The sequence below is a fragment of the Odontesthes bonariensis genome, chromosome 1, assembly GCF_027942865.1.
Source record: "Odontesthes bonariensis isolate fOdoBon6 chromosome 1, fOdoBon6.hap1, whole genome shotgun sequence".
Taxonomy (NCBI): Eukaryota; Metazoa; Chordata; class Actinopteri; order Atheriniformes; family Atherinopsidae; genus Odontesthes; species Odontesthes bonariensis.
This window is the reverse complement of record NC_134506.1, coordinates 33,688,666-33,759,908: the sequence shown is the minus strand read 5'-3', so window position 1 is coordinate 33,759,908 and position 71,243 is coordinate 33,688,666. Positions and strand designations below refer to the sequence as shown.

The 71,243-nt window shown below is 41.8% G+C and overlaps 3 protein-coding genes across 4 annotated transcripts in view; all 3 read left to right on the top strand.

Annotated features, from left to right (window-relative positions):
• nkd1 (NKD inhibitor of WNT signaling pathway 1) overlaps nt 1-20,441 on the top strand; it is a 33,848-nt gene extending 13,407 nt beyond the window's left edge. The window contains exons 4-10 of the mRNA XM_075464882.1: nt 8,218-8,275; nt 11,756-11,859; nt 11,993-12,088; nt 14,046-14,193; nt 15,018-15,099; nt 15,472-15,599; nt 16,401-20,441. Coding sequence (XP_075320997.1) covers nt 8,218-8,275; nt 11,756-11,859; nt 11,993-12,088; nt 14,046-14,193; nt 15,018-15,099; nt 15,472-15,599; nt 16,401-16,933 — 1,149 coding nt within the window. The 3' untranslated portion in view covers nt 16,934-20,441. The remainder of the gene's footprint in view (nt 1-8,217; nt 8,276-11,755; nt 11,860-11,992; nt 12,089-14,045; nt 14,194-15,017; nt 15,100-15,471; nt 15,600-16,400) is intronic.
• Nucleotides 20,442-32,500: 12,059 nt separating this feature from the next.
• Nucleotides 32,501-46,811, top strand: nod2 (nucleotide-binding oligomerization domain containing 2). Its single transcript, XM_075464869.1, has 11 exons — nt 32,501-32,552; nt 32,814-33,353; nt 34,529-34,655; nt 40,782-42,561; nt 42,700-42,783; nt 43,394-43,477; nt 43,596-43,679; nt 43,765-43,848; nt 46,123-46,206; nt 46,349-46,432; nt 46,672-46,811. The coding sequence occupies exons 2-11, from the start codon at nt 32,868-32,870 to the stop codon at nt 46,742-46,744; spliced, it is 2,970 nt and encodes a 989-aa protein (XP_075320984.1). The 5' UTR covers nt 32,501-32,552; nt 32,814-32,867; the 3' UTR covers nt 46,745-46,811.
• Nucleotides 46,812-47,510: 699 nt separating this feature from the next.
• cyld (cylindromatosis (turban tumor syndrome)) lies at nt 47,511-69,023 on the top strand. Of its 2 annotated transcripts, XM_075464846.1 has the most exons (17): nt 47,511-47,855; nt 48,809-49,351; nt 51,255-51,554; nt 53,728-53,833; nt 54,621-54,716; nt 55,258-55,374; nt 60,188-60,576; nt 61,326-61,491; nt 61,591-61,732; nt 61,853-61,975; nt 62,189-62,280; nt 62,536-62,602; nt 64,698-64,830; nt 65,365-65,473; nt 65,704-65,822; nt 66,153-66,369; nt 66,761-69,023. In XM_075464846.1, the coding sequence occupies exons 2-17, from the start codon at nt 48,860-48,862 to the stop codon at nt 66,943-66,945; spliced, it is 2,853 nt and encodes a 950-aa protein (XP_075320961.1). In that variant the 5' UTR covers nt 47,511-47,855; nt 48,809-48,859; the 3' UTR covers nt 66,946-69,023. The 2 variants fall into 2 exon arrangements, with proteins under 2 accessions (XP_075320961.1, XP_075320972.1); XM_075464857.1 differs by lacking the exon at nt 55,258-55,374.
• The last annotated feature ends 2,220 nt before the right edge of the window (nt 69,024-71,243 follow it).

Below are 71,243 nucleotides of genomic sequence, written 5' to 3'. Positions count from 1 at the left end.
GCCGTTGCACTCCTGAAGGTGTTTTCTTGCGCTGGGTGGACGGCGGAGCAGGAGGCACCCGGCCGCAGTCCTAATGAGATTTTTCCTGAGTTTTGACGGAGTGCCAGTAGTGCTCCCATGGCTCTTGAGGCCTGCCTCCACTGAGCCCTGGCGTGCGATCAGGGGTAACTGTCGTCGGCTGCATAAATTGTCGGCCTGTGTGGTGGGTCATGGAGGCAGACAGCACAGAGACTAAGAGGCCTTGTGGGACTTTCCCACAATCACACACAAGCACATATTACTTGCACTTTAATGTACCCTTTTGCTTCAATCACAGACTCGTGTAGAAAAAACTTGGCCCAGTGGGTTCATGTCTGCAGCAGCAAAGTAAGGATGATGCTTCAGGCAACTTTCTCTCCTAACTCACAAAGTTGGATCTGTGCCAGCGCACTCGCGTCATCTTTCTCACTTTCTCTTCTGCCCTAGCGGGAGAACCGCGATGAAAACATTACAACATGGAAAGTCAAATGACAAATGCTCTTTTCAGACCCTTTTAACGGCATTTTATCCAGGGTAGGATTTATGAGCAGAGGGCTATACGCAGGGACATCACACAAAGTGTTGGTTAAGGATGCAGTTAAATGGCAGTCCCATGGTGTATATTCATGCTGATTTATGTTTGCAAACAACGAATCAGTCAAGTCATCTAACGTCTACTCACAATTTTGAGGAGGGTGCAGTTTTAACTGCAAACAACTGTGGGTGGTTATTTATCTTTTCTGGAAGATGAAAATGAAAAATGTGTGAAGAGGAGTCCTTAAATCTTTTAAAATATGTATTCTCATACTTACTGTGCATCTGTCACATGCAGTCACGTGGGAAAGAAAACATGCCCTCTTTCAATGAAAGTTTTATGTATCGCGACATGACAAAACGATCATCTAATCCTAACCAGGTCTTGAAATAAGGTAAAAGGAACCTCATAGGAATAATAACATGTGATATATCACACATAAAAACTAAGCAAATATGCTGAATCAGTGTGTGAAAAACTTAAGTACAGCCTGTCTGCTTCTATAGAAACCAAGAGGGTGCATAGCAGCCATGTTGGGCTAATTAAATACACCCAAGTGTGACCACCTCTGTAAAAACAGAAGTTTTGTCTGTTCGCTGATCTAGAGCAGTCGGGTGTGTGTTAGGAATAAAGGCATCAGATTGGATCTTACAGAAGCAACTGCTGCTGCACATCAGTCTGAGAAGTGAAGGTTATAAGGCCATTTCCAAACAATTTGGAGTTCATCATTCTATGGTGAGAAAGATTATAAACGAGTGGAAAACAGTCAAGACAGTTGTCAATCTTCTCAAAAGTAAATGTCCCAGCGAGTTTACTCCAAGTTCAGACCATGCAGTGCTCAGAGAAACTGCAAAAAACCCAAGAGCTACTTCTCATACTCTACAGGCCTCAGTTTGTATGCTAAATGTTAGTTTGTGATGGAAAAATTTTGGGGGGAAAAATGGACAAGTATGGCTTTTTGGAAGGCTTGCCAGGAGAAAGCCTCCTCTCTCCTCTGCCAAGAATATGGTGTACAAAGTTTCATCTGAACAAAGTCCTCTGGACAAATGAAACCAAAGTTGAGATGTTGGTTGTAATGCAACTGATCAGCAGAAGTCAAGCAAAGCATATCAGCACATCAGCACAAGCATTTCACACTAACTGTCAAGCATCGTGGTGGAGGGCCAATGATTTGGGTTTGTTTTGCTGCCACCGGACCTGAGCTCCTTGCAGTCGCTGAGTCCACCATGAACTCCTCTGTATACCAAATTATTCAAGAGTCAAATGTGAGGCCATCTGTCAGGCAGCTAAAGCTTGGCTGAAATTGGGTCATGATCCATAGCTGTAAATCTATAAAAACAAATGTCTGGAAAAGTAAAAGTAAAAAAAGCAAGCGTTGCAATGGTCCAGACAAAGTCCAGAACTCAACCTGATTAAAATGCTGTAAAGGGACCTTAAGAGAGCTGTGCATAAACAAATGCCCACAAAACTCAATGAACCGAAGCAACGTTGTAAAGAATAGTGGACCCAAGTTCCTCCGCAATAATGTGAGAGACTGATAATGTCATAAAGGAAATGATTACTTCAAATTATTGCTGCTAAAGGTGGTTGTAAAAGCTACTGAATCATGAGATGTGCTTTGTTTTTCACACTCTGTTCCTGTATTGGCTTTGCTTTGGTTCAATAGATAATGAGACATTGTAAAATGTCATGTTTTCTTGTTCATCTAAGATAGTATTTAGCTAGTTTTAATACCCGGTATGTAAGTGACAGAGGAGGAGGTGTGTTATTTTGTCAACTATGTTTAGATTTAAAATTTAATCATGTACCGTTTTCAATTCTGTTCAAGTAAATATTTCAGCCATACTCTGTAAAGAAAGTCCTCGTTGAATAGTTTTTACTGAGGCTGAAGATTTGCAGGTCAAGTGTTTCTTTTTGAATTACTCAGATACAACTCTTTTGCTTTTGGCAAGTTTGCTATAGTTGAAGGATTGGTGATGAATGAGCTGTCCATGCTTCAGTGTTTTAGGACTGGCATTGTTGTTACAGCGCACAGTACAGAAAGGGGTTTAAGTGGGCGCTATTCTTAAAGAAATAACCCCATCAAAGGCTTTACTTCAGTAAATATTATTACTCTTAAATGTGCTCATCTGTCTTGTGCACATCCATATTTATAAAGTGTACCATTGATGAGGTCTGCCAAATAGCTGTAGGAGCCAAACAAAACAGGCCTTCACCCCGGCGAGCAATGTACATGGGGTGTTGTAATGGCGCCGGCACACTATGTTCTGTGTTGTAGTCTAGTAATAAATCACTCTTTGTGAAAGGAACTGAAAAACTTTAAAACACACAGGGGCCACGCAATCTCTTGTCCTAAAGGCTCCGGAGAAGCTCGGAAGGACCTGGCTGCTATTGAAAGCAAAATGCTTCATGCTTTGGTTACCACAGAACGTTAAAAACGTCATGTCTGGAAAATTGTTTTAGCTGGTCCCATTGAGTCAGAAACATGCTTGTTTGTGCCCTTAACACCGCACCTCTGACTCCTCGCCGTAGCTTTTCCAATGCAGATTGGTTCTCAATACAAATCAACTAGCGGTAATAGAACGACCAAATCTGTGACACTCAGGTTTCAGCAGAGCTAACCTGTGTCACACACCATGTCGCTGTATACCGGCATGTATACCACTTCCTATTTTGATAGTTAAAGCTTTGGTGGCGGCACCAGTGTTGGGAGGGTTAGAGGGCGTCTGCTCCTTTTACGTGCTCTCTTACCGCTGACGTTTATATTAGCAAGCATCCCATAACAGCCCATCACTCTCAGATTCAGAGCTCTTTAGTGATTATGGCTTTATACATACATAGTTGTTCAGGATTTTTGTGGATATGTAGCATGTGTATGAGGATTCAAAACAACTTTATCACTGATAGCCGTGAGACAAGAGGTGATGCAATATGTGACCCAAAGAAAGAGACATGTTCACATTGTGTTAATAATTTGTATAGTGCTTTACAAATGTTACTTATTGTCATTGTTTTTTGTTTAAAATAACATCAAGAGGTTTTTTTATACACTCTTGTACATCAGTGATTACAGACTTTCTTTCCTTAAACAGATATTTTGAGTTCCATTCATTTTCCAACAAAGGATACTTATAACACAACAAACAAAGTTAGAGATGACTTTCACTGGCTTATTATGATCTTTTTCCAATTTTGGATTTTTTGCCATGACATCGTTATCTTCAATCAGTTTTACCACAATAATCCTGTAGCAGAAATCTGGTGTAGAGACAGTAACAGAGAGCTATAGAATGGCCTCCATTATAGTTTTAGACAAAACCTGGCTGAGTGAGTTTAAACTTTTATTGAGCTGACTGGCTTCTTCTCACTTCATCTTTTAAAGGTGGGGTAGGGGATCTTTTTCTGGAACATTTTTTTACATATTGCTTGAAATACTCTTCACACCCCCATTGCAACCAATTAATTAAAAGTTTTGACACAAATATGAAAAGTTTTAGTGGCCTCTAGTACAATCTAGGAAAAACACTATCTAATCATACTGAACGGACCGTTAACAATGATTGGATTCTGATGCCGTCTATCAAACTGCAATCTGCTCCTCCCTCCCCCTCCTTCCCCCTGTGCGCGTACCCTGCTCCGTGAACGAATTACGCGCCCAGAAGCTTGGCAGGAAGCTAAACTAGAGCCAGCTTGGCTAGCACCTAGCATTATTAAACGTATAGTTAGCATATACTAAATACTAAATACGGCAACGATCGATGCTTGCTGTCAGAACAGCGCTCGTGCACCTTCGTGCTCGTGCTCGTTCATGTACTCTAGAGGCGTGCCTTCGGGGGGAAAGTGAAGAAAAGGGTTGGGACTTTTTACCTGTGGATTTTCAAAATGCAGCTTCGCTGGACTCAAAATCCAGGATCTCCTACCCTACCTTTAACGTGCAACAAAATAATTTTTAGGTAGAATTTGTGTCCTGTGCCAAAGATTTTCAATCTTTTGTTGCCTTTTTTGTTTCAAGTTTAGTATTTGAAAATGACTTCACAGCTGTTTTAATTTGAGTCATTATGCAGCTTTTTCAAGCTTTCAGAAAAAGGCTGATTTCTGTAGATCATCTCTTTTCGAAGTGTTAGCTTTGGGTGCTGTTTGACTCAAGATCTACAACTGGGCTTAGCCAAACTAACATGGAGCTCTCTGTTAGGTGTTTTCACAGAGAGAAGCCAGTGCCTTTTAATATGAGGAGTTCTGTAAATTCTCCCCCAGCAGAAAGAACGTGAGAATGAAGTTTGAAGGTGAATTACAGAAGATTATTCTTTCAATTTAAAATTTTTTTTTTTTTTCCAAGCAAGAGTCGTTGACCCAGACATGTCGTTTCTGTTGTTAAAACCTTCCTTTTTCTGGAGTTGCAAAAAAAGGAGGCTTCATTGTTCTTGCGACCACATGGCTGGTGGCAAAGCAGGAAACTTAAAGCAACCTGTTTATTTTTAGAACTCCTGTGGTGTTTGGATGATCTGATCAATCACTGTTCAAACCAGAAACTAGTGGTTTTATTACAATGTGACATTACTTTCATTTAAAAAAAAATATATATATATATATCATACTTCTGAGGAATAAAATCCATCCCAGTGGTTGTTTATTTATCCTTTATTTTTTTGTTTCCTTGGATATTTGTTTCCGTTTAGTCGGCAGAGATTTTTCATTTGAGAAAGGAATGCGTGTCCGTGTGTATAGATGTAACCCCAGCTTACTAATAATATGGCTCTCATCCATCAACACAGACAACAACCAATTAGTACATTCCTCTTTCCCCTGTTTTTCATGTTCCTGGCTAACCCCTCAATAACTTTCGGACCATTTATCAACAAAACTGAAACGCATTCAAGATGTTGTGTGCACAAATGTGCACATTTTTTTTCTGTCCACCATGAATCAAAGATTGATTATTGCAGTGATTTTATCTTTGTGAGATTGTGTGGAAGCGTGAGCGTGGTTTGATTTAAACTGACCAATGGTTATGATCTGTTTGAATGGATCAACATGGGGCAGCCAGCTTGCCCACATGCCCAGTGCTTCTGATCCGATGGAACTGGAGTGGAAGAAAGGGTGGGTATCTGCACTTTAAAGGCGAGTCTTGGCAAACGGAGAGAGTCTGTGAATAAGCTCTGACAGCTGCCCCAGGTCGATCTTCTCATATTAAACTTAACTAGGTTAATTACTTTTTTTGTAAAAGATACTCAAACATCCAAATGTGACGACATTCCGAAACCCATAATTAATTTTTTTTAAACATTTTTTTTTACATTTTTTTTTTTTTTTTTTTTTTTTTTTTACAATAAATCCAAAGAAAACAATGTTGTTGCATGACTTTCAGTACCTATCAGATAAATCTGTTGGAGGCAGAGGCAGAGGCAAAGTTTATTCCAGAGAACCGTCATTTTGTTTGTAAAGTTATTGTTACGGAGCAGGTATTACGGAAAAGTCTGCAGATAAGATAGGAGGAGTACACAACAGGGTTCTTTCAAATGTGGTGTTAGAGGAGGAAGTCCCAATCAACATAAGGCACACTTTCTTATCTTACTTCATCCTATCCTGTCTAAGGTTAGGAAAGCCTAAACAGTCAGTTAAATACCAATTGTCAACTAGCAACCACCACGACTTCTATCCTCTCACCGTGCTCGGTTAAGATTTGTTATGACCTTTTAAAGTTTTCCTCATGTTCGAAGCATACATTATCCCATATTAAAGAAATGGAGCCAAAGTGCTTGTTACCATTGCTGAGTTGTTTACAAGTTGTTATAGCAGTCATACTTGGTCTAGCTGCTACTTCTCTTTGAAAGCCACCTTTTCACATTTTGTTGGTTGTATGAAAGCAAAAACAGAGCAGTAATAGTGATTAAACAGGATGGCTAACGTTACTTAGTGAAGGTTAGGATAGACTAATTGTTACTCAAAAGTTAAGGGAGTGTATTTAAGATTTCGGTACTATCAAACTGTTTTTACAAACCCGATTTAACACTTTACATTGCTTTCAAGAGCCAGATGTTAGTGGAAGTTGGAGAGTTATTTTGACCAGTGTAAAGAGGGCTTTAGTTGACTAAATTAGATCCAAACGCTAATAACCAACTCCCCCCCAGTTAAGATTTGATGTACATTAGTAAGCTACTGTAATGTTTCCTCAGGTTTCCTATTCCGGAGGGCAAGAAATGAATCAGTCTAATCATGAATTAATCCAACAGGGATCACTGAGCAATAGTGACCCTTTTTAACGCCAAGCACACAACAAGCACAACGTAATCCCGGCTCCCTGCTTTGAGATATCAGTCCATCAGCCTAAGTTCTACAGTTCTACAGTTCTACAGTTTGCTGTTCTCTCACTGAGGCCACCCACATCGCTGCACTGTGGCCAACTTTAGACTTAGGAGGGTCAGATCACACCATCTGCCCTTCTGCCTCCCTGAATTACTCAAAAATCCCATTCTATAGCACTTTCTGACACATACACGTTTATAAACACACCAGCGTGACGATAATAAAAATGCATGCTTTGTACACAGACATCCAAGGACACAATTTATGAAGCTAGCTGTCGCTTATCAAACTTAATAATCACCAGTGATAAGTTGTGTCTTTGCTAGAGATATGTCTTGATCGGTCGGTTGAATAATTGGGCTTGTTGTTTGCCTGATTATCATTTACAGATAAATAGCTTTGGCAATTTGTTTCCCAGCATCAGCCGCAATAAACAAAAAGTGAATGCAGACATATCTGCGGTGCAGTCGTCCCTATCAGTGTGGCTGCTGTGGAATGTTTGGACTTTGATGTACTTTGATTCAGTTTATTATTTTCAAGAACTAAAACAAATCTGCTGAAGCGAAACAATTTTTTTTGTTTTTATATTTCATTTGATGCAAATCAAAACTGAGCACGTCATGTGTTCTTTATCAGCCATCAACTGCCCCGCTTTCTAAATATTCCAATTCTGCATTGGACACTGAAAAACCCAATGTGCACCGGAAAAGCTGTGGCATGTGTGTCAATGTGTTGGACCATATGTGCGAGGATATGTGAATGTTTATGCATTTGTCAGCATGTGAGTGATGGTTTTTCAGCCAAATGAATGTAATTCCACATGGTTACCTGAGCCCGAGATTTTCCATAGCAAAGTCTGGGGATCACATGTCCCTCCAATCTCTGTGGTATGCACCAACAGGCAGAGCTGTTGGGATAGGGGTCCTTGTTGAAAGGGTCCAGGATAAAAACAGACCCCTCCACGTATCCCTGTGACGATAGTCCGCCACCAAAATAGTCGTACTATCAACCAGCTTTCTCGGCTCACTGCGGTGATTTATATGCTTTTTTTTTTTTTTTTGTGCAGTGTAAAGTCTGACTGCCAGTCTTGAGCTTAGTTTGTTTCAGTCCTGCAATTACCTTCCTCTTAAACTTTCCACCACTGTTTAATCGCTGCATACAAGTTGTCAAACTTTGTTCATATATAGATATAGAAACGCTGTAATTTCGAGGCAGGCACGCCACTCTCTGTTGGAAAGCTGCGCCGTGGATATGCATTGTGAAAGATGTTTGCTTTTTTGTGACAAAAACATCAAGGCTTCTTCTTTTATATGACTTTAAACAACAAAATAAATTCATTCTTTCTCGTCTTCTCTTTGCAGAACTCCATGGCTGATGCCTGTGCTGAGGGGATTGGTGATGAACACTATCGATTAGAAGGTAAGCCTTCTGCTCCTTGTTGTCATGTCGTACACCAACTCAGTTCTCGGATTTTGTTGACCGATACACTGTATGATTGGAGTGAAAACCTGCAAAAACACTACTTGGAATTACCCTTCAGATACTTGTCTGGCTGTTTGATTCCTCTCCCCTCTGCTCCACACCCGTTCTCTAAGCCTCAGCAATGTGCTGATGAAGTCCCCTTTTTACCTTCTCTCCTGCCTCTCCTTCGTCTCTCATCCACCTCTCCCCGCCGGTGCTCTGCAAAGTGCTTCCATCCCTCCATGTTTTTCCCCTGATTTGATGTGATCCTGGATTAAGAGCTCTGGGGGAAGAAATGGTCTCCCTCCCTCCTAAAGACAGTGATGGACGTGAGGTGCAGACAGATGCGGAGAGTTGAACGAGACCAGGCCAGAATTTAGAAGCATGGCAAAAAAAAATAAAAAAAAGATTTTATTTCAGTTCCGCTTCACTTTATAAAAACAGATATAGTAGATGAGGGATCATTTTTCCTATTGATGGAGTTTGAAGTGATTTTTATGACTGAATCTGAGTCTGTGCCAAACGTGTCCTCCTCTCTAGACAGATGTTACTAATTAGAGTATGCTGCTGTGTTCATTCACCATAATTAACAGCCAAAGTACAAAATGGCTTGCTGGAATAAAAGACGCCATATTTTATGTGATAATATGATGTCAGTCCTCATGTTTCACATTGCGTAGAGCAGAACGAGGTGTCGAGCTCGATAAAATGTCACTGGGTTGGCATAGTTGGAGCTAAAATTTGTGAAGTTTCTCTTGGTGTTTGACACAACGTCTTCTCATAGAAAAAGATATAGACATCAAAGCTGTCAATTTGTTGTAATCAGGCTCACATACTGAGTCGTTGTGTACCTCCTCCTACTAAGAAGCATCTGTGCAGGACTTATTACCACCTCTGCATGAACTCAATGCAGAGGTGGTAATAAGTCAGTGATCCCACAAAGTGGAGTAAGGTAAAAAAAAAAATGAGAGAGAAAACTGAGAACGGGCACAACAGGACAACCAGTGCACATGAAAGGCTCTTTCTTCAGGGTATAAGGAAGCACATCCAAGGAAAGTTTTGCAGGGATTAGTAAAGAACTTCACTGCAAAAATTGCAAAGGAAGGAAGAGTAGAAAATGATGAAAGAGTCCTGGGGATACTTTGTATGTAGCAGCTCAAAGTACCAGCGTTTGTGTGTGAAGCGTATTGATGCACGTGTGTAGCCGGCTTGTTGGAACGAGCTTGTCGTGCAGGGTGCCAGCCTCGGCTGCACTCATCTCGCCCCTCGGATCTGATGTATGGCCAGTCCCCCGGTGGCAGCTTCACTCATAAAGAGTCGGCTTATGTCAGTGATGGGGAGGGGGTCAGAGAGGGAGGAGGGTGATAGCAGATTATTGTTGCTCCTCCTGGAATTTCATTAGCTCCGAGATAAGCATCTCACCACCATATTGAGCTCGCTGCCGAACAGATTTGCCCTCGTGCACAATGTTCCCTTTGAGCACCTCAGATGATCAAACAGCAGGACCCCAAATGCTGCTCCTCTCCAAAAAGTTGGTAAAAGCTCCCTGGGATGATGCCTTTCATTTCTGGCATTTTCTCCTGCCCGGGGATGAGACAGGTCTGCTTTGATCTGCGTTGGATCTGGAGGAAAGAAATTGGGCTGTTGTGTCTGCTCTGTTGGCGAGCAAACAAACAGTGTTTCAGATTTGACTTGGCTTAATTAATTAGTGATTCTGTTTTACAGCTGGTCTGATCCTCTTCCAAAAGGTTTGAGAATGGAACTTCAAAGTGTGGCAGGAGGATAGCGGAGCTGGAGAGGGTGGAGAGAGGGGTGTGGTCTGTGTGTCTTTATGCCAGAGGGGATACAAAGAAGTGGTTCAGGAAAGAGTATGTGTCTGGCTTACTGTGACTCATAAAGCTTGTAAAGGCAGTTATACTTACTCCTTCCAGGTCTCAGGTACATATTGCATATATCTGCGGCCTCAAGTGTCAAACAAATGCTGGATTTCAAAGCGAGAAAGGATATCCGGTAGCTTTAGAGCCGGGCTAAGATCCAACAGTGAAACTAAAACACTGAACTAGACAGTGACAGTCGGGTTATTTTTGTCCGCTGGGGTGTACAACCATGTATACAGAGTAATCCAAAAATATGCCACCTTTGACTGTGACCTCAGACATGTTGATTCAATTCCTTGTAACCATTTATAAACAAAACAAAAAGTTTAAACAAAATTTGCTATTTGCAGTATTAGTTATTAACCTATTTTCAGTGAAGTGTTTTATTTTGGCTTAAACACACACAGGAACGCTGTAAAAATAGACTTTTTTACAGTTCACCATGCACTCGAGAACAGAAAAGGCAGATTTTCACTAAGATCTAAAGAGCTGTCATGAATGTGAAACGAGCGTGTTTGTTTACTTTATGCCGCTTTTAGTTTTAGGTTGGTTATCAGCACCCATGACAGCCCTCTTTTGGCCACAAATCTTACAAATCCCCTCCTCCAAGTTATTGGCTTCTCCTTTTTCGTTTGGCTTTAAATGTGTCCACAGTAATGCTGGGGTGTTTGGCTTTGCTACTAAATCCATTCCTGTCGGTGGTTTTGGGTTTGAAGAAATATTACGGTCTGACAGCTTCCATCACAAAGACTGCACAGGTACATCTGGCAGTCTGTTTACAACGGTGAAATGTGTGTGACATTTGAGTGCTCCCTTTGGACTGCTCGGTAAATCCGTGTGATAATGTACAGTGAGTGTTATTCTGATGGAACGATGAGCTCTGCTGCACTGAGGCGGAGAACTCCGGGGGAGGAGGGGCTCCTATAGACCTTTTTGATGTTCACTTGCTGTTTCAGTTCCACCGTTTACATTTAAACGCAAATTGTCACATTCTATCATGTTGTAGGCATGTTACGCCATTCAGTTTCATGTTTGACGTCTTCTCCCAGTGCAAATCGTTGAGTCGAAAGCTTAAAACTATCTCTACATGTGGGGCTGATGTGAGGGCTTCTGCCATGGGAGAATAGTTGCTGTCCCAGTTAAAACTTTATTTTTATTTTAAGTTGATTGACGTTTTAATTCCAGTTCCAGCTGTTACAGGACTTTACTCTCTGGACTGATGAAATAATTAACTTGCTTATCTATGATGACACATTCACTGCCTTTGAAAGGTACTGCTATTATAAGCTACCATGATATGAATATAGAAAAAAAAATTTTGGAATACAAACAGTTAGACATAAAGAGTGAGAAGTTCGGTTGAATTTCTTTACTACCAGCAGCACTCGAAGGTGTAACACATCCTAATTTCAGCTGCCAAACTCGGAAGCATGAGCTTACAAGAAACCCTAGCAGGCGACAACATATCCTCAGGTTATGACTGCATCCAACGTTTCCATCCTCAGGCTCTCTCTTTTATCTTTGTGCGTGTGTGTTCTTGTCTGCGTGTGTGTCATTGCAGTGGCTTTACCCCCAGAGAAGACAGACAGCTGCTGTGTGGAGGAAAAGATGCAGGAGAGGGACAGCCAATCTCCCGCAGGGCCACAGAAACAGCTCCAGTTTGAAGTGAGTGTCAACACCGAGCGTGACGTTTATTACTTCCCCCCTTTGGATGAAACTGGGGCAATGGCAAGACATCCACATTTACACACTCACATGCACACTGTATGAAACTGAGTTGAGTGCTGTGCTGTTTCAGGAATTGGAGTGTGCTGTGTCTGTGGAGGAGGACAACAGACAGGAGTGGACGTTCACCCTCTACGATTTCGACAACAGCGGCAAAGTTACAAGAGAGGTAATAATCTTCTGCTCAAAGCATTGACATTTGATGGGTAACATTTGATCAGTGAATGACCACACATGTGAATGCAAATAACTAGGCAGGAAACACCTGCCAGCACGCATCATTAATTGTATTAATACAAATTCCACAATATCAAAGAAACATTTATTTAAACTAATTACAACTTTATTATGAAAAAAAGAAAAAAGGCATCTCCCCTTGACTTGGCAAAGGTCAGTGACATCCCTCTCACATACCAAGGTATCAGCACACCCACATAAAGTAAGGATTGAAGAAGCCTCTAACCTTGACCCACTCCCAAAGAACCAAATCCAGCTCAGTCTGTGTGCATCCGCTCCTGTGAGGCACCTTGTGGCTCGTGTCTGCCTGGTGCAGATCTGAGAGAACATCCAGAAAAGCCCGTGTTTTTTTAGAGCAACTTGAAACAGCGCAAAGTGACTGGAGCTTTCCTCTGTGGGGTTGGCTGTTCAGCTTTTCGGCATTGCCTGTGGCTCCACTACTCATGAGACGGCGGGCGGCAGCTTGGAGGGGGATGGGAAAGCCTTTTTTCTCCAACTTTTTTATTAATTCCTTCTCACAAATAAAAAAAAAAAAAGGGGGGGGGGGGGGGGGGATGACACAGGAAGCTTTTTTCATTCTCATTTATTTATTGTTTGAACAGTTTGTTTATGTTTGAAACCAGCATGTGGAACCAGTCCCTACAGAATTCATAATAGTCCTTTTTATGAGTCAGAGTGGTACGCTGTGTAGAAATGATGTCTTAGGAGTCTTTGTGTGGCTTGAGCTAAATTCTTAGCCCTTCTGTGGCAGGGGCGGTTCAAACTGAAGCGATCACGCTTCCTAAATTAAAACAAAGATGTTTGAGGTGAGGTGCATGAGATGATGGTGTCTTGCCAGGTAAAAACATTCATCAGCACAGAACATTGACTCTAAAGAACCACAAGACACAGCACTGTTTTATCTGCAAATGAAGCAGTCTAAATATGGTCGCATACCTCATTCTGACGTGAACGTTTTTGAAGTTGTTGTATGCTTTTTGTTGCTTGGAGATCCCTTCTTTTTCCCTGCTTCTATTCATTTGAATTCCATGCTTTTAGTCTCATAAGAGCATGCATTTGAAAGTGCGCACAGATATTGCCAAGTATGTCGAACTTGATTTTAGCCATTCAAGAGACATTTTGGAATAAAAGTCAGAACTTTTTTCTACACGCAGCCCGATCGCTTCTCTTTCATATTTTTTATTGTGCATGCTTTTAATACAAAATACCTTCACAGATTCACAGTGTCAAGTCATTAGAATAGATCTACATGATCTCTCTTTTTTAAAATAAAAAATGCTAAATGTCTTTTTTTTTTTTTTTTTAAAGAATACTTTACAATCTGAAACGCCAAAATCTCTGATTGAAAAAAAGTCAATCCGTTTTTCATAATTTAAAACAATTTCCCGAGGTCTTAATAAGATGTCGTTGACATGCTTTGGTAACAGTACCACGGAAAGACACACCAACAGCTCCTTATTCCACCATAGTTTGCACCTCCATTCACATTTACTAGTTTTCGGGCTTAGGAAGAGACCCAGCTGACTCCTCCTACTAACCTGCTTCTCTGCAGGGTCTGCCTCTTTTGAGATGGCACTCAGTAATCATTGAAGCACATTATTACCATATGACTCGGCATACAGTAAATAGCCTGAAAGCTCACGCTAGCACACACAACAACCTGAGCTCAGACTACCATTCTGCTCCCAGAGTGTGATGTAGAACCCACATGCAAATCTGAACTCAAATATTTTCAAATCTAAGACGCCCTCAAACACAGGGTTGTGGGATTTTTTTTTTCTTTTACTCTGTTGTTTTTTGAGATGGTATATTTGATATGCTTTCAGCACATGCAAAGTGACTGATTGTTTTCCCTAACATGTCCTCTTTAACGCTCCTCTCGCCTGCAGGACATCACTAGCCTGCTCCATACGATCTATGAGGTTGTAGATGCCTCTGTCAACCATTCTCCTGGCAGCAGCAAGACTCTGCGGGTGAAGCTCTCTGTGGCTCCTGACTCCAGCCAGCGGTGGAGGAGTTGTACGCAGGGTGCAGCAGGTAAAGCTCGCGTTAGCACAATGGGCGACAGCAGCGGAGAAGACAGGGCATTTTGGGCTTCCCCCTGTGCTGCCTGCTGTCAGCTCACTCAGCGATATGTTTGTTGTCACGCAGAAAGGCGGCCGCTTCAGGCCTGTCAGAGCTTTGTTCAGCTTCTCTCCATCTCTTCCACTCAATGGGGTTCATTTTTAATGATCGGGGGAGTGACAGAGCCAAGAGAAGGCCCCCCTCCCCTGGCGCCTTCAAATACTCTAAAAGAAAGCGTAAGAGATGTGCCGAGTCCTTTTGATAACCACAGCCATTTTTCTTTTAGCCGACGTTCTCTTTTTTTTCTCCCCCTCTCTTTGCCCCCCCACTTCCTTAGAGCTGCTGGGAAAATATAGCAGCGTTCAGCTTAACTTTTCTCACTGACGACTTGGTAAACAAGTAGTCAGGGAAAAATATCTCAAAAAGTATATATTCCTGTGTGTTTGTGTCCTATTGTTTCGGCTATAAATATCTGTAGACATTCAGACAGAGCAAGCTTTGAAAAAAAAATTGCCTTCATGCTAATTTCAAACTGCATCAGATCTCCTTAATAAACTATTTCTGAAGTCTGCGTGTTTTTTATTCTATTCCACGCCTTGTAAGAGGCTGGGAGTTGAAAATAGAATAAATGAAGCACTGTTGTTTTTCCTCCTCTATAGATCTTCAAAGTAATACCCTAAAACAAAGGTTGCTTTCTTCTGGGCCTTGTGTGATTGATTGTGTGTGTGTGTGTGTGTTTGTGGCTGCTCTGTATTGCACTCTTTGATAATGGCCTACTGTCTTTCACGTACACGCAGATATGTCCCACCCCCGAGTAAAAAATGACAAGTGCATCGAAGACCCCAAGAGTGCAGACAAGAAGTCTCGTGCGCTCCTAAGGTAAACTCAGCTCCCCCGTACACTTCAGTCTGCTGTGCTTGTGGGGTGTGCATGATTATTTTTTTTCCCCCCTAATGTTGCTGATTTTAACTTAAAATAAAAGAAACTGTCTGTGGTTGTTTAAGGTAGAATTCACACTTGGATTGTGTGGCTCTCTGCTCCGTAGTTATTTTTGCACAAATTTACCTCCTCTGCTCAAAGAAGGAGTAAACAGTGAAGAGTCAGCATTTTCCCAGCTGAGGTTCAAACCTGTGATTTTCCAATCACAATCTCACTTCTCAAACAATCCTCCTGCCTCTTCGTGATCACAAGCAACACTTGTTTACTTACTTCATACTGCGACCTAATGAGAGGTGCCGCTTGTGTCCACAGGCGCCACCACAGTGACCACCACACCCAGCCTGGCTGCCAGCGCCACTGTGTGGATGAGAACCTGGAACGCAGGAACCACTACTTGGACCTGGCAGGCATCGAAAACTACACATCCCGCTTCGGGGCCGGTGAGTGGACAGGGGCCAGGCAGGGGGGGAGGGAGAAAGGCAGACCTAGGCCCTTTGAAGCTGCATCCAGGGCCCCTCGTTACTGCAGCACCTGTTTAGAGCCATTAGGTGGAACTACCAGCTCCCTGCGTGCTTCGCCAGTATAAACATCTGGGCTCAGGCAGGCACAATACATCAAGTGTTCAAGGCTAAAGCCCGTCAACAGAACGGGCTGTTGTGAAGGGAAATATTAGGCCTAATAAGCAGCAGCCTTGATCTGCTGGTCAGTGATGACATGTGAATATTTTGATGTTGGTTCTGGTTGGAAAGTACTAACACAGATTTGTCTTTGACATGATGTGTGAGGGTTATCTGAGTGGGGAAGAACCAGATGTTTCTGCTTTTGAGTACAACTTTAGGAGACTGCCACCCTCATTATAATTTGCATGTCAGGGTTTATTTGTCTCTCCACCAAGGTGGAGCTGAGGTGGTGGAGTATTTTTGGTGGTGTTTATGCATGCAAGATTGTGCAAAAATTGCACGTCCAGGGTTCATGAAACTTGGTGGGGAGTTGGAGCCTAAGCAAAGAAAGAAACCATTTCAATTCTGGTGAAGATCCAGATTATTTTCTTTCTTCTGCCCTTGGCAAATGACTAGACTCTTTAGTGTCTTTTTAATTTGTATAAATAGCAGTGGACTGTAGGAGTAAAACTATTTCTCATATGGTTTTGAGGACCGATAGGATACATTTTAACATTTTTAACACAACTAGTTTGTTTGCATTTGTTTAAATCCAACATGTGTGTCCTCTCTCTCTCACAGCCCCTGCTGCAGAACCGACTAAAGCAGAAACTCAGACCCGTTCATCCAACCAGGCCCGTTCTCGCTCCCACGAACCAGAAAATGGCCACGCCCATTCCCACCACCGCCGCTTGCAGACAGTTGTGGACACTGCTGTTCCAGACAGCCTCCACCCTGCCCGGCCGAGAGGCCAAGACTCAGGCAAACACGCCATCCGTTCCCCCAAGAACCATAGCCGCACACCGCCAGCGCAGATCAGCGGCAGGGTGATGAGGAGCAGAGGTGTCCCCCCTCCCCCAGCCCTACCCAGCCAGACACCCCCTCATCAGTCCGCTGCGCCGTACCGCAAACACAAACAGCGGTCCAAGGAGAGCCAGGGCTACCGGGCTTTAGGCTCTCTTGCATCTCCAGGACCAGTGATGGAGAAAGAGCAGGTTAGGGACCTCCCCAGGGTGCTGCTCTACGAGGGAGGGCTGGCACAAGTGGTGCAGCGACATGAGCATCACCATCACCATGAACACCATCACCACTACCACCACTTTTACCAGTCTTGAATTTCTAACCTGCCTGGGACAGCTCAGCACTCCGGCAGCCCCACAAAACCCAACTAAGCCAGCAGACACTGACTGCTGAGCGCTTCCTCCTCAAACAGTTGGCCCCGCAGCAATATAGTGGACACAGAACATGGGGCGCATAGGAGGATTATGGGTGGGGCACCCCAGTGCTGAAATGTTATTAACCAGTGTTATAAAGAGTTGGGTCGGACATACAGAAGCTCGGGTAAGCAGCAGGACAGTGATTCAGGGCCACAGAGCAGCGTTATGAGACTGAGGACCACGGGGAGGCTCAAGAGGAGGCACAGAGGGAGCGAAACAACTCAGATATTCCCCTGCTCCTGGCTCTGTGATCCTCTACCTGGTGAACTATACACCTCCAAATCAGCACCCCAACCCTTCCCAGACCACTAAACCAAAAGGAAAAGGAGGGACAAAAGGAAGAGAGACTGATTTAAAGATGAAACTATATGAAGGAATATAAGTGACAGGAGACCAGGGCGTAGTGTGAATGTGTGTCCAAAATATTGTACCAATGAATGGGCGTAGCAAAACTGTGAGTGAGTGTGTGTGTGTGTGTGTGTGTGTGTGTGTGTGTGTGTGTGTGTGTGTGTGTGTGTGTGCATGTGCGTGCATCTGAGTGGCATGACACTGGTGTCTGTTGAAAACCACTTGAAGTGCACTCATGGGTGCGTTAGTATTTAAAGCAGGCTGTCAAGAGGGTGTCTGAAAATTTAAACACGCAATACCCTGTAAGAAAAATGGGGAGTAAATGTCGAAATGTTATGAGATATCCCAAATCTGCTGCTACCTCTAATTTCATCCGAATTGTTGATGTAACAGTGATTCTTAATTAAGCATTCAGCGATTATTTTCAAATTACTTTTTTGAAAGCGCAAAAATCGCAGCATAGTGTGGAGTTCTGAAATGCAGAAAAGCTTCTTACATTTATTAACTAACATTTGCTGTACATACGATATATATATATATATATCGATTATCGATTTCATAAGCTTTATTGATAACGTGATATCTTTGTATTCACTATTTGAAGCTGTCGTGTTTGTTTTCTTCACAACTGCATTTTTATTTGGACCACTAGGAGCCTCACTAGAATACATACATCTCTGTTAGTGACACCGACTCACATTCTCCTTCATTCTCTCTCTGCAGCAACTTTTTCACCTGACCCAGTAACAATGGCTGAACGACTATGATCCTTTTTTTTGTGTGTGTGTAATACACTTGCATAGATCTAAACCCTGTTGCTGCACATTTGTACAGTCAGAGGCTGGTGTTTTCATTCAACAAGGTGGAGTTTGGCCTTTAAGTTGATTAGAATAAATCCATACAGGAAATTTGTAGAATATGCACTCTGTCCTTCACCATTCCTTTTTGATTTTCATGCTAGTACTCTCCCTACATCGTCCCAGCCCCGTCGCCCTGGCCCATGCTCACACAGCTGCTCCCTGTTTCCATGGCATCTTCCTGTCCCGCAGCTGTCAGCAGGTCTTTCACCGTGCCGCCATGTGGCCTCGGTGCTCAGCCAACAGGGCTCCGTTTGTGATGCGACAGGGCGAGGGCTCTTTCAGCTGTCTCATTCCTCCGGTGCTGGATAACACTGGGCCCGGCCCGCAGTCTCCACTGCACCCATAACTCACCACTCGCTGCTGCTGTCCTGCCAGCAGCGGGTGAATGTTGAGTGTCTGTTCATCCTGTCACACGAAGTCCTGACATGCAGATGTTGACGGCCCCGGAACACTTTACCGTTACCTGTGATCTGGCAGAAGCGGTGATCTAAGAGCTGCTGTTGTGAGAGCGTTTGTCAGCTCACGTGCTCTTTTTTTTTTTTTTAGCACCTCCCAGTGTCACATTGACAAACAACCTGCACTTGTGCTGCCGCGGTCCTGCGTGAGGGTTTAAGTGCCCTGCTCAAGGGTAGTCATGACAGAGGAAGCGAGCTGTCAACATGTGGATTGTGCAAACCGGACCCCAGGGCCCACGATTGTTCAGACCACATCCTCCATGTTTGATCGTGTCAGTCTGCTGCAGTGTTGTGCGTGTGTTTGTGATGAGCAGGGATGCAGTGCATGCCAGTCTTGCCCCACGGCCCTGCAGTGTCCTCTCACAGCTGCAGGTCGTCTCTTAGCAGAGGCACCAGTCAGACGAGTCATCTCAGGGGTTCCAGTGGACCCGGTCACAGCTGCGCTCCATGCCTCGGCTACCTCACCTCACGAGGCTTTTCCTGGACAACGTGTCCCTGTTTTTGCAGTACATCTCACCCAATATAGCTTGATACAAGGCCATATCTTCCAATACGAGCAGTGTGGAAGTGGTCGTCTTGTTGTGTTGGCAGATGACAAGCAGCGACTCGTCGTCCTGCGGGGTGGTCTGATTCAACACGGCCAGTGAGGGCTTCTGAAAGAATTTAAGTGAATCACAGCCACAGGCAGGTGGCAGATTTGAAAGTCCTTTCACTCAGAGAGAGTTTTGCTGAAGACGCATAATTCTCTGTTTTATTTCATCCAATGCCCTGCTTCACCTTCACAGACTTACCTAAACTCGCACTAGAAACCGGGCGCCTCAGCAGCATTTGTTAAAGAGTTGGGGAAACAGTTATTTTTGTAATTTTTCGCATATACTTTCCTTTACGTTGGAAAGTTAATTTAAAAAAAAAAACAAAGACGTGTTCTCAAAACCTCATTCTCCCAATGCAATACTGTTGCTATTCAGGTTTTTTTTAAATTTTTTTTTATTATATACGGTTATTAATCAGTATTTTGAGTAGAAAAACAATCTTTTTCAGGATTTTTTTTCCGTCATTTTGTCAGCAGCAGAATCATCATAAATCTCTCAAAGTCAACCAGAAGTTCTGATTTTCTTACTCTTTTTGGCAGGGTAAAATACTGTATGTGCACGTGTGTAGCATTCTATTTCAAATTAAGGAAATTAATTAAGCTTCTTCTTTTTGAGTCATGTCACCCAAACATCTTTAAATGCAACATTTTGTGTACGTTTGGAAACAGTCACTTCTCTGTTTTATTACAGTAATAATGCACCACTAACTTTCTTTGTCAGGTTTTTTCTTTCTTTCAAGTCTCATGTACAGTAGAAAATGGACTGCAGAAAGGTTGAACCAGCATTATGTAGAAAGAATATAATACGTATTTATGATTAAATTGCTGTCTCACTTGCCTACTGTTATCTAGTGTTTGCCACACTGGTCTCACTCAGCTCGGGGGAATAATTATCTGTTTCTCCACCTACACGGACACACTTTCACTGTCTGTTGTAAACTAGTTTAGCCCCTGTTTTTTTTTCATGACTTTGTTTAGTTTATATTAGATTGTATGTGATTAATTGCTTTATTTATTGGATAGCAGATCTGTGCCAAGGGAAAATACCCTTTTATTAAAATATGAACCTGTTCCTTATACACCAACTTGCTTGTGTAGTCTTTATTTAATATCAGTGCTCGCATTAAACACAACATTAGCAGAGCGGTCTGCAGACACCGGTTCAATTGTATTAAAATTAAAATGAATTTTCTTCTCCCACGGTTGGCGTTTCTCTTCCATGGTTTGTCCAATTTATCATTTTTCTCAAGAAGTTAGCTGGACTAATAAGAAATGGTGTGGGGAAATGTCTGTGTACAGTCCTAACCAGTGGTGTTACAGGCGGCTCCCAAATCTGTCCGACCACGGCCAGCTGCTCGCCGTGGCACACTCTCGACATGAACACATGCTTTCATCTTCAGCTTAGCAGCTTATCTCTGGTCATGGAAACCGCAGAGAGCCTGCCTCTTGGCAACGTGATACGGCTTCCTCTCACGAACACGGTTATTTGTGTGGGCGAGCCAGTGTAACCTGCAGAACTATGCAGAAAGTTACAAATGGCTTCTATTCTAACGCAGCTTACCGGGTTATTATTACCGTTTCTTTCCACATCACAGCTTGTGGAAGCAACAGGCGTCCTTATCGGGAGCGTAAAGAAGGTGTGTACAGTTATAGCAGCTTTATCTCCCTAAAGGCTTTAGTGAAGGATCAAATACCGTGCTCACAAAAGGTGTTTGAACCTCTTTGTGTTCACACTGGCAAAATAAAGTCAGGTTTGTGAAGATTTTTGAAAATGTAAAAATCAAATAAATGTACTCATAAGTCTTAAATCCCTTCACTTAGTATCTGATTAAAGCGCCTTTGGCAGCAACGGCAGCTTTAAGCTTTTCTCGTTCTTCTTGGCATTAATGTTCAGGTTAATGTTTATGTCTGAACCATATGGATGGGGGTCGTTGCTGCACAGACACTTCCAGGTCACTGTTCCATATCTAGGCTTCCAAATGTCCTAAAGATTAAGACTTTATTGTCATGTAGATACACGAAATACACAAAATTACTCCTCAGCATTTAACCCATGCAGGTTGGCACCTGTTGAACACACACATGCACAGGGTCACACACTCATGGAGACAGATGCCATATACACTGGAGCGGTGGGCAGCCAATCACAGCGCCAGGGGAGAATGGGGGTACGCTCAAGGGCACCTTGGCCGTGGCAAGGAGGTGGACTGCCTCAGATCACAGCTGTCAGATCCCCAGCAGTGAGAGTGGGAATCGAACCGTTAACCTTCAGGATATTGGACCATCCACTCTCACCACAGAGCCACGGCGGGAGGTGGCTGTGGCTCAGGAAGTGAGCTGGTTGTGCATTATCGGAAGGCTCGGTGGTTCAGTTGGCAACAGCAGTGCTAAGGAAGTGGAAGTAAAAGACAGAGCGGCCAATCACAGGACGAAGCAGAAATAAAAACTTTTTTTTACCAACTGTCTCACAGCTGATATGATGTTCTAAAGCATTAAAAAAAAACTTCAGCTGTTAAAACACTGGTGTGCATGAGCCATTGATAAACACAAGACACCATTTGCTGTTCAAAGCTTTCAATCAGCAGGAGGCACTTTTGAGCATTCAAAGCCTTGATCACTAAACCATTTTACAGCACTGACTGGAGAGCATCAGTACTGTGAGATGCTTTATCTGGACGCCACTAGTCTGTGGTGCTCCTTTTTGGAGTAGCTTAGCTGCATCTGTGCTCATAATTCACAGTATTGTGATTGTGTTTGCAAATACACAACAAAAAGAAACTTTTTATAAACTTTTTTTGTGTCAGTAAAAATCTGACACAAATGACGAGTGTCAGATTTTTACTCTCAGAGAGAACATGCTCAGAATGTTCTTCTCTTGTATTTTGATGGCATGATTGCGTCAGCGTTTGTGGTCATTTCTAATTTCTCACCTGGACGGATATATTTTTGTAAACAGAGGGAAACATCCCTATTTTTTTTAAAAAGTATAGGGAGTAGGCTAGTCGAGGCCTCCGTCTATTTTACTGAGGGGTTGAAGAAGCCTCAGTTTGAACATACTCACTGACTATGCCCCAACAGATGAAGGTAAAGCAAACTGCAACCCCCACCTCACACATTAAATGACTTACTGTAAGCTTTCTCAAGAATTATAGTCTGTCTGTCCCTTCATGTTGACAGCCTCAGTGTTGCATTTGTAGGCTGTTTCTAAGTTGTGAAACTGTACACTGTTACCTCGTTTTGAATGGGCAGATCTACGACTATGCAAATGGACTCACATCATCATCTCCATATCTGCAGCTTGAGCATCTAAGTTCCCTATCTGTCACTGTTTATGCTACACACCACTGGTATAATTTAGCTATACATGTTCTAATGGGAAGCAGGTTCAAGGGAGTTGGGGTGGAGGGTTAAAACTGTTATTTTACTAACTGTAAATTATAAAATAGAATATCTGACAGCACACATGTTGAACCAGTGACCTGCTGAGTTGCTTTCAAACTCTAAATTCTTCTTGTTCTCTGTAGTAAAACCTCTCCTCAAGTCTCAGATGCTGTAAAGGAGCCAGAGTGTATTCAGTGGAGGACAGGCCTCTTCTCCGTGGACCGACATGAGACATTCTCTTTTTTTTGGCATTTTCCGCTTCTGTTCTTTGTACTTTGATCTGCACTCTTTTAAACTCTCAACAGAAGTTAGTAATAGCCCGGGTGTTTGTGGAGACAGTCATTTTGTAGTGCAGAGTAACGTTTGGAAAATGCATTCACACCTTTTGAACTGACAGCACTGGGAACGGTGTCCTTCATCTTTCAAGTGCTTTGTCTCTTTGGTCCAGAATGCTTCATAAGTGTTATGTAAAAGAGTACGAGTGCAGAACATGTTTTACACCTAAATACTGAAGATGACTTTTGAGTTTCTCTATTTTCTCACTGCTTCGCATTTCAAACCCATGAACTGTACATCCATGGTTTCCCTTACACTGCATTGGTAATTTATTTAGCAGGATGACCTCAGTCCCCTCAGTCTAGACGGATTAGATTCACTTCAGTTTGCAGTACATGAGTGAAAATATCCGTGAGCTACTTTTTCCATCAAATCTCACTTTTATTTACTGTACCTAAAACCCGCCACATTATTCTGTAGATAAATAGATGATATTTCACTAAACTAGACTCACAGTGTTAGATAGCTATAGTTTAAAGGTACTCTGAAAGTTGAAGGTCCTGCACTCACTGGATGATGTTTAAAACACTGAGGTGTTTTAATCTGGCCACAAGTTAAAGGTTTTCTTCAGACATTGCTGATTTGTTAACGTGAGAGGTGGGCGTTCATACAGCTGTACTTTTTTTTTGTAGGAAAAAAAAAAATCAGATACATTATATAGAAACTATTTTCTGTGACGACCAAACTTTCTGGCCTGAAATTCAGTGAAATGGGAAAAATAACTGACATTTTTGCACTTGATGCACTTGATGCAAAGTGTAATTTTTTAAACAAATACCTCCATAACCATATTTGAATATGCATGATCTGGTCACCTGTCCAGGATGTACCCCCACCTATTGCCCTATGGCAACTGGGATAAGCTCCAGCTCAGCCCCTTGGCCCTGAATTGAATTAAGAGGGTATTGAAAAATAGATGGATGGATGAATATGTGAAGGAAGGAGATACATCAGGTTCCATTGGGATTATAACTATATGTGGCTTCTAACAATGGCAATATGTCATTATGCTGAAAAGGCTGCATTGCAAATGGTGAGAAGTCTTCCAAACCATTTTTTTCACAGTTTCCACAATCTGAAGAATTGCATTTTTGACCACATTATAATGAAATAATTATGTTATTCTTTAACTAAATGCTGCAATCAAAGGTCTTTTCTAAATGTTTGACAGTGTGAAAGTTCTCTCATTGTGTACATACTGTATCTGCAGGCAAATTCGTAATTCCAATATTGGTCTCAAGTCGAATTCTCAATATGAACGTTGGTGTTGGAGTCCTTCATGATGTGTTGTAAAGTGAAGAAAGGGGCTTTTGACTCGCATGTCTTGATGGCTTATGGTAATTTATAGATGAACTCTTCCAACAGCAACCACACTGAGCAGTTACTCGTAGAATAATAAGAGGGGGACATTTCTCTCTCAGAACTGTACATCAAAGACATATTTAAGGCTACAATAATTTCCATCCACTTATCCTCTAATAAGTCTTATTTCTGTGTGCCCTCCAAAGCACGACACTATCGTTTTATTACACTTCAGATTTGTTTGTTTTTACATTTCCATATATCTAATCAGGCAATAAGAACCATGTCTCTGTCACAGCTAGCGTTATCAGGCTTTAATAGGATAATTCTTTGCTGTGCATGTGTACGCTGGTGTATTTGTGTTGTTGGTAGACAAGGGCTACAGGGAAAAGTCTCTTCGGAGAGAAATAAACCCTATCTCAGCATTTCCATGGCAAAAAAAAAGGGAGAACAATGACATTGACTTAAAGATAGGAAAATAAGAGACTACCATAATATGTCCTCTGTGCTTTGTCTCTAGCAGATACACAGAGAGCTTTGAAGTGTGGATTGGCTCAGCAGGGTGCTAGCTTCAGTAAAGGCAAGATGATAAACACTAAAGGATGAGAGGGACATGAGGTAGTCTGTGACCAATACAGGATACAAATAAAAAAAGACAAATCCAGTGATAATGTACATCTGTTCCACTGAATTTATGAGCTTTGAACATTTTTTTTTTCATGTGGGATAAGTGGACCCTTTTTCTTACAGAATCTTAGAACTTCAAAGCAGATTTGCTTTGGATAATGCAAATGATCAGAATGTGCCATGAAAAGAAATTGGGGAATGAGAGAATTAAAGCTAATTGCTGTGGCAGTCTTTTATGTGTGGAAAGAAGGGCAAAAATAAAACACTTCAATTACTGTCAAGTTCATTCAATTAGGAAACAAGCTGACAAAGTGCAAAGGTTCAGTGCGTCTGACCCAGTGGCCATTTTGGAAGTTAGTTGTATCTGATTAATTTATAATTAGCAACACTTAATTCAGCCTGTGACCACCATGCACCACCGCTGCAGAGAGAGGCCACTTTGTTCAGCTCTGATGTTGTGGCAGCCTGCAGGTTGAAGTTATTTTTCCTCTGCTACAATATCTCTATAGTGGTATACAGTGCTTGCACCATTTATCATGATACATCCACAACATCTTCACTTCATAAATGAATGATGACCCACGTGGGAGGGACTTGGCACACATTGCAAGTAACTTCCAGCAAACTGAGTTTTTGCTTTGAGAGCAATATCTTTTTATGATATCTCAGAATAATGACAGCCGGATCACAAAAGAGCCATTCTTGCTGAATTTTACTGTTAGTATGTTTTCACAGGCTATTTTCATGCATCTCTCTCCGAAAGTTTAACTTGATGTTGACTTGAATTATGTTGGTGAAATCTGATCTGATACTGACCAATGTATGTCACAATTCTACAGGCCAGTTTATATCCAACTGAATATAGCTGCAAGAAAAAGATACCAACCACTGGTATCAAGTACTATTAGAACAGGGGTGTCCCATTCTATCTTCAGAAATCTCTTGAGGACTCGTCTCCTCTAAGAATGTCGCATCGTCTAACACCTCTAACACCCTGACACGTCTAACCTAGACTCACTCACACTGATGCACTTTTTGTATGGCTGTACTTGCTCTATTTGTAGATCATTTAAATGTCATTTAAATACCTTTAAATTGACTTAACACTTAACATATAGACAAGTGGTTTTTCAACACAATGTTTTATCCTTGTTTTAGTTTCTATGCTTTTGCTCTCAGATGTATTGTATTTTAATTAATTTCAAACCTAATCCATTTGATTGCATAAAGAAGACAAACATTATTTGACGTTTAGGCATATTTGATATTAGGTATCATAAAGTATACAAGTCAGAGTATGTCACATGCACCAATAATCTTTAAAAGTTAAAGCCAAGTGCTTTCATTGCTGTAAAACATTGTATTAGTTTGAATTACTGCACTTAATCACAAGATAGTTAACATTTCTGTTTAAACAATACATAATTTTGGGATGTGAACATAGATATCCTGCTCTGCTCGCAATGATTGCAACAATTTAAAGAACACAAGTTGTAAATTGCTAAAAAAGAAAAAGAAAAGCAAACAATTGACCATGTAAAGCTTGTCATGCTCCACATTAATTCTTGAATTTAAATTATATTCCGTATAAGCCCTGTAATTTCTTGTACATAGTTGAAGTCAGCATTATAAATGAAGTTTGCCTTTGCACATGCATGGATTTTTTTTCCTGAGGCTCAGGGATAATCCACTTTAACGTTACAAGATGTGGCACACAACAGGATTTTCTGAAAACGCAAAGTGCCCCCAAGGATTCTTCTAAAGTACCGGGCTGTTCAATTTTATGTTGCAAAGAGTACGGTCCAACTTTGGCTAAAGCTGATGTTTGGACTTTCAGAGACTGACTCCAGACTTCTAGAGATAGCAAATGAATAAAACAAGGCTCCAGAAAGTTGCACTGGTTTTTAGTAGATCATTGGAGCTCTTTCTTTCTACAACATCAAAGGCAGCCGCAGCTCTTTGATGTGGCAGCATGCTGTTTAAGGTACAGACTGAATGAAGAGATGTCAAGCTGCAAGGTGCCTCTGTAGTTTACGCTGAGTGCTGCAGAGAGCTGCAGATGAAAGGAGCAAACAGAGTTTGATAATGAATGTCCAACAAGTAGGACCCATCTCAGACAGCGTACGCTCAGCGGGACGCTAACCTTGAGCGCAGCACCCCAAACCTCGGGCAGACGCTGGAGACCAGACTCCTTCAACTTGGCCGCTCCTGCAAAAAGAGGGGCTCTCATATATGAGCTTTAATCTTCCTGTCAATTAAATCCTGATTGACACACGCACCCATACACACATGGTCACGCACATATGCCCCTCTTAACTGGTCCCCTCTGAAAAGATGCCATCCAGTTCCACTGTTGAATACCTTTCTCTCTGGCTGAGGGGCCATTTCTAATTATAAATCAATCCCTCCAGTGTGTGAGTCAGTATGTGGCTTCTATTTAAGTGCATTGCTACAGTCCTCCTGGATCCACTTATTGTTAATGTCTTCATTAATCGAATGAGGTCACCTTGTTAATTGTCGCCCCTCTGTCTTAGAGGAACAAAAGATTCCAGGCTTTCACTATATAACCTGCAGCTTTTTAACTTGACACCAATGATAGTCATTCTTTTCAGTTTGTCATCTATAAACATAAAGCTCATAGTGCTTCCTCACTGTTTGCTTAAGTTAGAAATCAAATTAAAATGTAAGAAAAAAAACAAAAAAAACCTCAAAGTTGTAACTTTTTAATTTGTTTGAAGCCCCATTTAACAGCTAAAAGTCAGAATAAAGGATTTTCACTCAACAATGTTACATACGCATTTGGTTTGATGCGGTTACAGATCAACTTGGCCATTTAAGTGGACCAATGTCCTCGTAACAGTTTTTATCAATGGGAGGGGAAACAAGTTATTGACTAAGTGTGTCCAACGTTGTGACGCTATGGATTCTTTGAGAAAACATTCATGACATTCTGCTACTGTTAACTTTCTCTGTGGGAGATCATCGTACATCTAAGTATATCCAAATTCACTGTACAGACGTTGTGTTTAAGTTACTTGCGTGGCAGCAATGGGACTGGTAATGAAAAACAAACTTTGGGTGGACACGCAGTGTTGCTTTTCTCATACTTTTACCATCTGAGAAAAGAAACGAACAATATGTCAGTGAGAGGAGCTTTATTGGGAATTCATCTGTATGAATATACACTTACACTTAAATTGATTGAGTGTTTTATTTCGAGCTTATTTTCAGGCAGATTACAAAATAAATACATTTCCATAATACATATGAATTTACATATTCATCTAAAACAAAGGTAACAGAAATCAATACTCGCTCGAAAGGGAGTGAGATGAAGTAAAAATACTTATTTGCTCCCACCCCCATTCAAAAATTACAATTTATATGGATGTGTCTTACATACATTGGCATAGTTTTTAACTTTCAACCTAATTTTAACATATTATTACACATATCTTCTCATCTCTTATTTGATGTTAATCAATTTATATGATGATAACATAATGCCCATGAATATACATTACAAAATTTCTTCAGTTTTGTATTTTGTCATTACTTCCACTTTATATCTGGCCTTGAACTGATGAATAGAAAAAGATGCAAAAAGATGCAACTTTGTATCATGTACCCAATGCCTGGGTCCAATAGAATCCAGCTGAGCATTTACATACATGGGCAAATTAGGCTACAACCGCATTATCTGAGTGTCTTAGTCCAGTTTGGAGAAGTTCAGTTTTGTACGATATCAGTCAGACGAACATGTTTACTAATGCATGTACTGATGCATTTTTGAAGTCTGGGAATTTGTTTTTTTCCCCAAGTGCCATTTAAACATTCTTAATCTTTTCACTAAACAACTTCACTTTGGAAAATATACGCTTTTAAAATTTGGTGCCAACTACCCTCTAAAAAAAATTTGTATGGGAGGCAATGAAGATAAATATTCTACAATCAGCAGATCACTTTGTGACATACGAGGGTGTCAGGATTTGGGTAGAAAACCAGCATTCACAAAAGACTTAGCCTCACTGAGTTAGGATAGGTCGTGTTTCACCTGGGAGTGCCGGTCAGTGAGTTCCAAAAAAATATTTCTCAATACAGTATTGAAACAATCTTTGGTTTTTCCAACATCTGCAGTGCATAATGTTGCACAAAGATTCAGGAAGTCAGCGGAGATTTTAGTAAAGGCGTAAAGGCCATGGATGAAAACCCACTGCTGGATATTCTGACCTTTGAGCCCTCAGTGGATTAGAAACCGTATCACTTAATCCACCGCTGCTTCCAGAAATATTACCTTGAAACTGTGTCATGCAAGGAGGAGGCCATATAGAAAGACAGTGGGCATGTGTTCTGTGGTCTGATCAGTTCACGTTTCACCTGCTTTTTTGAAAGAAACTGATATCTGGTTTAACGTGTGAAAGATCATCAGCTGTTCTAATGCAAAAGGTGAGAGATCCAGTGTCTGTGATGGTCTGAGGGTGCATCAGTGTCCACTGATTAGATGAGTACCATGTGCAAGTGTATATGGGAATCCTGGAAGCAACATTTTTCACAGGAGGCCGATGGTTACTTCCAAAAGGGTGCCAGACCTGGTTCTCCATGGCTCACAACAGTGTGACTTCCGTTTTAAAATGTCTCACATATGATAAAAAAACAGTAGGCCCAGACAACAACAACCGCAGATTGCAAAGCAGCTGACATCTTTTTTTCCCCTCTTTTTTCTAGTATAAAATCCAACAATTTGTATCCTCATTTCCCAAACAATTAAAAAGTGTAATTAAAAGAGAGTTTGATGTAATCCAACTGTAATTGAGTGTGTTGCTGGCATTAGATTTGAAATTTGTTCATATTTTCTAAATAAGATGAAGTTGGTTAGTGAGCACACTGAAAATGATTTATTTGGACCCGAGTCTGTTAAATCACTTTTCAAATGAATTAACAGCATTCTGATTTGAGTTTTTCTTACATTTCTTGAAAACATTTCCCAGCTTTTCTTGAAATTGGGTTTGTTCTACCCTGCTCCCGAAACACCGAAATAATAGACACTCAGGGCTATGAGTTGTTATATCCAGTTTCTCTGACAATATGAAATAAAGTTTTCTCATTGTGTCGCTTTGTGTAGTATCTTGCCTTTATTGTGCAGTTGTGGGTGCAACAATGTACAGCATATCCTTACTATATTAAAACAACAGCATATCCTTCTAGATTATTTTAACAGATTACTTTGACAATGAGAAATGCTGATTTGCTTCTGGGAGTCCTGGCAAAGCAATCAGTGCACACACAGTTCATCAGCGCACCTGGCCTAACACTGAGCTCACCACATATGCTTTTGATATCGGCACAGAAGGAATTCTCGACGATGAAAAGGCTTCGGCCAAATAGCTCCGTCTCGGCTACGACGCTGGGAAACACCCCGCTCTGTTATGCACTGAGTTTAAAAGTCACTTGGTGGATGAGGTTATTTAGTGCTTGGCTAGATTTTCAGTGCAGTGCGGATAGGTGAACTGAATCCACGGGGGCCAAGACTTAAATTTCATGCACAGCAAACTGCAGACTGATGAGCAGATCCTTCAGGCTCCTTAACTTCTCTTTGATTCTGTCATGAAAATTGGACTGTTATCCTGTAACCCAAACTTCTGCAAAGTGATTTAGAAGATCATAACCACCACTACCACTTCTATTTAACACAAGTATACAAAATATGTTCATTACTTTACAAGCTTTCACACGCAGTGTTACGATTTCTGGTGCAACAGAAGACAGAAATACTTGGATGTCTTTTGGGATTATATCTGTATGTTTTAATTTACTTTTTTATTTCTTATTTTCTATCTACCCAAAATCCTCAGGACCCCATCTGTGATTTGGATGACAGAACTCCTACTTGATGTACGATGGCTGACTTAAGGCACTCTGCTTTACACTCCCCTTGGTGGAGTTGTTTCATAGACAAGGAGAAGAAAAGAAACTCCTCTTTGAAAGATTGTCTTTGATTACTCCTGTCCGTGTGTGTTTGAGGATTTTCCCCCACAGAACACAGTGAAGGCACATAATAAACTAATCATGGAACTCAGGAGGGAGCTGTAACAGCAACTAATGATAAATCACATGACAGCCCAAAAAGTCGGTCCTGTACTTATTTTCTCCTGACATCAAATAACGCAAAGCAGCATTATGGGCTGGATTGTGTTTTATATGCACAGCATGCTACCTCAGCTGCAGGTGTGGCTGCACTGTTACTTCTATTCACTAGAGTTATTACCACGAGACGACTGTATCTTTATTTCTGACAAGCCTTCAGGAATCCACCTGCGATCATCAAAGATTTTCTAATTAAACTGTCCTACCTCGGGAACAAAGATAGTTGGAATCACGGGCAGAATGAAAAGGAGAAGACAGACTCTGAGACAAAAAGAAACAAAGAAATGTGACAGAGAGGAAAATAAAAAAATGTGTCAAAAAGGGATGGAAAATGGCAAGGTTTATTTATGCAACAGTTCCACCAAGTGGTGGCAACAACAAATTACAACCAGTACATAACTTGTACCTGTGGTTAAAGGGGAACTGCGGTATTTTCAACGTTAAGCCTCTTTTATGAGTCGTCTGCAATGTTTTAGAACCCCCCTCACCGCTTTTTTTGATGTTTACTGCTGTCTCCGGTATTTGCCTAATTTTGATTCTTCTCAACCTGCTTCAGAATGGCAAGTATTATGCATGTCCTAAAAGGTCCGTAAAAGCACCATAAACGTCCGTTTTCAAAATCATCAACTCACCGGAGTGGTTACTGGTGTGCACTGGTAATCCATATCAAATTTCGTTGCGAAAAGTTGCTTCTGTCGTGTTTTATTTGACATTTTGTACTGGATGTTCATTGATATTACTCCGCCACCGCTAAGAAAATAGTTCGAGCATGAACGAGCTGCCAAATAAAACTCGACAGAAGCAACTTTTCGCAACGAAATTTGATATGGATTACCAGTGCACACCAGTAACCACTCCGGTGAGTTGATGATTTTGAAAACGGACGTTTATGGTGCTTTTACGGACCTTTTTGGACATGCACATGACTTGCCATTCTGAAGCAGGTTGAGAAGAATCAAAATTAGGCAAATACCGGAGACAGCAGTAAACATCAAAAAAGCGGTGAGGGGGGTTCTAAAACATTGCAGACGACTCATAAAAGCTTAATGTTGAAAATACCGCAGTTCCCCTTTAACTGTTTCGCGTCTACTTCAAATTTGAAGTATTCAAGCATTTCAAAATACAAAGTTGCGTTTCAAACCTTTGAAATTTGAAAATGTCATCACATCCAACCGAATAATGGGCTTTGGCATGTTGCAAACTACATTTAACCCATTATGAAAGTCAAACAAAATCCATAAAACAGTGCTTCAAAAAACATCTGGGACAAGATGTGAACGTACTGTCATTTTTATCCTTGGTGTTTGTGTACTGTTTCAAATGCTGCGCATCATTTACTGTCAAATTTACCGGAGCGAATAACAGAGCGAGTTTCATTTTCAGTAGTGGAATGAGGAAGAGGTTGTCCTTAAGGCCCTGATGTTTCTGCCCGTATGACAGAGGGAAGAGAGCTCTGTTGTCGACTTTTCACCGTAAGTGGTCATTTTGCTATTGCTTCAGTGTGTTGTTTAGTTGTATATTCTTACAGTTGAATTCCATTGCTTTGTTCTAGAGTAATATGATGTTCAACACTATATAAACAAAAATAGTTGACGTGTTTGTCACATGAATGAAAGCTATAGTGTTCATACGTGTACTTCTCCCGCTGTGTCTGATGCAAGGCTGGGTAACGAAGTATTTTTTGTGAGTGGGTTCTTAGTGTGGATGATGACATGTTTGTGGTTGTATGACAGGCGGCAGATGAACGAGCTGGATGCCCGGAGCATGGGAGTTGACATGCAAAAAGCATGTTTGCCCAGGAACTTGTGCTGAGACATCGTACAGAGATTCTCCACACTCTCTGCAGTAGTGGCTCACCTGAACATCTGGAAAGAGTTCTGGATATACTGCTTGCCCACAGGGAGCTCGTATGGGAGGATTACCAGAACGTACGGGTTCCAGGAAGGGCACTGTACACCAACGCCAGGCAGTTGCTTGATCTGGTGTATACAAAGAGTGAGGACACCTGTGTGCTCTTCCTCTCTGCTGTCAAACAGGTTCTACCAGCAGCGCAGGGAGTTGTATTTTCCATTCCAAGATGCTCTTCCAGTCAAGATGAAAAAGAAGAAGTTCAAAGCACATCTGTTGAGACACTCCTGACTCGAAGGCCAAGCCTCGTCTGCAAACTTCAAGGCTGCATCGATGGTGCTCTAGACGCTCTTGTGGCATCGGGTCATTTTTCCTCACAAGACTGTGATGAAGTAAAGCTGCCTATTAACACTCCCTCGCAACAGGTACTGTGAACTCACATAATTTCAATAAACATAATTAGAATGTCTGGCTGGTTTTTGCAATTTCTTAAGATGGGAATGTAATTAAGGAAATCTAGCTGTCTTTGTTTATTCTTTTTAGTTTAAATGATGCGCTTAAATAGATCCATTCCAACTATGACTTCCATGAGAGGCAGTGTTCATGCATAGTAACAATGAAAACTGGCAACTGCAACTGCAAACAAATACATCTTCCACTTCCAAAAAGACCTGAAATGACAGGAGTGTACCTTAAAGGTGGGGTAGGGGTTCTTTTTCTGGAGCATTTTTTTACATATTGCTTGAGATACTCTTCACACCCACCATTGTAACCAATAGATTAAAAGTTTTGACACAAAAATGAAAACTTTTAGTGGCCTCTAGAACGAACAATCCAGGAAAAACACTATCCAATCATACTGAACGGACTGTTAACGATGATTGGATTCTGATGCGTCTATCAAACTGCAATCTGCTCCTCCCTCCCCCTCCTTCCCCCTGTGCGCGTACCCTTCTTCGTGAACGAATTACACGTGCCCAGAAGCTTGGCAGGAAGCTAAACTAGAGCCAGCTTGGCTAGCACCTAGCATTATTAAAGGGTTCATTATGATGTTGAAAGGTATTTTCTTACCTGTGAATCCGCCATGAGAAAAAGTTAGCAAAAGTTAGCCAAACCAATCGATGCTTGCTGTCAGAACAGCGCTCGTGCACCTTCGTGCTCGTGAACAAGCATTGCGCGTTCATGTACTCTAGAGGCGTGGCTTCGGGGGGAAGTCTGAATAAAGGGGTTGGGACTTTTGACCTGTGTATTTTCAAAATGCCGCTTTGCTGGACTCAAAATCCAGGATCTCCTACCCTATCTTTAAGGCCTATACAGAGGGTGCCTCTGGTCTCAAGGGGCTAAAGCTTGCAGAAGGTTACTAGTAAATTGGGTTTTCCTCAAAGATTTTCCGGCACATAATCATCTGTAACCTGCAATGTGTCTACTTTTAAACTAGGATTTTCCTTTTGAAGGTGCTCCAGAACCTGTTTTGCTGTGCTGCCACAATCTTTTCAATCAACTTTTGACAAGATGGTGAATAACTGCATGTCAAAAATATTTATATATTCCTTTAATTACAATTAACCTGTTGCTCTCATTCATACTGCATGTGTGTCAGGCAAGGTGTCTGCTTGACCATGTCAGATCCAAAGGCGAGTCAGCAGCAACAGTTATCCTGAAGTACATTCAGCAAAGACAGAAATCTGGATTCCTACTGAAGCAGGAGGAACTAACTCCTCCTAAAGGTATGTTGTTGTCAGTGGTCGAAGTATTAGATTCTTTTGCATACAGTCATGGTAAAAGGTAAGAATGCTCTCCTTTAGATTTTTCTTATCAGAGAGTGCAAGGAGGTGTATAGAAAGAAGCTTGAGAGTAAACTGCAGAGGAACAATATCAGAGATGTGTGGTCAGGAATATCAAGAAGATCACAGGCCTCAAACAGAGGGAGGATCGGATGGATGGAAGTCTGGACAGAGCAAATGAGCTGAACACATTCTTCAACAGGTTCTGTTCAGGAACAAGCTCACCATCCTCCCCTCCTGTTTCCCAACCAAAGAGACATCCTATCCTCCTCTGACCCACAGCTTTCCTGTAACATCTCCACCTCCACCTCAGTCATGGATTCTTCTGCTTCCACTAGTTTGTCTTCAACCAAATCAGGAGATGCTGCTGTCCCCTTTGCCTCCCCCTCCCACTTTTCTGTTTCTAGAAGTCAGGTGAAGAGGCAGTTGGAGAGACTGAACCGGAACAAGGCTGCAGGTCGAGATGGTGTCAGCCCCCGAGTCCTGAAGGCCTGTGCAGAGCAGCTCTGTGGGATTCTGCAACACCTTTTCAACCTTAGCTTGACCCAAGAGAAGGTACCACTGTTGTGGAAGACATCCTGTCTGGTTCCGGTACCAAAGAAAACTCATCCTTCAGTCATCAATGACTACAGACCTGTTGCCCTGACATCCCACATCATGAAGGTCCTGGAGAGACTCCTGTTGACCCATCTGTGTAAGCAAACCAGCACATATCAGGACCTCCTGCAGTTTGCTTATCGCCATGGAGTTGGAGTTGAAGACGCTATCATACACCTGCTTCAACAAACCCACTGTCATCTGGACAAAGCAGGCAGCACTGTGAGGATCATGTTCTTTGATTTCTCCAGTGCATTTAACCCATTGGCGCCTAAAGCACCTGCAAAAAAGGCTGCTCAATGCCTAAGCCAGTTTTTAGAAAAGGTCCCCAATGCCTGAGGGTTTTTTGAACTAAAAACAATTTATTGAAAACACCTAAGAAAAATTCAATTTTTTTTCGCTGGCTGGATTGTATTACTTTTTTTTTTATCAATGTTGGACATTTGGTTCATGTAGTTTTGCTTTATGATTCAGGATAATACCCAATGCTGCTATTTATTATACTACTATTACTATACTGTTACTATACTATAACTAAATCATAATCATAATATCAGCAATAATAATGAATGATAAAAAACCCTGCAATATATCTTGCATTGTGCAGTTATACTGTATACTTCAGTGACACGACTTCTAAAACATCATAGTTGTCATACTGCAGTAATTCGCACCGGGCTCTCTTTTTTTTGACGTAAGGCCAACGCCACTCAAATAAGAATGAGAAGTCGTCAGAATGCAGCGCAAGAATAAATAATTACCTCCAGATCATGTCGAAACGATCTCGTGCCATCACTCAGGCTAAATTTGTCTGATACAGCCACTTGCTCTGCCTCCAGTAATCCCGACGAGTTGGTAGTTTGATTATTCCAAAAGTTAGGCAGAGACCGATGAAAGATTTCATCTCCTGCTTTGACACGGGGCTCCACTTCGAGTTGGATGGTGTGTGGCCGCGCGCCTGATCCGCATATAAGTTTGTCTGTGTCACCAACATATCCCAAACTTCATCAGTGAAAATATGCGAGAACACTAAAGGACTTGCATCTTCAGATATTGGCACCTTCAGCCCCGGTGTACGAGTAAACTTTTGTTGACGTCGGGTGCGAAATCCAGCGGACTGCCTCTCTTCCTCTAATAAATTCTGTTGATCATTCCCTTCCAACTCCACATCACTTCCATCGCTGTCACAGTATCTCGTTAACCGCAGCCATTGTAGCCGAGCTGTCAAATTAGCTACAAACGCACAATTGCAGAACAGGCTAATCGAAAACACCCACCTCATGTGTATTTGAACCAATTATTGTGCATTACATGCTGCATGCGTCTTGAAAATAATGATAAATGAACAATGTTGCGCTACGCAACAACCGGCGTTAGGGACAATGTTGCGCTACGCAACAACCGGCGTTAGGGGCAATGTTGCGCTACGCAACATCCGGCGTCAATGGGTTAACACAATTCAGCCTGATCTGCTTCGTCTGAAACTCCAGAAGACTCAGGTGGAGGCCTCAACAATCACCTGGATTAATGACTACCTGACAAACAGACCACAGTTTGTCAGACTAAAGAATTGTGTGTCTAACCAGGTGATCAGCAGCACAGGAGCACCACAGGGGACTGTACTCTCCCCATTCCTTTTTACTCTGTACACTTCAGACTTCCAGTACAAGTCAGACTCTTGTCATCTACAGAAATATTCAGATGACTCTGCAGTTGTCGGGTGTATCAGAGATGGACAAGAAGCTGAGTACAGAGAGCTGGTGGACCGCTTTGTGGCATGGTGTGGGAACAATCATCTCATCTTGAATGTTAACAAAACAAATGAGATGATTGTAGATTTCAGGAGAAACAGGGTCAGATCAAACCCTGTTTCCATCATGGGAGAAGAAGTGGAGGTGGTTGAGGAATATAAATACCTTGGTGTTCATCTGCACAACAGACTGGACTGGAGACACAACAGTGACGCCATCTACAAGAAAGGACAGAGCAGACTGTACTTCTTGAGGAAGCTAAGGTCCTTCAAGGTTTGCAACAAGATGTTGCAGATATTCTACAAGTCTGTTGTTGAGAGCGTCATTTCCTCTTGCGTCATCTGTTGGGGCAGCAGCATCAGAACCAGGGACCTAAAAAGACTCAACAACCTTATAAGGAAGGCTGGTTCTGTTCTGGGGACGACTGTGGAACCTCTGGAGACAATAATGCAAAGAAGGATTTTGCATAAAATCAAGAGAATTATGGACAACCCTGAACATCCTCTCCATGAGACTGTTATCGGAAAACAGAGTCTCTTCAGTCAAAGGCTTCTTCAGTTTGGATGCAAAACGGACAGCTACAGGAAATCATTCCTGCCCACAGCCATCAGCATCTATCACTCCTTGATTTAATTGAGTTACATCAACATTTAATTTCCCTCTGGGATAAATAAAGTATTTTTGAATTTGAATTGAATTGAATTGAATGTATAAAAAAAGATCTTTACTGGATCTTAAAAACTGGATCTCAGGCACTTGCAGTATCAGATGAACAACAACATATGACATTAGATCGTGTCATTATTTATTGATAAAAGCCAAGCTAAAATGCAGAAGTAGTGTGTGAAAAACTACGTACACCCTTGCTGCTTCCACAGTATAAATAACACCCTCGGTGCTGTAGATCAAATGCATTTGTTTATTAGCCATCAGCAGGTGTGAGCACCTCCATAAAAGCAGAGGTTTCGCCAGTTTGCTTCTCTGGAACGTTCATGTGTCTGTTAACACAATGCCATGGGAAGAAAAAAACTAAGGTTAGACCATGCAATTCTCAAAGAAACTACAAAAAAACCAAGAGTTATATCTCTGACTCTACAGGTCTCAGTTAGCGTGTCAAATGCTTAGGGTTGCAGAGTTGCATCTGAACAAACCACAGGACTTCTGGAACATTGGGCCTCATGCAAGAACCGTTCGTACGCACAGATTTGTTCTTAAATCGTCCGTACGAGTGATTTAAGAGAAGTTGCGCATTCACCAATCTTTTTGTATTTTACGTTTTCTTTCAGGTACGAACAGAATTTACGAGTGATCCAGACCTGTCGTAGGAGTTTCGTAAAATAGTCAGCTGTTATTCCAATCAAGTTTGCTTGACTAATGGATTGTATATTTAATTACTTTGAAGAAAACATAAATAAATATACATTATACCCCATAATTATGCTGACATTATTCTGTTTGACTTCAATTGTGCACTAATCGAAGGTTCATTTGAATCTGTATATAACAAGGTCAATGGGAAGCGTAACCAGCGGCTGTCTTGCTACTTTTTGATACCTTAGCGCGTCAGGATCTTGCAAGAGACCATGTGGAAACAGACGAATGGCTGACTTGCGACTGTGCTGCTACAAATATGCAGCTTGCTAGAGCCACAACTCCAGAGAAAAACACGCCGATCAAACCCAATTCCACCACACGTCCAGGTCCTCACCACCCTTGGATTTTTGGAAACTGCTCTATAGCCCAGAGAAGGCATGCCAGATTTGCGCAATATTGCCATGAACGAGGGTCTCCTACTACCTGAACCAGCCCAGGCAGTCCAGAAGGTGTGGTGCCAGAAGACCCCCCTCATGGACCCTCATCAAAGTGCCATCATGATGAGGCAACAACTGATTGCACGGCTTTAGTTGCAGTGATGAGCGCATTTTTAAGCCATTTTCATATCAAACCATTTCTTCTTTATTTCGGTGACATTACGAACTACAGCTGACATGGTATTAACAGCACTCGTAATAACCTCCCATTTCTTCGCTTTAGCAGGTCCCGTAATTCCACTGCTGACACTGCTAAAAATGACAGATTTTCCTTTTTGGATCTCTGAAAGCAGAACTTCAATTTCTAACGTTGTTCTTTTTGCACCTTGATGCGATTCTCACGACTCAACACTTCCTGGCACAGGAGCCAGGAAGCACAGCTCCTAATATTGTATAATTTTGGGCGTGGAGTATGCAAATCTACTATCCTCGTGCACATGCACTTAGATACGCACGAGTGGGATTCATCGTTTACGCAGGTCGTTTACACACTTTTTCCGAAGTTAAGAGCGTTTGTTGAATCTGACGTGGCGTGTTCGTACGAGACCTTCTTACGAAAAAAGTAAGAGAGATTTAGAATAAAAATACGAAAATGTTCTTGCATGAGGCCCATTGTTCTTTGGACAGACAAGACCAAATTGGACTTGTTTGACCATAATTCTTAACACAATGTTTGGCAAAAACCAACACCTTATACTCACTGTCAAAGCACAGTGGTGGAGGGGTGATGATTTGGGCTTGTTTTGCAGCCACAGGACCTGAACACGTTGCAGTCATCAGGTCTGGTCGAATTGTAAAAAAAAAGTGACTTCCTGTCGTCTTTTCCTGTCTTTTATTTCTTGACCTCGATGGAAAATGTCATGGGGTTAAGGAAAGATGGTAAGAGGAATACCTAAAGACTTAAAAAAAGACTACCACACCGCAATGAGAATCCAACCACATTCACTCTAAGCTGATGTGGGTCTGCAGCACTGAAACTACGGATGTTCAATAGATATTCAACAAAAAGAGCTTTAAATACTTTGTCTAGTGCAATCTTTTCACATAGTTCCACGAAGATTATGTCATATATCATATTAGATATAATATAGAATATTTTTTTATTGTCCAGTTTCGTAATAAAAAAAATCAAGTGTCGCAGGTTGCTCCACACAAACCAGTCACCACAACTGGATAAAAATAATCAAGCATTGCTTTGAAAGTTGCTGTCACAAGGGATTGTGGGACAGAATTATCTTGTTTCTTTCATAAAGGATGGTCCAGTGTATCTGATGCTAAAGGAGATCTTAAAGGAAGCATTGGAGCTAATTACCATTTGCATTTTTAGCATTGGCTAATGCAACAGGACACAGCAGCAAAAAAACAAAAACAAAACAGAAACCCCTAACATGACTTTGCAAAAATGCTTCTTAAAGAGGCCCTACCTAAGTAAAATAACATAAGTCTGAACATCTAACTGTTGTTAAAGTAATAAAGTAAAAGAGACAGTTTTTTCTAATGCAATGTGAAGAGTCTTGAGGGAAGAATCACTTTTTGATGCTGCTCTGAACTAGTCATACAGAAAATGTGGCTGAAAATGGAAGTAGTGAAAAAACACAACCTAAAAATGGCTACTCAACGGTAAAACCAAACCAACTACAAAACAGAACACAATCATTTGCAAGACAGCAAACAGAAAAATGTGGCATTTGGGAAAAAATAATCACAAAATGGCTTGGTTTTGTCATTTATTGTGAAATGTCATGTTTTTGTTTTTTGTTGAGATATTTTGTTGTGCTTTTGGTTTTCCTGTTGTGCTTTGTCAATTATTTTTTTAGTTTTGGTCCTTAGGTCACCATACAATAAGAATGTAGATGAACTATAATTCATCTTTTGTGTACTCCCCATTTTTTCCACTCCCTTTTTTTCAGAGTTTTTGAAATACCAGAAGAAGATGAGCAGCTCTATGTCGGCGCAGTCGTGCTTCCTCAGTACTTATGGAGGGACCAGCCACATATCGCTACACGACATTTACACTGAAGTCCAGCTAGATCTACCTCACAACAGTGTTGATGTTCACAAACCTTTGGGCCTGAAGGACATAGTTAGTCTTGTGGGTACGGTGAACAATGAGGCTGACACAGTGCTGGTATCTGGGGAGGCGGGTTGTGGGAAAAGCACCCTCCTCCAGAGGCTGCACTTGCTTTGGGCTCAGGGAGCGGACCTTCAGGATTTTCTGCTTCTGTTTCCATTCAGCTGTCGCAGGTTAAACTCAGAGCACAGGGAACTGTCTGTTCAAGAGCTGTTGTTCCAACACTGTTGCTGGCCAGACAGGGAGCAGGAGGAAATCTTCCAGTTCATCTTGGACCACCCACATCTCATGCTCTTCACCTTTGATGGCTTGGATGAGCTCAAACAGAGCTTTTCAGATGAACATAGACTCTGCTGTCCCACCCAGCGTGCACCTGTTCATGTACTATTGTTCAACCTAATCCAGGGTTCCCTTATGAAGGGGGTGCGCAAAGTGATCACCAGTCGTCCAGAGGCAGTGGGCCCCTGCTTAAAGAAGCACCTTCGGAAAGAAGTCTTCCTGAATGGCTTTTCCCCAACTGGCATTGACTGTTTTGTAAGAAAACATCACAGTGATCCAGCTGTGGCTGTTAAGGTTTTAGAATCACTTAGGGCAAACACAACTTTACTTGGACTATGTCATAGTCCAGTTCTCTGCTGGATAGTGTCACAGTGCCATAAGGAGCTGCTGGGCTGTGGGGAAGGAAGCCCACAAACAATCACGGACATTTACCTGATGATCTTACAGCACTTTTTCCAGCATCAAAGCCCCCTACAGAGCAGCACAGGGGTCGGCTGGCTGCAGGAGAACCTACAAACAGTTTTGCATTTAGGGCATCTTGCTTTTAAGGGGATAGCAAACACCTGTTATATCTTCTCAGGTACAGACCTTGAGACATCTGGTGTAACTGAGAAGGATATCTGCATGGGCTTTCTCATGCAAAGCAAAGGTATGTCCCCAACCAACAGTAAACGTTACGAATTCCTTCATGTGACTATGCAATGTTTCTTGGCTGCGTTTTATGTAGTTTTGTCCAGTAACAGTGACCGTTCCACTATCCCTAAGCTATTTAAACTGCAGGACATGAAAGACACAGGTCTGAGCGGGACGTGCTTCAGTGCCTGCCTGCATTCCACTGACCAACAACAGCAGGTTTTGGACAGTGAAGCTGCTGCAGCAGAAATGCCAAATTTGCAGATAATGGCCACCTTTGTGTCTGGACTACTGTCCCAGAGCCACCAAAGCCTACTGCTCCACTGCTGCTCAAGTGCTGTGGTGGAGAGGAAGGGCCGACAGGTGGCAAGGTGCCTTTCCAAAGGCATGCAGAAACACTTCAGGTCTATTCCTAAACCTGTACAGGGGGAGAAAAAGAGCATGCACGCAATGCCTGGCTTTGTCTGGCTTATCAAATGCATCTATGAGATGCAGGAGAGTAGGATTGCTAAAGATGCCATGAGTAAGCTGGAGGTGGACCACCTGAAGCTCACTTACTGTAACATTGGCCCTGTAGAGTGCACTGCACTCGCGTATGTACTCCAACATTTAAAGAACCCCGTAGGCCTCCAGCTGGACAACAACTCTGTAGGTGATGTTGGAGTGGAGCAGCTTCTTCCCTGCATGCAGACTTGTAACTCCTTGTAGTGAGTGCAAAGTTAAATATTCTTTCTTATTTGTTAAGTTTCCTTTTTGATAATCATTTGTTCATCAATCTATTGTAGCTAACGAACTCAGAAAGACTTTTGCCTATTTTCGATTTGTGCTTATTGTGTCTTTGCCAGCCTCAGAAATAATAACATAACAGATGAGGGCATCCGCAAACTGATTGCTGTGGTGATCCAGTGTGAGAACTTCCAGAAAATTGCGTAAGTATTGTGAAGACGATTACTTTTTTTTTTTTCTTTTTTAATTTTTTAGCCCTTGTCCTGTCCAGCACTATGGCAGCAGAATTGTAATCTGAATACCGTTTATGCCAAACACATTTGCTATGCCAAGGGAAGCTTTATGAATGTAAAGCTCCCCTTGATGCCCATCAACTGCTTATTTATTTATTTATTTTGTTACAATACTTAACATGTAATAGTGCCGAACCGGACCGGGGGACAGGGAAAGAGGAAGAGCAAATAGAAAAAAAAGGAACAGAAATAGGAAGAAACCATCAGAGAAAACAATGAAAAACCAGACTAGCGGCTACACCTGTAAAAATAAAACTGAAGACAATCCACAGCCTTTGTGGGGAATCCAGCCTTAGAGCCACCAGGAGCACCTGAAAGCAGACAAGCAGAGAACAAACACACAAACAAACCAACAAAAAAGCACAAGCAGCAGCAATCACATATAACACAACTGTGGATACAGATGACCTTAAACCACAGGAAAACACAACATCTGCTTGAAGACAATTACTATTTCTTTTGTGAAGTTACAAATGTCATGTCACTGGTTAACTTGAATAATCTTTTTTTTTTTCACCAGCCTCTTCAACAACAAGCTAACTGATGCATGCACACAGTACTTTTCTCACCTTTTGAAGACCAGGCAGGATTTCCTTTCTTTAAGGTCAGCACACGCAGTATTTGCCACACTCATCAGGTGTGGCACCAACACGGAACTGCACTAATAACAAGGCCCGTGTAGTGCAAGAGAAGTGCCAATTAACCTCTTTCTTTCCTTTCAGGCTGGGCAACAACAACATTACAGCGGAAGGAGCAAAGCAGCTGGCAGAGGGACTGAAATGCAATAAGTCACTTCAGTTTTTAGGGTAAATGTTTTCCCGCAAAATGTCATGCATTGTGTTCTTAATGTGTGTTCAATTAATGTGTGCTTATCTGTCCTTGTATTCAAAGGCTTTGGGGCAATAAGATAGGTGATGCAGGAGCGGAAGCACTGGCCAGTGCTTTAGAGAACAGCAAGTCTCTCGTGTGGCTCAGGTAACATTTGCATGAAATACTGGCACATGTTATAAAAAAGAATTTGACAGTGTGAAAAATAACAAAATATACTACATACATGTGAAAATGATATATAATAATAATAATAATAATAATAATACATTTAATTTTAAAAAAGCGCCTTTCTCAACGCTCAAGGACACTTTACAACACATTAAAAACACAATAAATAAAATAACACAAGTTAAAAAAGAGGCTAGAGGGAGAATGCAGCTTGAAACAGATGGGTTTTGAGTTTTGATTTGAAAAGGGGTAAAGAGTCAGTGTTGCGGATATCTGGTGGGAGTGAGTTCCAGAGTTGGGGAGCAGAGTGACTGAAAGCTCTGCTCCCCATGGTGCTGAGACGGGCAGAGGGCACAGAGAGGTGGAGGGAGGAGGATGACCTGAGGGAGCGAGATGAGATGACAATGGAGAGGAGATCAGACAGATATGGGAGGGCGAGGTTGTGCATGGCCTTGAATGTGTAAAGTAGGGTTTTGAAAGTAATTCTGAATTTGACCGGGAGCCAGTGAAGCTGCTGGAGGACGGGGGTGATATGGTGAAAGGAAGGGGTACTGGTGATGATGCGGGCTGCAGAGTTTTGAACCAGTTGAAGCTTATGAAGGGATTTGTGAGGGACACCGAAAAGGAGTGAGTTGCAATAATCTATGCGGGAGGTGACGAGGCTGTGGACCAGGATAGCAGTGGTGTGAGGAGTGAGAGAGGGGCGGAGACGATTAATGTTACGTAGATGAAAATATGCAGACCGGGTAATGTTATTGATGTGGGAGTGGAAAGAAAGTGTGCTGTCGAAGATGACACCCAGACTCTTAACCTGAGCAGAGGGGGGACACGGTGGAGCTGTCTACGGTGAGGGAAAAACTGTCAACTTTGGAAAGGGTGGATTTGGTGCCAACAAGGAGGAGTTCCGTTTTATCAACTGTTGAGTTTAAGGAAGTTTGCGGTGAACCAGGATTTAATCTCAGAGAGCCAGTGGGTGAGGGAGGAGGGAGGGAGACTGGCATCAGGTTTACTGGACAGATAGAGCTGGGTGTCATCCGCGAAGCAGTGGAAATGTATACCAAATTTTCTAAAAATATTGCCAAGTGGCAGGAGGTAGATGATGAAGAGGAGGGGCCCCAGGACGGAGCCCTGGGGAACACCTGAAGTGACAGGGGAGGGCTGAGAGGAGAAGGACTTGAGCTGTATGAACTGAGTGCGGCCTGTGAGGTAGGAGTGAAACCAGTGCAGGGGGGTGCTGGTGATGCCTAAGGAGGAGAGTCTATTGAGGAGGATGGGGTGAGAAATGGTGTCAAAGGCTGCACTTAGATCGAGGAGGATGAGAATGGAGATGAAACCGAAATAGCCAATATACACTGATTGGCCATAACATTATGCCAACTAATCTAATATTAAACAAATCTTATACTTCCCCTTTTCCATCAAAATAAAACTGACCCATAAAGGTGTGGACTCCACCAGACCTCTGAAAGTATGCTGTGGTATCTGGTACCAAACTATCGGAAGTAGATCGTTTAAGTCCTGTAAGATGTGAGCTGGAAACTCCATGGATTGGACCCTTTCTCCAGCACAACTCATGGATGCTTGATTTGATAAGATCTGGAGAATTTGGAGACCAAATAAACACCTCAAAATCATCATTGTGCTCCTACCATTCTCGAGGCATTTTTGCAATGCCACAGGGCCCATTATCCTGCTGAAAGAGGCCACTGTCGCTGAGTGTTGTCTGGATTTGTTACTCACATGCCAACTGAAGGCACTTTAACCTGTGAACACTGGTCAGTGTGGGAATCCTGATCGTATGTGGCTATGCCTTGTGTGTTCTGACCTGTCTGTCTGGGAACCACCATGAAGGTTTTCATCAATGAGCCTTGGCCCAACAGGCTCAACAGCTTTGCTTAGTTAGGGTGCTTTTGGTAGGTCCTGACCACTACAAAAATGGAAAATACCACAAGAGCTGCGCTGTGGAAATGCCATGATTCAGCTGTCCACCTATCAAACTTTGGATCTGGTCAAAATCCCTCAAATCTGTTCACTTGTCCATTTATTCTGCTTCCGACACATCAACTTCTCCACCCGCTCTTTGTACAGAGATAATCAAAGTTTTTCACTGTCAGTGCTCATAATGTTATGACTGATCTGAGTAAATTGTAAAATATCTATCTAGAAGACAGTAGGTGCATAGAACATCTATGGTTCTTGCTCATCAGCTGTATTCTACACTAATATGATCATAAATGCATGTATCCGCAGCCTGGTAGGTAATGGTGTAGGAAGTGCAGGAGCGTGTGCCCTTTCCAACATCATCTGGAACAGCACATCCCTGGAGGAGCTTTGGTAAGAGTTCAAGACAAGTTTTTTCTGCACGTGTCAAGTGCACATTATGGTACATTTGCATTAACTGAATGGCTGGTTTGTCTTTTGATCACTCACTGTGCAACAGTGCTTTAATACTTCACCCTTTTATTTCCTGTGAAAGGTTGACAGAGAACTGTATAACCAGAACAGGAGTGGAGTCTCTGATTCAGGCTTTAAAGCACAATGCTCATGTGAAGTCTGTATGGTATGTGAAACACACTGACCACACTCTCATGAATAGAAAGATTCCTTCTGTTTTGCACAGTAGGCCTGTGTGGTTAGTGCATGCACTTGTGGGTTTTCTTGCATTTTGGGCAATGCATGCTGTGCTACAATAGTCTGTGCCAAGGAAAGCTTGACAATTCGACCGTTTTGGTTAAGCATAGTTTGACTTCAAACTGCCTGTCCATTGTCACTGAATGATTTGTTTCCTCTCCTCTTCAGGTTGAAAAACAATGACCTCAGTTTGGAGGAGGTCGAAGAAATGAAACAATGTGAATCAAGACTGATCTTCTGATTGTGTATTGCATCAGTCAAGCTGTTGCTATTTATTCTAAGAAATATTTATGAATAAAATGTTTGGTGAAAGAAATGTGAAATTTGTGTTTCTCCATTTGTTCAGAAATTGCTTTAATACACATTGTGCTGGTTTCATCATGTTTAACCGGTGAATGAACCACATTACATTACAAAATTACATCACACCGAAACACAATGAAGCAATAACACTCCTACTTCTACTCATAATGGTAATAATCAGATAGCAGAAAAGGTTTTGTTTGTTTGTTTAAACTCAAAATACCTGATCTTTAGGTTGTGCTAGAAATTAACAAAATTATCTTACACTGGTCTTTTAAAGCCCTCTTACATTAGGTATGGTATCATTAAATCGCACCCCCAAAGCCATATAAGAAGGATTATTGATTTTATAATTATTAAATGCTAATTATTTCAATACATTCAACAACATAATGCATATGGTTCACAAAACCATGCTCTATGCTCTTTGGAGAAAAGAAGTAAACTTTAATTTGGTGCTATTTGATATTTTCCCCCATATTCGAGAACTGCCATTTTTTCTTTCGATAAATATTCCAGCACTGCCTGCAGTTGCCAACAGAAAGCATCTGCAAGCTACGCTTCAACCTAACTATCTTTTCCTGCCATCCATGGGAAAACCCCTCAGAGTGGGACTTGGTAATAGACACAGCAAAAAGCCAATCAGCGCTTGAGAAAGGGGTGATTGACCAATGTGTGTCATAGAGCGCAACAACGTCACACGTTAACTGTGGTGAGGTCGTCTCCTGTAAATAATAAAACGCACAGATGCAGCGGTACACCGTATTATATCACGTATTTATTTATTTTGGATAGCTTTATCTAAATGCTATTAGCACACTTTAGAAGATGGCAGTGCTCTGCCAGCCTGCTCACAGCTAACCAGCTCGCAAGTCTTAGTTTGGCGAGACACTAAGTTGGTTAAAAAGCTAGCATTTGCTAGCCATCTAGCTAATCAGAGGTTATTACGGCAGGAATATATCTTGTCTTTAGAAGCAGCTGTCAAACTGGGATGGGCTTATGAAATGACAGTCATCCATAGCCTCTAATTGACCCGACGTGTATCAAAGGTAAGCTGCTCGTCTCGCTGGTATTGAACGTAAATGACTATTTGGTACATTTTAGCCATTTGCCTCTCATAAAGGGCCTTTGACTGACAGCTTTAGCTGTGCCTCTCAGCTGCTCTAGTTGTCAACAAAAAATTGCCATTTAAACGAGTCATAATATTGCTTTGTGGTTAGCCGAAATCCAAAGCTAAATAAATGTCGTGTTCAGCCAGCGCGAGCACATGTCATGTCGAAATAACTTTCAGTTGTCTATTTATGTTTTTTCTTAATCCTGCACAAAATTGTCTTAGTAGGCTACCGTGTTTTTGAATTCATTATTGAAAACGACAGCGTTTTAAAGAAGTTGATATTGTAATTTGTATCTGCTGTCATCACTGCAACAAATGACGGATGTGGAAGCATTGTGAGCTCATGACTGTTACATCTGAAGTGCGATCAGGGGAAATCCACCCGTCTGACAGGAGTCCTGCCCCGAGTGTCAGAATAAGTCAACTGTCTGCTCACTGTCTGTTTTTAGTACATTCAAATAATCGGAACTGAGTATTTACCCACGAGGTCTTGTTAAATTTACAAGTTACATATAAATATTATGTTGTGAGTAGTGTTGCTACAATATTGAAATCTCACCTTGTACATTCCATGTTTTACATTTACTTATGTTACACCTGTTGTGGTATTCAGTCGCTTTGTTTGCCATGCTGTAAAGTGTTACAGCCATTTCAAACAAAAGCTTACAGATTAATGAGACAGAGATAATACGTTCCTTGTGTTTCTTTGCATTTTTACAAAGTTTCCTTTACTCAATTATTCATTGGCCATTTCAGGACAGTCTTTAGAGGGATTTTTGTTATATTTACATTACAGTAACTTTGCTGGTGTATTTTCTTTCATGAGAAAGTTCTTTAATGTCTTGGCTTGAATCTATTTAAAGCCATGCTTGTTATGTTTTGCTTCAGACCGCCGGTCAAGCTTGCCTTGGCGCTGGACCTCCTGCCTACCATGCAGGCATGAGCTCTACCCTGTGGAGCCAGGAGAAGCCCAGCGGGGGCTTCAGGGAGGACTGGCGCTTCTACATGGTCGTGAAGGAGTGTACTGTGGAGAAGCCGCCCCAGAAGACCCTAAGGATCCCCCGTGGGAGTCTTGGCCAGGCCTGCCAGGAGCGCAACAGCCTCGGACGAACGCTGCCCCCATGTAAGGGCAAGAAAAGTCTCCGCATTCTGGACCAGACCAACGTGGTGCTGAGCCTAGATGAGCGGGACGTCCTTGAGCTGGACGAGAAGCTGGCTGAGCTGCTGTTCCCCATTACAAACTGTGAGGAACGATATGCCCTGCTCTGCGACAAGTCACGGCTACAGCGCGTCCGCGACATAGACTGTGGTTCCAAGGTGCGCGTCCAACTTCGCTCAGGAGATGAACCGCTGCCCGGTGTGGTCCGTTTCAAAGGTTCGCTGCTTCCCGACAGAGCCCTGTCTGGAATCTGGTTTGGAGTGGAACTGCTGGTGAGAACTCACGGACACTTACTTTGTTTTTTCTCCGTAATTTGCACGAGATCCCCGCTAGAATAATACATTTCAGTATTGCCAACACTGTTAAAATTGTTTGGTTTAAATCATTTAAATATGAGGCTTAAAATTGGGAGGATTTAGTTTTTTTAAAGAAAAGAATTAAAACAATGTGCAGATGTGGAACCAAAAGGAAAATTAGCTACAAAGCAGATTGTGCCTCTATATACGTAAAGTAGCACAATGCTTCTTTTTTCGTTTTTTTTTCGGAGCGTGAATGTCTTCATTCACATTCATACACAGAAATCTGTTTCTTTTACAGCTTTTGACTGCATGCACTTTGTCTCAGTTTTGCACTTTTATTGGTTTTGGAAATTAAAAGTGAAAACATTTGCATGCCTTATTAAAAAAAGAAAATTTTTTACCAAGTCTTTGAGGCCTGTTTTGGTGACTATTCAAAGCTGTTAGTGCAGAGCTCAAAGCAGTGGTCAAATGAAAAGCTGAGTGTTCAGATCGGTGCTGCTTTTGTAAAGAGAAGCTGTTTTCACACAAAAACATCGAAAATGTTGAAGGAGAATATGTGGACAGTGTGATGCGGTCATTCTCCACAGATGCTGTCCACACAAGCATATCACAGTGGGAGGCTTTCTGCTGGAGATGTGCTCTCCTGACTGGAATTGGAGGGAGGGGGTGCAGGGAACAGGTGTCTAGAGTGTGCAGGAGGCAGCACGTGATGGATGAATTCCACTGTGGAAATCACTTTGTTTTCTTAAAGGCTCCTTATTGCGTTGATATGAACACTGCATTTGTCTGTATGTATCCACAACAGCGGGGAGCAGCATTCAGTGTCAGCAGAACGGACAAACTCTCCCCAACACACACATGCTCATTCGCACAACAGCTGCAAATACTCCAAAATAATTGCTGACACATTTATACATTGTCTGCCCCGCCGATGTTCCAGAGATTTTATTACAGGGCTGAGGGGAAAATCTCTGCTAAGAGTCCAGAGTTGTGGGCATTCTTACGTGCCGCCACTCCAGAACATCTCTGGAACATTTCAAGACCTCGGTGTGTTTGTGAAAGCAGCTTGAGTGCCACATTTTGTCACCTTGTGTATCGTGTGTGTCTGGGAATGAATGAATGAATGAAGTGCTTATTAGACCTTCGAACTTGGATTTTTTTTTGGTAATTTTCCACAGATGTGAAGTAAGCATGGCCAATTAAAGTTATTTCCAAAGACAGAGACGGACCTCAAACAGTACTTTCTTTTAGTGAAAAATAAACAAAGCTGCAGTGTTTTAACTGACATGAATAATGAGCAGATAATGACAACATTTTAATTCTGTTCCTATAATCTCAACACTGAATCAGAGTTCTTGATTTTATGCCATTCGTTCTGGGCTGTATGTACAGCACAGTAAGTAACAAAATACAAAGGGTGGCTTATTGCAGCACAATGCTGTTTTTCTTCTACCAAGTCCAGCTGTAGTCTTCTTGAGTGGGCTGATGGAGCTAAAGCATTCAAACTGTTGCTCAGTATAAATGCCATGCTGTATGTGTGAATGCTAAATGTTAGTTAGATTCAGAGCCGGCATGTAAGAAAAGGTACAAAATATCTTATAGGACAACAGCTTGTGAGAGCATCCAGTGTGTATATTTGAATGTATTTATAATGGCAGTAAGTCGAGTCATATCTTTGCTGCAGTAATCGATCAGATGATCTCACAGCCCCCAAGATCTTGACTTCCCTTTCCTTGAAGAATGCTGAGCAAGCAGCCTCCCTACCTGCCCTCCTTATAATGACAATAAGTTGCACATCTCTCTCGCCCCTGTTCGGCCTCACTCTCAACCTGCTTTCTCGTTTCTTCTTCTTCTTCTTGCTATGTTCCTGTCCCAGGAGGAGGGTCGGGGCCAAGGCTTCACGGAGGGCTCCTACCAGGGACGGCAGCTCTTCCGCTGTGAGGATGAATGTGGCGTGTTTGTGGCCCTGGACAAGCTTGAACTCTGGGAGGATGACGATGGCGAGCTGGAGGTGGATCGCGGCAGACCGCCTGAAGATGATCAGGACTTTCCTCCGCTCGAGATCAACTCTAGGGTCGTGGTGCAGACTAGAGAGGGACCTGAGAGAGGCACCATCATTTTTTGTGACCTGCTACCGGGCAACGAGAGCCTGGGCTACTATGTAGGAGTTGACATGGTAAGTTAGGCTCCTGTTAAAAAGGTTGTTGTACCCAGTACTGCTAATCTAGATAAATCATGGTTTACCAAATACTATTGGGTTTTTTTCAAGCTGCTGATTTGATTAAATAATTATTGATCAGCACAGTCCTCAGTGTAAAAACTTTGGATTTCCCAATTCAGGCTGGGAGTAAGCTGTAGCCTCAAGTGGAAGAGTTGAAGCATCACAGGGTTTCTTTCTTGAGTGGTGGTAGAAGAGAGTGGGAGACTGACAGTTGGATTGGGGCATTGTCTACAGTGATTCAGGTGTCGTACAGGTCACTCATGTGAAGAGAGAAGAGTTGTAAAGCTGCCAATTTCCTTGTTGATCTATGTTTCAACACTCACTCATGTGCATGAGCTGTGAGTAGTGACCGAAAGAATGACATTGTGAATAAAAGTGGCAGAAACTGGGGATAGGATGAGTAACTCTGTCACCCAGGAATGTCTCAGAGTTGAGTCACTACTTTTCCTCATTGAAAGGAGCCCGTTGAGATGCCTCCCGAACATGTTCAATTTGCCTTTCTGACATCTTCCATCAGAAATGTTTCAGAACAACATCCAGAAGTGTGCAACATGCGGGCTGGAGAGAGGGAGGTCTGAGGATCTCTGCTCAAGTTGTTCCCCTCCATGATCCGGCCCCGGATAAGCAGCAGAAAATGGATAGATAGATGGGTGGACATTTTTTGCAGTGCTCCCTTATCGTACTCTCTAGGGCTTCACTATGTATTGAAAATTTATCATCATCACATTATCAACATGTACAATATCAGTCTTAGAAAAGACTGCTTGCACTACAACAAATGGTGGGCTACAGCCCTTTTATTTATTTTTTTTTATATGAGATCTTTTGACTTGAAATAATAAGACAAACTCAAGCGAGCTAATGAGGGCCGCATTCCACTTAGAGGAACTTCTGCTTCATGTTCTACAACTAACCCAACTGGACAATGTCCAGAGAGTCGGGTAAGGACATCTTTTTATTTAGAGCACATTGATGATTGGTGAAGAGGCTACTATCTTATCTGTAAGATGACTGTTGTTATACTGATATCAATACTACATGCATTTAGATGTATCCACAACATTGACGAAAGCGTAGAAAGCAACAAAGAGTGTGTTGCAGCGAACACTCGTCAGCATGGACACTCACTTGATGTCAGTTCTCTGGACAGTTACCTGCTCTATTCACATTCTGGCACACACACATGAATTATTCTGTCATTTCACTTGGGAGCTGGCACGATCAGCTGTGCTCAGACGCTGGTTTCACTGATTCAGACCTTCAGACCTGTACTTTGTTAGAGCAGAGCGACAGTCCGGAAAGGCTTTGGGGTAAAATGGTAATAAATAGGTTTTAAAATGAATGATTTTACTTATCAGGTTTCTTGGGTCAGATTTTTCTGTCATGACTTGCCTGGATTTTTGTGTTTTGTTTTGTGTTCTGTTGCAAGTTAAAGGAACAAGTCTTGTTGCCGTGGCTTGCAGTAGTCGGGTCTCTATGGCTACTGTTGTCAGGCGGCAGCGGTATTGTATTCATAGTGAAATTAAAACGCATAACTGAGGCATTTGAGTGCTGATCGTTAGGCAGCAGCACCAACAGCAGCCTCAGCAGTAGCCCACTCAGTGCATCTGAGCCTCCCACACAAAGGCAAGGCAGTCACGCGGGGAGTGAGGTAAAGACTTAGTGCTGTATGACCCAACGGAATGGCAAGGGGCCAGCAGGCAGCTGAGGAGAGCCCACTGCTCTGCCTCACTATGCGTCCAGCCTCGCCCTGCCTTCTCTAGTTGTGGCACTGGCCTGAAGCTTGTCTTAGATTGTCCCTCTGGAGCAGCATCCTGGATTCCAAGCGGAGAAGGAAGAATAGTAGGATTGTGTTTTGAGATGAAGTGGAGCTTTTATGGGGGAGGATCTGAGTTGGAAGATCTGTTATTTAGCTGGTGAAGATAAGATAAACATTTTGGATTATCATTAGCACAGAGGATCACGCTTAAGCATCTTTAAGTTAAGCAACAAGACAATTGTTGTTGTTAAAGATCAGAAAGATACGAGGGGAAGCAGCACTTGGGGCACCAACACAAGTGCGTCGGCATTACAGTGATGAGAAGCGCCTGAGAGGGTTACAAGATTGTCATGTCTCCAACTCTTTTAGGACAATCCTATTGGAGACTGGGATGGTGTGTTTGACGGGAAGCTGCTGTGTGATTTTGCCAGTTTGGAGCACACTCGACTCGTCCCCATCTGTGACGTAATGCCAGGTGAGTCATCCCTTCTTTATCCCTGTTTTTTTACACCACGTCGTTCAAACTTTTCTGTTTCTGAAAACATTCCGCTGTTCCGCCCTCGGACCAGCACTGAGCTCCTTCTGAGCAGTCGGAGTTTGTGTTTTGCTTGCAATGGGAACAGAGAGCCTTTTGTGGTGATAGCTGACTTGTTTTTGAAAGTCAAGTGAGATACTCTGGCTCTTTGTTCTGCACAGTGGCATATTGATTTGTTTATGTGTGCTGCTGCCACCTCCATGACTCTCCAGGCCTGCATTCAGGAAATGGTGAACGTAGACATAGTTGGTTTAGTGAATTTGTCAACTCTCTTTAAAACCCTTCTATAGCTTTTTTCTGGATGAGCTGCTTAAAGTTTATCCCAAAACTAAATGTGCTTTGCATTTGTTTTCTAATATATTAAGCATTTGATACTTACCACTGAAAATTGCCCTTTGTAACAATCTCCTTTTGCAAATTGAAAAGCAAGTGTACTATGGTTTCTTATTTTGAGTAAATGCAATAACTTAAAGTTTTAGCCGAGGCCAAAGTTTCATACTCTAAATGAATTATTTCTACAGCTAATTAAGGTAACTGAAAGTCTTCAGACTTCTTATTAAATGTTTGAATGTGTTTAGTAAACTGCACTGACAAACTTATAACCTTAAACAAAAATTATGGAAGATTAATCTTCATCTTCTTGTTTTCTGGAGACATGTAATGCATGCCACTTAAACCTGTGCAGACAGCGGTTTTGTGCCTCTAATGTGAATCTATTTCTGGGCAGAATATTCCATGCAGGACCAAAGGGTGCAGAAGCACAGTTTTGCCCCCAGAGGCAGCGACAAGTCGTCCTCTGGCCAAAGCAAACCAAAGAGCAAAGGTACTGCACTGTTGTTGTGGTGCTAAGCTAACTGACAGATCTAAGGCTTTGTGTGATTATGATTGCTAAAGGGGCATCCCATCAAAATTGCCTGGTTGTGGCTGTTGCTATGATTCTCCTGAAGAATTTTACTTTTCACAATTTCTACAGATCTTTGCACATATATGTCCTTTACAGACAACTCCTGAAATGAAACCTGTGACATTTTAGGCAGGCAAAGCGACAAGTAACAACCCACACACCACTTTTGATGGGATGTCATGTTAACGGAGAGCAAGAGAGGGTTTAATTGCCTTCTTTTTACATAATGTATGAGTGATTCTTGTATCGGCAACTATGATTTGATGGGAATGCAATCTTTGCTTGCTGTGACCGTTCTTGTAAATGTTCTTAAATCTTTTTTTTCCCTTTTGTTCCCTGTTAAAGCCTAATATAGGACACACACTTTACATACATTAAGCTTATCTCTGTGTGTGTGTTTTTTTTCTTTTCTTTTCTTTTTTTTCTGTTTCTTTTTCCTATGTATTTGTGTTACTTGCAGGATTAAGTCATCAGTGTGGCAGTAGAAGCAAGTCTGAATTTTACTATACTTTAAATGGCAGCTCTCTTGATCCCCCTGCTCAGCCCAAATCCAAAAGCACATGGTACATTGATGAAGGTAAAACTGGTACTCATGGGATGTCAACCATCTTACCGGCAAGCTCCTGTTCACAACAAGCTAGCTTTGATTGATTCCTCCTGGGCTAATTCTATCCCACAAGACTTATTCATTCTGGTACGGTGCCCTTTTCTAAATGAAAGTGTCCTAAAATGATCAACACCATACACAGTTGTGTCAGTCTTTTGGAAAATTCTCTCGCCGTACCTGCTCGAACATGTGTAGCTTATCTATTTTTTCCCTTTTTAATCAAGTGAGAATTTTGTTTGAATTTTGATCAAGACCGAAGGTTTCTCATGAATGTAAAACATAAGCGATGAGTTGGTGTTATACAAAGAATGTTCTCCAGACTAAATTTATATGAATGCTTTTATCAACCGCTTGGAATTAGATTTAATTAGGAAACACACCATGTCATTATATTGATATTGGTTCATATTAAATCTGTGAGTAGTTTATTTAATGACAAATTTTATTATAGATTCACAGTCATTATTCAAAGTCAGGCACTGTGCAAGAAGACATCAATATGTAATAATTCTTTAGTGATTGATCTTCATTTTACCCTTTAGGCAGCAATTAATGGAGTCGGCCGTCCTCACAATGCTGGTTAAAAAAAAAAAAAAAAACGGCACCAACATGACTCTTCGTATCCTTGAGCAAAAATAGTGGGTTAAAAAGAAGCTACATTTTAGATTCACTAAAATGTATTCAAGAAAGAAGCAAGGCTCATTAATCTGGTTTACAATTATTATAAAAACTTGTTCTCTTTAGTGAGATTACAACAGCAAATGTAAAGCTGGGCATCTTAAATGCCGACTGTAGACAGTTAAAAAGATACAAGTGGAGTGTTTGTGCCATTTGACTGTTGGCTTTCAACGTTTGTAATGCAGAAAAGGAAACCTGAGGGGGTGGCACGTTGACACGATATCTGAGGTGGTGTGGAGTGACACGTTTGTAGAAAGAGAACTGTGTTTTCTCTGTGAGGTAGATGACTAAAATGCTTCAGGAAAAAAGTACCAGAGTGGGTTTGTCTTACCGTCCCAAAAACAAAATCTAAAATCACAAGAAGATCAGGACAAAAAGAAGTCGTTTGCTTTCCATCTGATTTAGCTAAGCTAGTGGAAAAATTCGAGTTCCTCGCAAAATCTATTCAATTTCTCACGAGGACGATGTGAGGTGCGGCGAACTCTAAGTTTGTACCTGCCGTAAAATTTTCAGAGTAGAAGCCCAGCAAGTGGTTTGTTACAGTAGCTTGCTATAAAAACCTTTCCACTCGTCTTGTCCTTCATCACCATCTAAGTGTTATATTGTTGCTGCACGGCGTTATGGGTTCTTGTTGTTAAAAGCTTTTAATAATGCTCCGATTTGCAAATCAGTCCCTCGCTGTCTTTATTTTTTGCTGCAGGTTCAGTTGTTAAATTCAGATTTTCATAAACGACAGTTTGCATGCAAGAGCATTAGTAAAAGTTTCAGTTGCTGGTGTCAGCATTGACAGATTCATTCAGCGCATTGTCACATTGTTTTTGGTTAAAGTTGGTGTACAGGTGCACGTTGGATTTTTTTTGTTCTTATTTTTGGAAATCCTTCTGCTCATGTCATTGCCAGCTTGTGACAGTTGTGAGGCAACAGTGTTTTAGCCAGTGGCTGATATTTTTACCACAAATGTGACGTGCAAGCTCTGAAATTTGGATTGAGTAAACCTGTAGGTGCACAGTGCAGATGACTGTGGTATCAGCTGCCACAGCAGAACAAAAAAAGGCTGCACCAGTGTTTCAGCACTACTTCATGTTTTCTCTTTCTCTCTGCAATCAGAAATGCTGACACGCTGGTTTCACAACTGCTTACTCATCCTGTGATATTATGATTGTTGTCCTCTTCCTCATGGTCTCTTTTAACATTTGGGGCAGTTCTGGTGCAGTTCTGGTGCTTTCATTATGTCATGAAGTCAGCAGAATACAACATTTTTTATAAATATATTCTTTAGTTTTTATTGTAAGGTAAACAAGGACTCATGTTACTGTGTCAAGACAGTTCAGTCAGCTCTAGTTATCCTGTATCATTCTTTTCAAAAGTTAGATTTCAGAGTAAAAAACCTATAAAACAGTGATGCAACAAGTCAGCTTTTGAATATGAACTGGTAATGTTTAATTCCAAGTAGTAAAAAAATTAAACATAATTAAAGAATTACAAATTTCTTACAGCTTATTTTTTAAGTAGTTGTGTATAATGTATCCAAGGTGCTTATTCGGGTGAAATCTGTTGACATCAGCTGTTAAACTGTTCAGGCTCGATACTTGATTTAGCTGATGTTCTTCGTTTAATTTCGGTTTGTAATTTCACACGGCGTTTTAACTGCAAGGAGAAGCAGAACCGTACTATTAGAGAATCCTTTCACTGGCTTCTCACTTCTGTCACAGGTGACCTGTAAAGTTCCCGTTTTCAGCTCGTTCATTCTAAGATTTGCATAAGATGCTATTTTTAGAGACGTGCAAGATTTCAAATTCTATTTAAATCATGAAAATCTGCAGTCATAGTTTCAGGAAATTGTTTGGTAGCCAAAGGATTAACTGAAATGTGTTGTTAACTGACTCGTTTCACACATACTTTTGAAATGACCTGTTTAAAAAAACAAAACAAGTACAAGCAGGTTGTCAATTCACAACCTGCAACAACACATATTGATGTTTATTTCAATTCATCACATGGTGAAAAGAGTCTGTGCAACATCTCAGCTGAGGGCATTTTCACATTTAAGCAAATACAGAGAATTGCTCCCTCACAAATGAAGACTTTTTCCACATAAAAATCTCTGAGGCACATGTGTGGATTGTTTTGACCCACGGTACACTTTACAGTATAGCCTGTAGCAGTATGATCTGTTTTCATGATCTTTTAAGTTTGACATATTTTGATGTATTCCAAACATCTGTTTTCGATTTGATAAAAACAGATAAAACATTTAAGATATCCCATTTAGTTTTCAGATCCTGTCACAACAGTCGCAGCTGAGCTCTGGTGAATCCTACTCCTGTCAGGCGTCATTGCTTCTGCAGCATGTCTAACATGTTCGACTCCAATCCTGTGACTCCCTAAAATGGCTACCTTCTCCTGGCTTTCCAGTGTCTTTTGAGGTCCAAAAAGTCCTGCTTTTTTAACTTTAATACAGTTTAACAGTTTCTAAAGGGTCTGGATCGACAGACGAAACTGCTCTCATGGCCTGTAATACTGCAAAAAATATTTATTTATTTCTCAACAACTATGACCTCCATAGCAGATTTTCAAACACTGAAAATCCTGAAGAAACATGGCATTTTTAGACTGAATTAAAGTTTCTACAAAGGAACCACTGTCATTCACCAAAACAAGAAAGAGGCTGAAATGGACCCGGTAGTATCTATGTTGGAGTAAAGTTTCGAGACCTCATGCTCAAAGCAGTGTGTTTATGCTCCTATTCAAAATTGCTGAAAGCATGCGTCTTCAGTGCGTAACCACAACATGAGGAACAAGATAAGTGATGGTTTGGAGGTGTTTCGCTGCAGGCAAACTTGGTGAGCTTAAAGCAACACGGGTAGCTCACCGTCTTGCATTGTCATGCGATATTCTGTTCAACAATTGCCTTGAACACACCTCTAGGCTGTGCAAAAACTACTTGGAGAAGAAAGAGAATAATGCCACGTTATCAGTCATATTATGTCCACCTAAGTCACCCAAACTGGGACCAAAGAGTTTAAAACCTTTAGAAATATGGAACAGAAATAAATGCCAGGATGATGAGTTTGTAGAGCTGTGAGCCGATTTTGCTGAGGCAAAGATCTCAGGTCAGTAACATTGACAAATTTATGTTGACACAAGTGCTGTTTTAGCTTTTCCCAGCAGTTTTACATGATCATGAAATTTGCTTAAACTAAAGCAGCGCTGCAAAACAAGAACTTTTTTTGGCTATATTCATACTTTTCCAGGGTGTGTTTTAAAGGGACACACTGCTTTTTTAAGTTCTCAGTTGCAGGCTTACATTGAAATAAAAACCAAGCCATGAGGTCAAGAACACTGTCTGTACACATAGATTTTAAGCAGGATACAACAATGATTCTGCAGTGTTAAAAGTGCCCAGAGGCATGGTAACAGCCATCGTTAGAGAACTGAAAACGGTGGGGGGGAGTAGCTCGGGCAAACAGAACTCTGTGGTCACAGGGATTGCTTTCAAGGGAAAGGTTAGCCCAGCTTGTAGCATGATGATTTCCAAAGGTGCTGTAACCACATACTAAGTGAAGAAAGTAAATACTGTAAAACTAAAAAGAAAACTATATTGTCTTTGTGAAAATGCACATGTTTGTTCATAAGGAAAAAAGACTTTTCAGTGCGTGAAACTTGAAATGGGCAGAAAACGTTTTTTGCGGTTCCTGTCCTTTATTTCATGTTCATTGCACATTAATATAAAATAGGCTTTCCACCTGAGCTGCAGGCCTGTGTCGGCAAACATGGTGAACCAGTCAGATGAGTCGGCCCACAGTAAGTAGTCGTCCAGGTATTGTTTGCAGTGGCTAGGTGTGTCCCAAGGTGAGTGGGGGAAAAAAATGTGTCTAAATGATCTCGTGTGAAAGCGCCCTAAGATGCTGAGACTCAACACGATGTGAAACCATCTGCTGACCTCCAGACATTTAAGTTCTCACATTGCAACTGACTGCTTACCAGATGAGATGAGTAAAAGAGAGTTTGTTAGTTTATTCCATAAATACATCTCTGTGTTGATGAGGACGGCCTACATGCGGTGAGATATGTAAAGTTTTGGTTTCTCGCTTCTCCCCTGCAGTTGGAGAGGACCCTGCCAAGTCTCTTACTGACACGCCCCCCGACTTCAACCAGTCCTCCCCACCCTCCAGAGCCCCTCCCTCTTCCTCGCTTTCCAGTGACAACAAGTTCCACTCGCTGCCCTTCAGCTTGAACCGCAAGACCGGGCCCATTGACAGCATGAGTCATGGGCCCCTCTCCCTCTCTGTCCAGTCTGTGATGGGAGAGCAGCCCGAGCCCCCGTCGCCTGCTGCCCCTCCCTCGCCTCGGCCTCCAACGCCTCCTCGGGGGCAGCCGGGTCTGGAGGTGGGCTCTCTGGTGGAGGTGAAGGAGAACCCCCCTCTGTGCGGTGTCATCCGCTGGGTTGGTCTGCCCCCTGGCCTGCTGGAGCCTTTGGCTGGTCTGGAGCTGGTGAGACGCCACAGCGACGTGAACTTGGAGATTAGATTAAGATAGAAAGATAGAGACACCTGTTGCCTGCTCTTTTTCATTGTCACCTTCAGTTAGCTTTTGACACATATCAAATGCTTACATGCTGCTGCTGCTATTGCTGGCTTTGACAGACATTCCTGAAAATGAAGTTCGTTTGGACTCAGTGTATTATTTATTCAATTATTCCGATAGATGAGCTGTATGGGTAATAAGTGGACACATCTCGTCATGATGATTGTCTTGCTTTCAGTGAGTAGTCATAAGAGGCAGAAAGCAGTCACAACTGTTTTTGGTTTTTTTTTTTTTTTTTATCACCACCTTATGCTTCCGTTATGAAACATTTTGTAATAGGTAACGTTACAACTAGCTTCCTTAAATCTGCATGAAGGCAGAAAAAAGACAAACTGCGGCTTTGCAGGGGGTTTTGTCTCAACACATTTATTCTAAGCTCAGCTCAGTGACTTCCTGATTTCTCTCCTGGTTTGTTTGGCAACTTGACGTTGATGGCAAACGTTGGGGAAGCCCCATCTCTGAACAAGCAAATTTCCCGAAGTGTTTAATTTTTCCTGTAATAATAGTGCTTTATCAACGTCTGTCTGCTATTGGCCAAAGTTGAAGGTAAAAACTACAAGCTGTTGATAGAACTTAAATGTTTTGAAAAAGCAGAAGAAAAATTAAAGTGGTGCTTCGTAGTAATGAGATCCCATGTTCTAAACCTTTTCTTTCAGGAAGAAGAGTGCCCCGGTTGCACTGACGGCACCTTCAAAGGCACTCGGTACTTCACCTGCCCACCCAAAAAAGCTCTGTTTGTGAAGCTCAAGTGCTGCCGGCCTGATTCCCGCTTCCCGTCCCTGCATCACTCCTCCAACCCCATAGAGCGCTGCAACTCCATTGGTGAATCAGCAGGTTTATTAATGATTGATTTTGTTAGATTAACTATTGTTTCCCTTTATCCTTGAGTTTACACCTATGATGTGTGTGTGTTTTCTGTAGCATTTGGAGGTTACTTGAGTGAGGTAGTACACGAGAACACGCCTCCACGCACAGAGAACGATGGTCTGGATGTCATGGTGGGAAAAAAGAAAGGCATTCAGGGCCACTACAACTCCTGCTACCTGGACTCAACCCTTTTCTGGTCAGTGCTCACTCAGTCATGAATGCATCTTTGGACTCCGATCATATTGATCCTTATCGGCCAGTGGATGCTGTTTTGAATTTGAATCTGAATCTCTGTGCTGTTTGTTCTGCTCTGCAGTCTTTTCTCCTTCAGTTCTGTACTGGACACTGTTCTGCTGAGGCCCCGATCGAAGACTGACGTCGAGTACTACAGGGAGACCCAAGAGCTGTTGCGCACAGAGATAGTCAACCCCCTGCGCATGTAAGGCTTGGTACATGCTGCTGCAGCTTTCTGACGTTATACTTGGACTGTTTTTTTTTTTTTTCAAATACTTTAAGCTCATTCATTTCAAAATAGAAAGCAGTTAGAAAGCAGGTGCAGTTTTATTTATCCATGTATTAGTAGAGCTGATAGCACTGAATCATACATGGCAGCTTAACTTGCTTGTGACCTCCCCCTATCTTTGTCCCTCAGACATGGGTACGTTTGTGCCACTAAAGTGATGAAACTCAGGAGGATCCTGGAGAAAGTAGAAGCTGCCTCTGGGTTTACCTCTGAAGAAAAAGGTCCACCTTTTCCCTGTCCTCATTATTATGCCCACTTCCTGATGATTTCTCAACACTTTTTATTTTATTTTTTTATTTTTTTTATCACATCCTTCCTGAGAATGTGAATTTCTGTTAGATCATTGAAAAGAAGCTGTTTTAACCTACGAAGCGCATTATTTGACACTTGTTTATACAGTTACTGGCAGCACCTGCTCAGCACCTGCTCGGGTATATCACCTCAAATCTCTTTTCATTTCACACTTTGCACTGCAGATCCTGAGGAGTTCCTTAATATCCTTTTCCATCACATATTGAGGGTGGATCCATTGCTCAAGTTAAGGTGAGGGAGAACTGAGTTTGAATGTTGTTCAGCATATCATAGCTCTCGTTTTCAGTTTCTGGAAGGGTTGAGGTTGCAATATTAGTCAAACGGTTTATATTACACGGTGTCATGAATATGTCCCCTTAAAGTCAAGTCATTAGCAAACTGCAAATAACATTCCAAACCGCAGCCTGCAGCCCGTCCTTTTCTAAACCTGAAATATGTAGATCTGAGCTCACAGTTTCACTGAGGGTGGGACTGTGGTTTGAATAGTTGGAATTTTTATTTTTTTAGTCCTATTTTGAAAATTAGTGTTACAGTTGTATTTAAAATGAGCATGGTTAATGGCTCAGGGAGTTGTATGCCACCATTCCTGTCTATCGTGCAGACTTGCACATCTGTAAAGCCATCACAGATAAGGTTACCAAGGTTAACACTTTAAGCGTCGAGTGTTTATAAATTCGAGGGTTTTATTTCCAATTTAAAATCATTAGTCAGTTATTTAGAAGTCTTGGAAGTCTTAACCTGAAGTCACCACAGAGGTGCTACGGCAAGTGTCCCAGTTGGAAGTTTTTCACTGTCTCCTTTTTTTCAGATTAAAACTTGTACTATACTTTTAGAATTTCTTCCATGAAAATGTGTTTAACTTGTGAGGAGCTGAGGGATATGGGATTTCCATGGTGTTGAAAGCCAAAAGGTGCTGCAGACAAAGGGTTTCTCCCTCCTTTTGGGGATTGCACAGCTCTGAATATTTTTCCACTTCAACAACTAGTCTTTCCTCTTCCATAGTTAGAAGCATTCATGGAGAACAAGAAGTGAGGAGGGGAAGCTGCTGTAGTGGCCGAGGCTGCAATCATTTTCTATTATTTGACTGTAGGAAAGTCCCCAGTTTATTTAAAGATTAATTAACAGCATAAGTATACGGTATGGAAAATCAGTTTCCCAAAGAATCAGATGACATTTAAGAACATGCGGAGAGCAGATGTTGGTATTAAAAAAGTACTTTTTACTTATGGATTCCTTCACATTAGAAGTCTTTGCTCGTTCTGTCGCTCACTGAACAGACGGCACATAATTTGGTCCAACCAGCTGCTGCAAGTTGAATTGTGAACCTGTATTGTGATTGCTATAATGCACTAATACAGGGTGTCCTTCTTTGTGCTTGAATTAAAAAAGGTCTTGGTCTGCATCAGCACATTGTTGGCACACAAAGTAGGTGGAGTCTGCTCACCTTTTTAAACATCATATCAGCGGGAGCACATACCAGATGCCCCGCTCAGATAAAGCGGGGCCAGCAGCGTATATACATCGACTTCGACATATGGCTGATGGAAACACAGCAGAGTTGTTTTGATGCAAAGCATCAGTGTAGCCTTAAACGGGTGAATGAAGTCGGTGAATCTGCTGAATATGTTTAATTCCAAGCTGTGCATTAAGCAGCGGGTGATTGCAGGAAACTTTTTCTCTGTGGCACATTTATCTAGTCAACAGCTAATGACACAATAAGCCTTGATCGCCCTGACAGATCGTCCCCATTTTTAAGTTGACGCCTCCCTCCGTCGGTGAACATTTTTCCCTTCATTTAATAGATATACACCTCCCTTGCTGCTCATCGTCACCTTTACTGGCTTATGCTTTGACAACAGGAAAAAGTACGGAGCGCTGTCTCCCACAGCAAGTAATGAAGCTTTGTTTAAAAGGGTGCTACCTTTTTCACTTAAATGCTTTAAAAAAAGTTGCTTAAAGTGTCTAAAAAAGTCTTAAAGTCACTAAATATAACTGGAGACATAGTAACCAAAATTCTTACCTCCGGTGCGGGTTTATGTATTTATCCAGTTTGTGTGCAGTAAGAGGACACAATGCAATGTGTGTGAGGTAGAGAGGAGCAGGGGGCTGAATCGAACCACTGCACTAGTTCATTAATTCAATTCCATTCCATATGTTCTGAGAGGGAGAAGGTACAGGGCATTAATTAATGTGAACATGGGCCCTACAGAGGTAGCTCCTAAAAATCTGCACATTGTGTACCTGTCTTGTCTTTGACCATGAAGAAATGAAGACGTTTGTAAGCTGGAGAGGATAAATAAAGCAAGACTTTCTTGTTATTTACCAGGTCAGCCGGTCAGAAGGTGCAAGACTGTTACTTCTATCAGATCTTCATGGATAAGAAGGATAAAGTTGGAGTTCCCACCATTCAGCAGCTCCTGGAATGGTCCTTCATCAACAGTGACCTGAAGTTTGCTGAGGTGAATTTTATTCAGTCAGAACTTTTTTTTTCTTGGTACAGGTTAGCCTGATTGAACATTTTGTGGTGGTTAGCACCGTCGCCTCACAGCAAGAGGGGTTCCAGGAACGATTTCCCGGCTAGGGCTTTTCTGTGTGGAGTTTGCATGTTCCCGTGTATGCGAGGGTTCTCTCCGGGCATTCCAGCTTCCTCCCAATGTCCAAAAATATGCACGTTGGGTTAATTGGTGACTCTAAATTGACCCTATGCCTCCCAGAGTATGGATGGTTGTGTGTCTCGTTCGTCCTGTGTGGCCCTGTGATGGACTGGTGCCCAATGACAGCTGGGATAGGCTCCAGCCCCGCCTGCGACCCTAAATGGGAGAGATATATATATATATGTGTGTGTGTGTGTATATGTATAGAAAATGAATGGATGGATGAACATTTTGTCACATATCATATGCCAACAGTTTTCATCTCCGATGTGCTTTGTTATTATGTCCTTGCTGTTTGTTACAAAGTTCCTAACTTTCTCTTGTTTCCTGACTCCCAAGGCTCCCTCCTGCCTTATCATCCAGATGCCCCGCTTTGGCAAGGACTTCAAAATGTTCAATAAGATTTTTCCCTCCTTAGAGTTGGATATCACAGACCTTCTTGAAGATAGTGAGTTGTAGCTACTATTTTATTTTTATTTTTTTTTCAGTCTGTCACTGTGATGTGTCTGATCTGTGGTGGATCAAAGATGTGTGGCATTTGGTAATGAAATTCCTCTGAGCTGTCACTGGAGCTCAGCTGAGATGCAGGAGGCAATTTTTCAACTTGGTCAACTTTTTAAAGACCTTCACAACGGCAGGGTTTCCAGCAGTGATAAAGGTTTGTGTTTTCTTATCCAGCTCCGAGGGAATGTCGTATCTGCGGAGGCCTGGCTCTCTACGAGTGCCGAGACTGTTATGAGGACGGGGATATCACCGCTGGCAAGATTAAACAGTTCTGTGAAAAGTGCAATACACAGGTAAACAATAGAGGGCATTATTGCAGCATCAGTTCATCAAAATAAGCTGTAAAATCAGTGTCAGAATCATCCATTTGGTGGCGCCAAATCCAAAGAAATCCCATTCTCTCAAAGAGGGAGATCTGTGACAGAGTACCGTCTCCGACAGAAGACACACTCTAGTTTTCACTCACAAATATTAATTTCATATTACCTAAAATACTTTTATTTCATGTGATCACCCATTTGTATGCATTTATCATCTTTTTTTTACATTATTATTATTATTATCATCAGCCCACAGTAACCAATCCTTTGTGTGATGGTTTATATTTACACCTACTCCTTTAGGTGCACCTCCACCCGAGGAGGAAAGCCCATCGACACGGCAAACTGTCCGTCCCTAAAGAGCTACAAGAGGGTATGGGGCGTCAGGGCAGTTTTCCCCGTCAGAGAATGGAGCTGTTTGCTGTGCTGTGCATCGAAACCAGTCACTACGTGGCCTTCGTCAAGTACGGGAACGCAGATTCGGCCTGGCTCTTCTTTGACAGCATGGCTGACCGTGACGGTGGGTGTCCAGACCATATGAGATCAGGTTTCTTATCAGTTTAATCTCTGAAATGAAGTTGGAAATATCTAGCATTGCAATGTGTGACATGAAACACAGTGGAATGGTAAACAATATTTAAATTTTTTCTTGACTTGCGAGACAAAATCGGAGAACTAGAGCTACAACTAGGTAGTGTTTTTCTGACATTTGAATTACATGATTTCTTTGACATCATATTTATCAACGAAGTGAATAATTTCAGATGTTTAAAAGCATACTTGTGTAGCTCACATAAGTAAGTGCATTAAATCAGTCAAATAGTATCCCAAGTACTTAGAATCGGTGAACTATTATGTATGCACCGTGGCCACGGTGTTGTTCTTTAATGACGGTGGCTGTGGTTTTGCAGGAGGGCAGAATGGTTTCAACATACCGCAGGTGTCTCCCTGTCCGGAGGTGGAAGCCTACCTGAAAATGACTCCAGAGGAGCTGCACACACTTGACCCCAAGAGCATGCAGGGCCAGGCGCGGCGCCTGCTCTGCGATGCCTACATGTGCATGTACCAGAGCCCGACCATGAGCCTGTACAAGTAGAACTCTCTCCCCAAACCCTTAACCCTTCCACCCCTGCCCCTCAGCCTCTCCACCTCTGCCTCCCCCCCCAGGGCAGTTGATTCCTGGAAAGACCAAAAAGTGAGAGATAAACTAACTGAAGAGGATCCGCCTGCCAGCAGGGGCGCTGTCCAGAGTGAATCTCTTCACCCCAACTCTCCTTAATGCCTGAGATGGAAGAGAGCGGGAGAAGCCTGTTTGCACTGTGCATTAGTTGAAGTGTTGTGTTCTTTATGTAGTCCTTTGTAGCTTTCCTGTGTCTCACAGCTGAGCATCGGTGGTGGTCAATGAAGCAAAGGTAGGCATTATGAGGATTCACTCCCTGTTTAGGGAGGAAGGAGATGACTGACGGGAGGGCACGCTGCGTCGCAGTGGCTGACAAAACATGTGCAGCAAAAACAAGACGAGCTTGTGGGAGGACCCTACTCACCTCATTTACCTTAAGAAAAGAGGAGTCCTGCTATTCTTAATCACTGTAAAAGATGGGAGCTTTCCATAATGCACATTAAGGAAGCAACACAGCGCGCAAACCTTATCCAACCTTTATGTGCAGTTCTAAAAACTTGTGTAAATCTCCTAGTAGCATAGATTTCTCCGGGTAGTAACATCAACAGTATAGATGTCAACCAGCTGTGCAGCCGCATTAAGACCAGACTATTCTGCTCTTTGTGAACTGGTTTGCGTATTTCCTCATCACGCTGTGAAAATGTCTTTACAGTATATGTTTTGCAGAATAAGATGTAGCCATTGTAAAAGTCTCACGTTTCTCCTTATACTCGCTCGACCAATGCTGCACTTTTTGCTCAATTCCCAAGTGGACCTATCAGGAAACATTTAGGTTTTGTTTTTTTTCCCCCCCTCCCATTTGAAGTCACAGAGAGTGCTAATTTGTCAGTTGGGAGACATCAGAGTTTTGTTACAGAATACAAATTTGCTCCTCTGCCGTAGCTGTAAAGAATGGCCTGCATTGCTAATGCAGAGTAGATGGCAGATAAATGCATGAAGGGAGACTGGTACAATGGCTTCTGTTGTAAAGCTGGTTGGTGGAGCAATCCATGCCTTCATAGGGTCAATGAGGTGAAAAACTGGAAAAGTCCGGCTGTTTTTCTTTGAGGGTGTGATGTGAAGAAATGCAACCTCTCGCTCATTGTGTTGATGAGTACATTTAAATGATGTTTTATGTTTACAAAGCCTTTTCTCTGCCCGTCCTGGCAGATCGGAATTCTAAGAGTAAGTATTGACTCTCGCTGCCTTTCATGAAAGTGTAACATGCAATATTTCCAGCCTGGCACCAGATAACAAAACAATTGTGATCAAATATTATTTATTGTAATGTAATCGTACCACAAAGTCATCTGAAATTTAAAAGGAAGTGAAACAGGGTTGATGATACTGTAAGGTTTGGGTACTCCTTGTCCTCTTTCACTGTATATTTATGTTGTCTTAAAGCAACTACTGAATGTTAATAGTGACCTGTTGCAGTTAACAAAGGATGGCAAATGAAGAGGCACAAGGGCGGTAACCTCGGGGCATCGTATGTATGTATTTAAAGAAAAACATTTATTACAAGAATAAAACATACTCTTCAAGTCCATTATATTCCAGTTTTACAGAGAACCAAAAGCATACAGATTTATATGTGAGGAAGTCGTTGATTTTAACACATCACACAAAACTGGTTAAAATCAACAAACTAAAGACATTGGTATCAGCATTACGTATATCTATTTTTGCTAAGATTAATCGCATCTTAATGGTGGAATTTAGATGTCAGTTGAAAGTACATGTGTAAGGGCCTTTTCTAAATTGCTGATCCGTTTTGCTCTGTGGTCATTTCCACTGTTGCAGGGATTCTGACTGAACTTTTTCTGCACTGCTGGGGCTTGTCACCGACTGGTGTCTCAGAACAGAGGACGGGTTTTTGTGATGCGTGTACTTTTTCTTTCATTTTTTTTCTTTCTGTTGCATCTGTACAGTGTAGACATATGTAATGGGTGGAGAATTAATGTCAGTGATGTTCCTGTAAATGTTAACAAAAATAAAGCCCATTTTGAAGGGTACACACTGCATGGGTGCATTTAAGAATGCTCACATCGTGGGGAAGTGGTAGATCTTTGTGTTCTGAGGTGAGTATCAAGCATTTATCTGCAGGTGCTTTGGTTTTAGGGAAGTCTGTGTGCCTTCAGATTATGTCACGCTGACTTATTTAGACGAGACTTTTTCTCAGTATTTTAAATATTTTCTCAGCAAGTGGCATGGTGTTGAAAGGCAAATTCATAGTCATTCTTCTTATACTTATATAGTCACTAATGAGGCCATGAAAATTAGATTGTAGATACAAAATGCAAATGTTGAGTAACCGCAGAATAAAAACACATTTTGATTTCTGATGTCGAAGAGTAACAAGTCATTCCGACAGGACGCACGGCTTAAGAGCTACTCCGAAGAGGGCCACTGAAGAGCAAATTTTCACCACCAAAAACAATTTATACTTCAAAATGTGTGTTGCTCCGTGACACTGCGTGCCCAGTGGATTCTTACTTTGTGCCAAAATGAAAAAAGATTTATGTGCTCTCAGGCTTTTCGTTCGTTTTCACCGTGTCGTAGTTGCAATTTTAGGATTAAACCAGCGGAAATATGATTAGCGGGTAGCATACAGAGCAACGTGGATGTTATTTGGTTGACAAAAACGTGACAAAGTAAAGAACTGCTGCCGTCATAATACTTCACACAACCCCACCTAGAAAAAAAATCAAATAAGATTCTACGTGTGTGAGATGCTAGAGCGGCTTGGTTTCAATCAACAACATATGACTTACAGTCAAGTAACACTTTACCAGTTTATTATTCATCTTTGAGAATTCTTAAATTCCTTATTATACAGCGTATGACTGCATAGTCATAAAAAATTAATAATCAGTTGTATTGATTTTGTGCCTTCATTAAGATGTTCACTGTGTTGCAGCAGGGTTAATTATACAGTAGACTGGACTCTGCTTTGGGTTGGTCAAAATTGGCAAGAAATTAGCATGCAAACAGGCTTAAGTTGACTACAACTGAGGGTTCCTGTGATAATACTTTCTTTGCGTGTCTTGAAGAGCAGTCTGAGGTGAAGTGTGTCTTGTTTAGCACAACCCTTTAAGGTTGTCACATTTTCAATCTCTAGGTGACCTCTCCTTTAGTTAACGTGAATATATCAGGCCGCTTCAAGGAAATAATTCTGTAGGTCGAAGCATTTTACCATTTAATTATTATTGTGGGATTTCTTAGAGGCTTTAGGTGTGAATCCCTAAAAAAAACAAAAACCCTGCCGTGTGTTTTTCCTTGTTCATCTCTGGAGAGATCTGATTCTTAACTGATAGGATTACTATGATCAAGCCCAATTTAGGCTTTTGGATGAAGATCATCCTCTGAGTTGTAAACATAAAAAACAATATGATTACAGTCTGTTATGCTTAGAGGAGGATGTGAAAGATTAGGCATCGTCTGTTTTGACCACTTGGTTGGTTTTAGTCTTCTATCTGCTCTATATGTTTGGATTAAGTCAACATTCGGTGACCCAATTCCACAGACAATCTGACAAAATGATACAGGGGGATAAACCATCTTGTGTTATACATGCACCTCCCCCACAGGAGCCCTATTCACACCTTACCTTGTTTTAGTTATAGTCAAAGTTGAATCAGCTCAGCATGCTGACTTGACAAGTGCCAGATAAGTATTTGTCAACAGAACAGCTGGCGCACAATGCCCTCTTGTAGCTTTATGCCACAGCATATGCCAGCCGCTCGTAGTGTGTGGTAATTTAGCCGAGGCTGGCTTCTACAGGAACAGATGGGCTCAAGTATTGTTATTCTCGCTCCAGCTCAGGGTCCCTGGGGGGAATCACTAAATAAAATCAAAGCAGATGGACCTCTCTGGGCTAGGCTGTGTTTATGATAAACAGCCAGTACAACCAGTGTCCATCTAACACCTTAACCCCACCCTCCTAACAATGAACAGGATTACTGTAGTTTGACCTCACCTGCTCTGGGCTTCACCCAAACAACAGTCAAACCCAAACAAACACAAGGGTTAGAAGGGAGGTACATGACGATCATCTGTATGCTGCGAAGAGTTCCAGTCATTTTTACGCACCACAAGTCCTTTTTTCCCCACTTGACCTTAAACTGTAAAATTCTCTCAAAACAGAAACTCTTATTTTGGTGCAGATTTAGAAATGTCTGGCTTCCCTGTTCTTTCCCACTGACGGAGGACTGTTTTGTTCTTTTATAACCTTG

Coding starts and splice junctions, on each gene's coding strand:
- cyld (XM_075464846.1), top strand. CDS start 48,860: ATGAGCTCTACCCTGTGGAGCCAGGAGAAGCCCAGCGGGGGCTTCAGG. Junction 62,603..64,697: donor GATCCATTGCTCAAGTTAAG/GTGAGGGAGAAC, acceptor GTTATTTACCAG/GTCAGCCGGTCAGAAGGTGC. Junction 64,831..65,364: donor GTGACCTGAAGTTTGCTGAG/GTGAATTTTATT, acceptor CTGACTCCCAAG/GCTCCCTCCTGCCTTATCAT.
- nod2 (XM_075464869.1), top strand. CDS start 32,868: ATGTTTGCCCAGGAACTTGTGCTGAGACATCGTACAGAGATTCTCCAC. Junction 42,562..42,699: donor CAGACTTGTAACTCCTTGTA/GTGAGTGCAAAG, acceptor TGTCTTTGCCAG/CCTCAGAAATAATAACATAA. Junction 43,849..46,122: donor AAGTCTCTCGTGTGGCTCAG/GTAACATTTGCA, acceptor ATGTATCCGCAG/CCTGGTAGGTAATGGTGTAG.